Here is a 72,089-nt window from a genome sequence, read left to right as displayed (position 1 = left end):
CCTTAACATTTTGCTCAACGTTTTCACACATTAGCCTTTTATTTTCTAATGTGATTTCGGATAATTTACCCGTTAATACATTAATTTGGTGGTCTATAACGTCTTGACGCTCTGTCAGGTGTTCAACACTTTCTTTTAGGTTAGTCTGCGTACGTGCCAATTCAGGAAGTTGCGCAATTGCACATGACATGGCATCTTGCTTTTGTACTAATTGCGGAACCATTTCCACCTGTTCACGTACAGTATCTATCTTAATAGCCACATACTCCTTCATTTCTACACGTACGCGGTGAGTAGATTCCTCACATTGAGCTTTCACCAATTCTATTTGTGCAGTTAATTTTCGTTCCGTCTCTTCGGCCTGATCTTTAAGTTCCTTGGTCTTCGCCTCTATCCGCTGCTCTAATTCGGAAAAACTGTCTTGTAACTGCTGCTTAATCTCAGTTTTCAAATTTTCCTGTCCTTCAGTAACTGAGGCTAATTTTGTATTCAAATCACTTTGCCCTTCAGTAACTGAGGCTAATTTCGCGTTCAAATCATTTTGCCCCTCAGTAACTGAGGCTAATTTCACGTTCATGTCGGTTTTCAAATTTTCCTGCCCTTCAGTAACTGAGGCTAATTTTGTATTCATATTATTCATGCTCTCGGTTATCATCTGCATCTGTCTCATGATAATGACTAATGGATCTAATCCATGTTGCGTACTTGCCGTTACATGTCCCTCCGTATCTACAGGGCGTTCTATTGCCGTATCTGTAGCCATCGGTTCTACAACACTTCTTACTGCATCATTGTTATCAGTGCTAACAGCTGAAGAATGTTGCGTGCTGCTCTGCTCTGCTTGACTCATCTTAAACATTGCCCTAGCTAAAACCATATAAATGTTCTACCGTAAATATATATATCTTCCTTCTACTGTCACTATATGTAACTCCGTTAACACAAGAGTACTTCTGTAGCTAGTTTCTTACTGTACTTATACAGATAAATGCAACTGGGGGCGGTCAATCAAACTACATCTAGCATGAACACAATTAATCAATGTTCAAACATCCACTAATACTAAATAGAAAAGCGTATACTCCATATATACTAGCAAGCTTTAATAATAAAATTATAGATCTGGCATTTTCTCTGCGCCCAGCGTGTTGTTTTATGTTCTTACTCGTAGATCCACTTAATTTGACTGCGAGTATTTATTCTCTTTTCCAAGCGTCAGTTAAGTTGGCTCGTCGTAGTTCACATGAAACAGAGAACAAAATTATTTTAACGTCCAAAAACGTGTCCTGTCACGGTCGCCATTATAGTGAATTATATAATGTTATTGGGAATACAGCTTTCCGCTAACTTGGTGCAATGTTTTGTCTGTAAAGACGTGTATTTGTTGCCTTTATGATTCCTTCACTCTCACACATAAATCTGTACAGTAAAGTAAGGGCCTCCTGTTTTGTCTTTAGGCTGATCCGTGATAAGACAGGCAAACAATTATACTAATGGAGGATTCTGAGTATTTTCTCTAATTTCATTCACTCTCTCTCTCTCTCTCACTCTTTTATCTATGTACAATTTTAAATATAATATTTCATTACGTGAAATCAGCCCAATAGAATCTCTGGTGGAGCCCTTCGTCTTAACATTCAGCGGATAGCTTGCTGTAAAAGATCTTTATATCTATTATTATTGTTAAGCGCTGCATTCAGTTGGGAAAATCGATCGTTTGAACAATTCGTTCCTTTTACGACAGATTTCGAATTTCAGATGTGTCCGAAGTCTTTTTGGACGATTTTATAAAGACTTGTCGATTGCAGGCTCTCTTCGTCACGGCTGAAACTTCCCCACTAATTACAGGGCCGAGACAATCATCAATGATTCAGACAAAGAACTCATTCGTCATTCACTCTAGAATAAAAGGGTCACAAACCTTATTTCTGAGGAAAATTGTATATTCAATCCATCTCCATTACGTATTCCGTTTTCTGTTGATTCCAAGTCTTACTTAATTTGCATTTACAGTTTTTCTCTCTCTTCGAATAACTCGCTGGTGGCACAAACGTTAATAGCTCGCTTTAGCAAGAAGAAGAGCAAATATGTCTCTTTTAGAAACCCGACAATCTTCCAACAGATACTTCCGAAGCTGTCCTCCTTACCCGTCTATAATAACCATGGAGAATACATATATGTCTCTCTGTTATTCCAAAGAATAAACGTACTGGAAAATACCTTGGCGTCGACAAGCTGTTGGCGCATATATTACTAGAAAATCCGATCAGATGGTTTTCAAAAGCGAATAAATGTGAATGATTTGATTGACCATTATTAATTATTGCGTGGTAGAGGGTAAATTTCCGTGGGGAGATTACAGGGTTATTTAAACAAGGAGATTTGTGGGTGGGTTCAGTTTTCTTTAGTGTACTTGAAGTATACTTACTATCATAAAGAAATGAAGAGTGATTACCTTAAACATTCTAAGTGCCGTTTCTTATAAAATCCATTTTCTGTGCTACTTCGCATACTCGTAGATTTGTTCAGTGTGCTAAATCACAGGGAAAATGTTTGAAACATTCGTTACTGGATATCGTATGGTCTTTCTGCCAAGCAGTTCTTTCCTCTGGAATCCAAAGTACCGTGCCCCATGGTCTTCTTCATTTACATCCTGATAATCTTGTGTTGATCCTGAATTATTTGAAGAGGTAACACAGAACCCTTTCGGGGGGGGGGGGGGGGGTACAACTTTTAAATCTGCGATAGAAATTTTGCAATTATAGAGAAGCGAAGGAATATACGTTAGATCTACGTTCCGTAATTTTGAAACGAAATTCCTGAATCAACTGGATCAATGTGTCATTCCATGAAAATCAATGCATGCAGATTGGCTTCATTGATTTTAAAGGTGCCTCTGAAATATTGTAATCGACGCAGAGGTGTGAGATCTCAAAATGCTGTGTAGTCTTTGTCTCATATAAACACATCTCAAACACCTATTTGAAATACTTACTCAGAAACAGAAGAATGGAAAAATGTCAATGTATCCAAAAGATATAAGACCGCTCCAATGTATCCCGTGCTGTATGAGAGACTAACAACGTTAATCTCTTGTAAAACAGAAACAACTCTTACGATGTTGCCACTGCTTCATCGAAATGAGAGGGAATTCTACGGTAAACTTCCCAATATGTGATACTAAGAAACAGGAGTCAGTAGTACCAGTTTCTTTCCCTGAATTTAATTTTGTTGTTCTCTTGCAAAATAGTTAAAATACTGAAAAATGGATTTAGTTGAATGCAGCTGTACTAATTAAATATTACTGCTTTGTTTCTTTACTTTACCATAACCAGTAAACCGTAGCGCCGCTGTATTAATGGCATTTGAAACAAGAACTTTAATGGCACTTGGAACCTGTCAGTCTGCTGGTATCGAACATGGAACGTTCTTAATTAATTATGTGTTTTCTTCTATGTTCCTTTATTTTTCGTGCCAATGAGTATATCGGCATCATCTTTTTCTTGTACCTTTGTCCAGCGTTTTCGCAGGGTCGGCATAGTTACGGTGGGATTTGACAAGGTTATTTTATGGAGTGGCCGGTGCCCTTCCTGTCGCCACACCGTGGGATGAGATGATGATCATTAAGACTACAGAACACCCAGTCCCCGAACGGAGAAAATCTCCCACGGCATTCCGTCGCTCTGACCGCTCAGCTACCGAGGCGGACATAATGAGTAGATCAGCATCATTCGATTCAACTAAGCTATCTATAAAAATATATTTTTTTTTCTCCCTGTATCTGTGAGATTTGGCTCTTGGAAAGGTTGACACTTCTACTCTTTTATGTTTTATGTATTTCTCGATGCAACTGAAACGCTTTTGAATGTCAGTTTGAGCAAAATTTATAAATACCGTTGTTTTGAAACGTACGGTAGTGTTCCTTCTTCTTTCTGAAAAACACGTCTCCAAAAGTGGCATAACAATCTAGGTGCTCCAGTTCGTAGGTGCCACTCCGAGAGGACTCCAAACGTAACTTTATAAACTAAAGATATGGTATGCGTGTTTGGAGATTTTACCGTCTTTGATCTGGCGTATTTTACGTTCTCGATCGATGTACCGACGTCACATCAATCCTGTAGAGATATTGCAGAAAATAAGGAATATGGAGGCGTCGACTATAGCAATTTACACAGGAACGAGCTCTTGAATATATTTAACGTAATTTTATAACCTATGATACGATAAGTGCACTATTGTTACACATAAGTTCCTTTGTAGACAGCTATAGTTAGAAGCTATTCTGATATCACATAATTATGCTGATCTACTCATCTGTGATTCTTTTCACACAAACTCTGCTGTGTAGCAATAGTGCACTTATTTAATCATAGGTTATAAAATTACGTTAAAAATACAGAAGAGCTCGTTCCTGTGTAGACAGCTATAGTGGACGCCCCAATAGGCCTTATTTGATGTGTCATTAACTCATCCACTAGCTCACCATCCCACACACATGCTCATACTACGAACATTTTCAGCATTACACTCTGCCTACGGACTAGTTGTAATTTGCGGCATAACCGTATTTGCGACAGGGCAGATATATTCGACCACACGGAACCGCCAACACGAATGGCAAAGCCCGTCTCTGCGCTTGCAGCGGGGACGGCTAATTCCCGGAAAGGTAATTTCTATTAGAAATATAGGTCGGCTGTTATTGGTTGGCTGACCACTTGCTCGTTACTGAAGGCTCGCTCTATTCTCCAGCCGTCCAGGAGAGTACGGAGGTCCCAGACAACGATCCACACAACCGCCCACCATCCCATACACATATAAGCAGGAGCGAGCGCACACACACACACACACATTATATATATATATATATATATATATATATATATATATATATATTGTTCTGGAAAAAATTTTGAGGACATGGGAAAAGGAAATAAAAGGAATTCAGCTAGGGATTAAAAAAGAGCAGAGAATTACGGTGAAGCGACTGGCTTTCGAGGACGATCTTGCCGTTCTATCGAACAATAGACACGAAGACAAACTTGCATTGGAAAAAGTATACGAAATCTCACAGAACACAGGGCTACAAATCTCCTACGAGAAAGCACAGTATACGTAAAACAAACATGTAGATAATCTCCCCATTACTACTCAGTACAGAAAAGTGGCAAAAGTTGCCCATTTCAGATATCTGCGAGACATAATCCATCCATGAGGACTGAACTCAATAGCCAATAAAGATTGATTCTCCAGATTACAGAGGCATATAAGCTCGCTTGGAATCACTATAATAAGAAATCTATTTCTGTCAATGCGAAACTAAGGCATTACAACACAGTAGTCCTACCAGAAACACTTCATGCTGCAGAAACTACAGCAATACATGATCATACTAAGATCAGAGAGACTGAAAAGCAGGAAAGGAAAATTCTGAGGAAAATATATGGACTAGTCTTACGGGAAGGAATTTGGATGGAGAGGTCAACTAGAGAGATTTACTGAGACATAGAAACAATAACAGACACTATTACAAAGAGAAGGATGAAATTTTATGTACATATCAGCAAGATGAATAAAAGCTGGCTCACAAGACAAATCTTTGAGATGGTAAACAAGAGTAAAAACAAAACAAAGTGGATCACTGAAGCAGTAGAAGACATTAAAGAACTGGGGATCACAGAAGGCAACATAAACAATCGAGAACAGTTTAGAAACATCATATTGAAACACTCATTTAAATAAGAACATACGGAGAACGAAACGGGGATAAGATGGTCGGAAGAACGCAAGAGAGAACACAGTGAACGTATGAAGAGAATTTGGCAAGAATGAAGAAAGAAGAAGAAATCATGACTACTCAAGTTCAGTCGCTCTCTCAAAAGGGAATAATCGGATATAATTATAAAGTTTCTCCATGTCTTAGCCAAGTATAATTCACGATATATCAGAGAATAGACGATATTTCTTTTCGTTATTCATATATTTCCTATAGTGTGGACGGCGTTGCTTGCTAAAAGAATTTTTTTCTTTGGAGCTATTTGTTCATGTTACGGTTAGACGAAAGGAGGAGCAACTAATTTGGTGATACCAACAATAAAGTAAGCGTCATCTGCTCCATTACCTTAGGAGTAGAATTTTGTTGAAGGATTTCTAACATACAGTTTTTTTTTTAAATAGAGTTTCCACAACTATAATTAGATTTCTGTACTTATCTCTCTATCTTTAAAAGTAAAGCGTAGTTAGCGGCTATGGCCGGCAGGTGTGGCCGAGCGGTTCTAGGCGCTTCATCCTGGAACTAAGTGACCGCTAAGGTCGCAGATTCGAATCCTGCCTCGGGCATGGATGTATGTGATTTGCATAGGTTAGTTAGGTTTAAGTAGTTCTCAGTACTAGGGGACTGATGACCTCAGATGTTAAGTCTCTCAGTGCTCAAAGCCATTTGAACCATTTTTAGCGGTTATGGCTGAGCAATCGACATACCCCTCACGATGATGCCAGAATGACCTATAGTGGATCAACTTATCGATAAACAGATAGCTCGCCATAGAACATGTGAATATCATTATAACTGTCACGCAAAGGATAACTAAATGATGTTGATGTGGTCCCATGCTACTTGACAGAGCGTAGGGAACGATGCGGGAGACCCGCACCACCGTATTAGGCAAGGTCCTAACGGAGATGGTTTGCCATTGCCTTCCTTCGACCGTAACGGGGATGAATGATGACGACGACACAACAACACGCAGTCATCTCGAGGCAGGTGAAAATCCCTGGCCCCAACGGGAATCGAACGCGGGACCCCGTGCTCGGGAAGCGAAAACGCTACCGCGAGACCACGAGCTGCGGACAAGGATATGTTACTGAATGTAATTAACTAAACATGGATTTCCCAAACGTACATGAAACATGGGTGCTGTAAGCCACAAAGATTTCAAAGGTAGGGATTTCGTCAACCCACTGGGTTAAACAGTGGTCACTGTGAAGCCCTACTTATTACGAGCCTATGTAACAGTCAAGTTAAACACAAAGTGCTTAAGTAAGAGAGAACAGTTACGTGCACCAAGTATCATCTTGAATTACTGTTTAAATAATGTATGAACACCTCGATAAAGGTCGGGTAATGGCTCTGCAGTGAAAAACTTAGGGGGAGCACTCATTTGGGGAAGCTACTAAGTTTGCAATAGCTGCTAATTTACTGCTGATTGTTAATCATGAGAATAGAAAGAATGGTACAGAATCAGGCATTGCTAATCAGCGAACTTGAAATGAAATTATGAATATCCTAACGTTAATCTGAAGTCTTTTCATGCATCCTACAACTCAGCTTGTGAATGCTGCTGTTGCTCAACTTACTTAGCGTTAGCAGTGCCTGTGAATGGCTGCTGCAGTAAGAGCAAAATAAGTCATGTGCTGCATCGAAGGTTCAAATGGTACAAACAGCTCTGAGAACTATGGGGCTTACCATCTGAGGTCATCAGTCCCCTAGAACTTACAACTACTTAAACCTAACTAACCTAAGGACACACACACATCCATGCCCAAGGCAGGATTCGAACCTGCGACCGTAGCGGTAGCGCGGTTACAGACTGAAGCGCCTAGAACCGCTCGGCCACACCGGAAGGCTTGCATCGAAGGCTCCTCTCCCTTGTTGTAGTTGGGGTCTTCAGGCCTGAGACTGGTTTGATGCAGCTCTCCATGCTACTCTATCTGTGCAAGCTTCTTCATCTCCCAGTACCTACTGCAGCCTACATACTTCTGAATCTGCTTAGTGTATTCATCTCTTGGTCTCCCTCTACGGTTTTTACCCTCCACGCTGCCCTCCAATACTAAATTGTTGATCCCTTGATGCCTCAACACGTGTCCTACCAACAGATCCCTCCTTCTGGTCAAGTTGTGCCACAAACTTCTCTCCTCCCCAATCCGATCCCCTGCTTCCTCATTAGTTATGTGGTCTTCAGCATTCTTCTGTAGCACCACATTTCAAAAGTTTCTATTCTCTTCTTGTCCAAACTATTTGTCGCCCATGTTTCACTTCCATACATGGCTACACTCCATACAAATACTTTCAGAAATGACTTCCTGACACTTAAATCTATACTCGATGTTAACAAATTTCTCTTCTTCAGAAACGCTTTCCTTCCCATTGCCGGTCTACATTTTATATCCTGTCTACTTCGACCATCATCAGTTATTTTGCTCCCCAAATAGCAAAATTCCTTTACTAATTTAAGTGTCTCATTTCCTAATCTAATTCCCTCAGCATCGCCGGACTTAATTCGACTACATTTCATTATCCTCGTTTTGCTTTTGTTTACGTTCATCTTATACCCTACTTTCAAGACACTATCCATTCCAATCAACTGCTCTTCCAAGTCCTTTGCTATCTCTTACAGAATTACAATGTCAAAGTTTTTATTCCTTCTCGACGGATTTTAATACCGACTACGAACTTTTCTTTTGTTTCCTTCACTGCTTGCTCAATATACAGATTGAATAACATCGGGAAGAAACTACAACCCTGTCTCACTCTCTTCCCAACCACTGCTTCCCATTCATGTCCCTCGACTCTTATAACTACCATCTGGTTTAGTACAAATTAAAAATAGCCTTTCGCTCCCTGTATTTTACCCCTGCCACCTTCAGAATTTGAAAGAGTGTATTCCAGTAAACATTGTCAAAAGCTATCACTAAGTCTACAAATGCTAGCTTCTAAGATAAGTCGTAGGGGCAGTATTGCCTCACGTGTTCCAACATTTCTACGGAATCAAACTGATCTTCCCCGAGGTCGGCTTATACTAGTTTTTCCATTCGTCTGTAAAGAATCCGCGTTAGTATTTTCAGCCGTGACTTATTAAATTGATAGTTCGGTAATTTTAACATCTGTCAACACCCGCTTTCTTTTGGATTGGAATTACTATATTCTTCTTGAAGTCTGAGGGTATTTCGCCTGTTTCATACATCTTGCTCACCAGATGGTAGAGTTTCGTCAGGACTGGCTCTCCCAAGGCTGACAGTAGTTCTTATGGAATGTTGTCCACTCCCGGGGGCTTGTTTCGACTCAGGTCTTCCAGCGCTCTGTCAAACTCTTCACGCAGTATTATATCTCGCATTTCAACTTCACCTACATCCTCTTCCATTTCCATAATATTGTCCTCAAGTACATCACCCTTGTGTAGACCCTCCATATACTCCTTCCACCTTTCTGCTTTCCCATCTTTGCTTAGAACTGGGTTTCCATCTGAGCTTTTAATATTCATACAAGTGGTTCTCAGTTCTCTGAAGGTCTCTTTAATTTTCCTGTAGGCTGTATCTACCTTACCCCTAGTGAGATAAGCCTCTACATCCCTACATTTGTCCTCTAGCCATGCCTGCTTAGCCATTTTGCACTTTCTGTCGATCTCATTTTTGAGACGTTTGTATTCCTTTTTGCCTGCTTCATTTACTGCATTTTTATATTTTCTCCTTTCATCAATTAAATTCAGTATTTCTTCTGTCACCCAAGGATTTCTACTAGCCCTCGTCGTTTTACCTACTTGATCCTCTGCTGCCTTCACTACTTCATCCCTCAAAGCTACCCATTCGTCTTCTACTGTATTACTTTCCCCCATTCCTGTCAATTGTTCCTTTATGCTCTCCCTGAAACTCTGTATAACCTATGGTTTAGTCAGTTTATCCAGGTCCCATCTCCTTAAATTCCCACCTTTTTGCAGTTTCTTCAGTTCTAATCTACAGGTCATAACCAATAGATTGTGGTCAGAATCCACATCTGCCCCTGGAATTGTCTTACAATTTAATACCTGGTTCCTAAATCTCTGTTTTACCATTATATACTCTATCTTAAACCTGTCAATATCTCCAGGCTTCTTCCATGTATACAACATTCTTTCATGATTCTTGGACCAAGTGTTAGCTGTGATTGAGTTGCGCTCTGCGCTAAATTCTTCCAGGCGGCTTTCTCTTTCATTTCTTACCCCCAATCCATATTCACCTACTACGTTTACTTCTCTCCCTTTTCCTACTGCCGAATTCCAGTCACCCATGACTATTATATTTTCGTCTCCCTTCACAACCTGAATGATTTCTTTTATTTCATCATACATTTCTTCAATTTCTTCGTCATCTGCAGAGCTAGTTGGTATATAAACTTGTACTACAGTAGTAGGCGTGGGCTTCGTATCTATCTTGGCCACAATAATGCGTTCACTATGCTGTTTGTAGTAGCTTACCCGCATTCCTATTTTCCTATTCATTATTAAACCTACTCCTGCATTACCTCTATTTGATTTCGTGTTTATAACCCTGTAGTCACCTGACCAAAAGTCTTGTACCTCCTGCCACCGAACCTCACTAATTCCCACTATATCTAACTTTAACCTATCCATCTCCCTTTTTAAATTTTCTAACCTACCTACCCGATTAAGGGATCTGACATTTCACGCTCCGATCCGTAGAACGCCAGTTTTTTTTCTCCTGATAACGACATCCTCTTGAGCAGTCCCCGCCCGGAGATCCGAATGGGGGACTATTTTACCTACGGAATACTTTACCCAAGAGGACGCCATCATCATTTAACCATACAGTAGAGCTGCAAGCCTTCGGGAAAAATTACGTCTGTAGTTTCCCAGTTTCCCCTTGATTTCAACCGTTCGCAGTACCAGCACAGCAAGGCCGTTCTGGTTAGTGTTACAAGGCCAGATCAGTCAATCATCCAGGCTTTTGCCCTTGCAACTACTGAAAAGGCTGCTGCCCCTCTTCAGGAACCACACGTTTGTCTGGCCTCTCAACAGATACCCCTCCACTGTGGTTGCACCTACGGTACGGCTGTCTGTATCGCTGAGGAACGCAAGCCTCCCCACCAATGGCAAGGACCATGGTTCATGGGGGGGGGGGGGGGGGGGAGGTGGCTCCTCTCCCTATCTCGGCTGAAATTCCCCCTCTTTAACCTTATACAGAAAGGTTCCATGAAGCGCTCCCAGCAAGAAGTTAGTTCTAACGCTTTCTTCGTGAGAGTGAGCTTTGTGAAAGATTTTGATCACCTGTGACAGTGGTTCATCGAGTGCCAACGAATGAGATACGTTCTAACAAAGCAGCTGTCTCCAATTCACACTCGATTTAACGTGATTAACCTGTAGTAAGGATTTTGAATGCTGGATCTCGGAAACAGGTAAACCTGATTCTCACTTATTGTTCCATTTTGAGTTCCAGCCAATAAGACTTGGCTAGTGACCAAATACAAGACGTCTCAGCCCTTTCGTTGGTAGCAGGACGTGCACTTTGAAAAGAAAAAAAACCGTAGCTCCTTGGCACTAATGTCTCCTCATTGCCGCTCCTGTCTCTACTTTACAATTCTTCGCTGATGAATTCAATGATACTCTCCTCTAATCATTTAAGTAATACTCCAGAAGGAATATTTAGCATGGAATTTAATTGTGCTAACCTCTGATCTCATCTTTGTCAAAAATCGTTCTAAATTTCCTCTACCTGAAATTAATTTATGTTAACTGGATTTATCAATTTAATGGAGTTTGATTATAATGTGCGGTAGTCTTGATGAATATAAGTGTGGATCATTAGCAAATAGTGTCAATAATTAAATATCGCCAACTAATATGAAACTACAGAGCACTGTAAAACAACTGAAAGTAGTAATCAGCCAAGAAGTAGGCCATGGGAAAGAAAATAATTTAGTAAAATATGAGCACAGTATGTAGAAGCAACAGAACCAGCAAAAAACTTATTTACAAGGTACTACCAAATTCAAATGTTGCAATCGCAGATTAATATAAAATATTTTAAATCCATATTTACGCCCTAAATATAAAAGGTCACCTTAAAATGTAGCAGACGGTGTATAACTATCCCACAAAAGCTTCAGGATACACATTACTCGACCATGACTATGTGTAATTAAGTTATCAGAAAGGCATTGCTTACGTAGAAAATGTACCGAAACAATCTGGGAAAGTGTGCAACTAACTATTAATATGTGTCCGCCGGAATAGCCGTAGGGCCTAGCGCACTACTTTCCGGGTGGGAAGGCGTGCCGGTCCGAGGCACGAATCCGCCCAGCGGACATGTGTCGACGTCCGGTGTGCCGGTCAGTCTGTGGATGGTTTTTAAGGCGGTTTTCCATCTGCCTCGGCGAATGCGGGCTGGTTCCCATTATTCCGCCTCAATTACACTATGTCGACGATTGCTGCACTAACACTTTCTCGTCGTTCGCGTACACCATAATTACCCTATCACGCAAACATTGGGTTACACTCACGGGAGTGAGACTTTCCAAGGGGTGGGGGGTCCACTGGGTGCTGAACCGCTCAATAACCCTGGGTTCGGTGTGAAGCGGCGTTGGTGTGTGTGGACTGCTGTAGCCTGTTGTGGGGTTGTGTAAAACTAAAGGCTACGGCGCGGACGGAGCCTCTCCGTCGTTTCTAAGTCCCCACTTCCATACAATATAGCTGTCAATATGGCAAGTGGATACGCTGCCGTTGTAAACAAGAAGTTGAAACATATATAATTACAAAGATAATCTTTAATGATTAGTCGAAGTCATTATTGTTGAAATGAATGAAAATTAGTGAAACTTTGACAGTGTAATGAAATACGATGATCGTCAATACTAAGGTAGGCAAATTATTCTTGAAACCATTTGGATTACGATGAATTTGGGCTTACACTCTGATATGTGGTTTTGAGTAGACGCGACATGTTGCTGACGCAACTACTTCGATCTGAAGATGATCCACAGTAACCGAAACATGTAATATATTTAAAAACGTGAAACTCAGTGGGAAAATTAATGAGAATTACTTCACATTTCAATACAGCTGCTGAATCTCTCAAGACGTTTATTTCCGCTGTAGTGCTTATATGACCGTTAGTAATACATCTATGGGCGATAACGCTCATTGCACAGTCGGGAGCTAATTTGCATAAGAAAGTGATCACAATTAGTCAGATACAAGTACACGTTAGAAATTTTATAAATCCTTGAAGATATTATAGAAAGAAACCTAAGTTAATAATGAACAGTTGCGTTACTCGACACACTAATTTATTTATTTATTTATTTATTGTTCCGTGGGACCACATTAAGGAGAAGTCTCCATGTTCATGGAACGAGTCAATACATGAAATTATAACACCATTGTAGAAACAGATAAAATGAAATATAAGAAACATATTCAGTTGTAGATTGTAGAAACAAATAAAATGAAATACAAGAAACATATTCAGGCGACACGTCGTTAGTTTAAATAAAGAAAATCAAGAATGTAACACCGGAATTTGCTTAATTTTTTAGCTCTTCCAGGAGCTCCTCGACAGAATAGAAGGAGTGAGCCGTGAGGAAACTCTTCAGTTTAGACTTAAAAGCGTTTGGGCTGCTGCTAAGATGTTTGAGTTCTTGTGGTAGCTTATTGAAAATGGGTGCAGCAGAATCTGCACTACTTTCTGCACAAGAGTCAAGGAAGTGCATTCCACATGCAGATTTGATTTCTGCCTAGTATTAACTGAGTAAAAGCTGCTAACTCTTGGGAATAAGCTAATAATGCTAACAACAAACGACATTAAAGAAAATTTATACTGTGAGGGCAATGTCAAAATTCCCAGACTATTGAGTAGGGGTCGACAAGAGGTTTTCGAACTTACAACACACATAGCTCGAACAGCCCGTTTTTGAGCCAAAAATACCCTTTTTGAATAAATAAGTAGCTTAACCTCATACCAATGTTGACTGTTACTTATTCTAGACAAAAAATGTGCCGACTATGGCGCTGTTGCCGAAGGCCGATACTACGACGTTGGTGAAGGTTTCTGCTCCGTAACAGTATGGACAGAGCTTGCTGTGAGGTTGCGTGCTCAGCAGCTGAAAAACGAGTTGCTTATGCACAATCACCCTGAGCCAGTACGTCCTGGACTGGACGCTGAGCTATAGAATAACCAGCAAACTCAAGATGAGAACGGTAGATATGCGACATTTCTTTACAGCTTATGAAGCTTGCTGCGAGGCACATCAAAGTCCTCTCCGCTCTGTGTGGAATCCAGGGCGGTTATTACCTCAGCAGCATTCCAGCTATTCTTGGAACAGTCCGAACCCTTTATGACCAAGCAATGTGAACTGTCGAAATGTAATATAAGCAGAAGTGGTGGGTTGGCTGTCTACGTATCTGACTTGGCAATATGGTACGGAAGTAGCAGAGGGCCATGTAAGTGATAAAGTTGTTTAATAACTGTCCGAAGTTAATGCGTCGCCAATGCGTCAAGGAACCGCTTAGCCCGATACAGCAGTTGTACTTTGGATTGCTTTTCTTCAAGCGAGAGGTGGTACTTGATCACTGACTAAAAATTAATTGTTTGTACCATATTCAAAATGAGTTTTCAGTTTAAAGAAAGCTCTTAAAGTCGCTAGATTTGCTGAGCCAGCTACTGACAATATTTAAATGAACACATCACTTCTGAAAAGTGTAAATATTGTTCTACTATATGTATCATGGATTGTTTAAATTTTAGATAAAGACTTAAAGGTTGCTTTCTGCAGAATTAGCAATCGTAATGCACTGGTTAGAAAAGCGTTATTAACTTATTGATATTTCTTGAAAAGAAAAAAGTATTTTTTCAGAAGTATATTTTAAGGGTTTTAATTTTTATCTAAATGGACATATGTACAATAAAATATTTATACATTGTTCAAAATTTTAGTTGTACATTATATCTTTCTCCAGTCGAACACACCACTGAAGTTAATGTCCATTTCTATCACACCACACACTTCAGACACTCATACTAGTATCTCAGAAATAAAAACGTAACAAATAAACTGAAATTATTTCCAGAAGACCAAAAAGTGTCATGGCAGTAGTGAAATACCATAGCCAAGGAATCGACACGTAAATATACCAAAAGACATAAAATTAATCTCAACAATTGAATAACTTCAAAATTTAGTATGTGTTGCCAGGTTCAAAAATTTAAATAGCTTTAAGTATTACTTTCAAACGTTCATTAAGACTGTAGCAGTGCCAAGATTCTCTAAAGGATATGATTAATAAAAAGCATAAAACTTTCAATATAAGAGGAAATTATCTACACTCTCTGTAAACACTGTCATCTGTTATGTTGGTTCTATTCATTCATGATCTGATTCTCGGAACTTAGGACAATAGGACCCTTTGTGTGGTGAATATGACTTAGTTTAATAACCACAATTCTCTTTAATGAAAGTCCACACAAGTAATATATTGACCAAACAACACTTTAAGACATTGACAACGTTTTTACAGGGCTGGTTGTCTGAAACTGGTTGTCTGAAATGGTTCAGTCATACTTTGAGCTAGTTTACTGCCGCGATATGTTAACTTCAGGCTACTATTACGATGGTCAAGCCTCATTTTCAAGTTGCAGGTTTGGCAAAACAGAACCCGCCTTTTATAATCGTCTTGAACCCCCATTACAAGTTATTCATTTACTGAGTCCCACGTGAATTGCCTTGGCTGTCACATCTACAAGGCACTGCTGCACGCATAGCTACTGTTCAGAAGCCAGTCTCTGTCTTGTGTCCACTTCTACTCGCTGCGGAATCACAATTCTCCAGTGCTCCCAACTGTTCCGCTAGTATCCAGCTCCACGCATACTCCAAAGAGTCTCCTTTAACAATTAAGACAATATCACAGACTTTAGGCAAAACTATATTGCAGGCATTGCCAGTATGTCTATTATACAAAAATTACAATATTTCTTTTTAACCGTTTCTCACAAAAAATAAGAAAAGAACAGAACATTCATGAAAAAGCATAGAAGCCAGTTATGCAAAAGTGATGTGTGTCCTCGGAGCTTAACGCTTGTAGGGAGGCGAGAGCGGCGGTTTCAAACGTGGTGCCGGCCCCTTGTGAGACGTGACGTCACTCGGTACCACAGCGGGCCCAGGCTACTATTAACACCCAACTCATCTACCGCGCACGCGTCGTTTACCCCCTCTCTGATTAGTGTCAGCGGCCGTAATCGTTGCTATATAAGCGGAAACTCGTTGCAGCCCCGGCAGTCAGTAGTTTTACGCCTGACGACGATGGCGGAGATAGCCGTCGAAAGATCGAGAAATTTATTCGAATTGACAGGACTTTAAAACCGAGACGATTTCATTCAAAATTTATGTAGTATTAGCCAGGATGTCACAAGAAGAGTTATCAGTATATAGGAAAATAACAGGAAAAATGCTCTAAAATCCTCTAAGAGCACTTCAGCTTCTGTACTGGGTGTCAAACCTCTTCTACTACAGTCTCTTTGCTTTCCACATTTTATGGAGGAGGAAGTATGTATCAAAACAGGGAAAATTGTCCAGTAAACATGACATCTAAAATGCATAGCTTAAAAGGTATGAGCTCTTTCTCAGTATGAGAGGTGTGTTTTACAGTGACAAAGATGAACAAGTGTTCCTATTTCATAAGGTATGCTCTTTAGAGCCCAAGGTGACTGAGCATTTTTCTTATTTTCACCCATAATATTGACTCTGAAAACGTGGAAAGGAAAGAGCTTGCTGTAAAACATATTCGTTTCACAGCACTGAATACGAAGAAGATACACCTTTCAGATCCCATCTTTACCGGATATTTTCCCTCTGAATAATTATTCCTGTTATATCCCTAAATACTGACAATTTCTCCTGGAACATGATGTGATGTACTGTCACAATCAGACCCGCAGCTTTCCGTTTCCTGTCAAGCTTCTTGGAGAATAAGGCAGGACAACTGATTAAATCTCTACCTAGTTTTATGTGTGTAAAGGAATACAAAAAATTTCTTACTTCAGAATTAACGACTGAGAGGCAATTATTCCCTCTTGTTTCACACCGATCACGCTTTGCACATTATTTTTATTTCACTTCTCAATAGGCGACTAGAGAATGGAAAGGGAGAGAGAGAGAGATGAGACTGAAGTGCATTCTGGGTCAAACCCAAATGGTTTACTACTTTGAATTTTAAAGAGTCTTTCTAGTAAAATTTTTAGTACGTTCAATTTGCAAGTTGATTAATTCGCATATGATTATTAATTATAATAGTAGCCTAATGAACAGAACCAGTTAAGTTGGCAAACTGGACACACTGGTTGGTTGAGATATTTCCAGTTTACATTTATCAACAGGACAGAGCATGTGAACTACACGACCAACACGGCGAGTTCAGCGACCTGGAGGGATGTTCTTCAGCAGCCACGCTGAGGGTAAACAGTTGTAGCGAAACATTTTGCCTACAGTCTCTGTCTAGACACGCCACGGTGAAACCTCCTCTTAGAAAAATTATTGAATTACTGTGCTGATAAATCTCTTACATTATTTGATTTTCAAACATCTGAGCAAAACTGAACGTACTCAGACATTTCGCTTTTTACCTATTCTGATCAACACTGACACGCAATATATTTTAGCGCAACGCAATCTGACTTTCAATAATCCCTACAAAATAATGGCCCTGACTAACATTAATTTATACCTTTCACAAATCACTTACCTCACAAAAATCTTCGTTAATCGAACTACTGCAATACAGCGAGCGCCACTACTGGCAACTAAATAAAAGATTCAAACTACTGAAGGCACTAACTACTGATAGGCATAGTTAGCAAATGAGAGATTTTGATAGAGAACAAACAATGTATTTACTCTAATAGTGTTCAAAAGTCATAATATATATAGCAGTTCATGACATCCATTCTTACAGACTTACTTTTTCTGATGGACATTCGTCCAGATCATCCGCTCTCACAAATCCGCCATCTCACTACCCGGCATCCACCACTGCTGGCGGCTCACCTCCAACTGCGCAACGCTACGCGCTGTTAACATCCAGCTGCCCAACACTACAACAGCAAACAACAGTGCAAACCAGCAACAGACTGCACACAGCACAGCCAGTGATTTTCATACAGAGCGCTACGTGGCGTTACCAATAAAAAAAACGTAAACAGCCTACTTACATTGCCCCCATGCTCCCCACAAAAAATTTTACAGATTGTTTTGGGCAGTGGCCAATAATGACTTTATAAAATTTTTTCACACTTACAGTAACAAAGAAACCAAATGCACACACTTATAGATACAATGTTGGTCAAAAGAAAAGATTTTCTCACAGTCCGTAAGGACAGTCCTGATCATTCATCACAGTATTAATTACAATTTTATGCACAAAGTCTGAGCAGTAAAAGAAAATGCACACGGAAGTAGTGGATTTCCATGCAGTCTTGAAGAACTAGCTTTGTCCGTCCAAAGGAAAGACAGTGCTGACTCTTGACACGCAGACACGTAATGGGCCACAACAGAGCAAATCCACAGCAGAGTCAGTAGAGGTTTTGAAGAATATTGGTAGGTAGGTCATCACAGAGCAGACCCACTGTAGTTCTGGTAGAGATTATGGTATTGGTGGGCCACCAGAGGTGCAGACCCACTGCAGTCCTTGTAGAAATAATGGTATTGGTGGGCCATCAAAGGTGCAGACGCACTGTAGTTCTTGTAGAGACGGCCAGCAACCATTTGTAGCGACTGTGCAGGTGCACAATCACCATCGAAGAGTCTTGCGTAGAATGTAGCAAGTCCATAAACCACCACTTGTGCACTCACAAAGTTTTTGGAATTGTCCTTAGAACCAGCAATGCTGTTAACAAGTCCCTTGCTGAATTATCAGCACACGTGCAGATGATACTAGTCCACTTTTTTTCTCGCATATTCTGCGTGTACTATGACCAACAAAAACGTGTGCAGTGAAATGAAACTTAATTTTAAGAACTGGTGTCTAATTATAATTATATATTTACAACATACGAATACAATTACAAAAGTACAAAATACATCATTAAAGAACATAACAGTACAGATAACATTTGTAGTAGTACAAGCTTTATAAAAGAATCGAAATAAAATATACATAAGTGTTCCAGGAATTATGACATAAGTACATACATAAAATATCAGAATAACTTTCGAAACAACAACTTCACACATGAGCATTAAAACAAAGCAGAATAAATAATTTCTAAACATCTTTACAAAGTAAATAACATATTATTAGAAAAATTCTACAACATAACTCTCATCAGATAAACACATAAAAACAGGACGAACACAAATAGACAGGGGTACACAAACACATAGCGGAATAACACAAGGAAAAGACAGGGTTTGTTTTACTGCAGTATTGTGCAAACAAAACTTTCTTCACTTCTTAGAGATCTCCCTTCGTTCTTCATTATTTCCAAAAAGTCCTATCTATAACTGCTTTCCGTGCTTTTTTCGTAGAACTTCTCAATGCATTTCTTCGAATTCATCGCAACTCATTCTGTTATATAGTCTACCCCCTCTTAAGCTAACTTAAATCTACTGAGCTTAGATGCTAAACTAAGGGAAGAGGCAATGCAGCAGTGCAAAACAATTAACACAAACAGCAATGACAAAAAATTCAAATTGGCAAAGCGAGCAGCAATAAATATAAATTTGCAAAGCAAATGCAACATCATCACTAATATGAGCCAATGTGCAGCAAAAAGAAAAATAAATCAGTAGTAAAACTGCCTTAATACAATGTAAAATTCAGTAGAACTATAACTGGCAAACAACAGCAGCAAATGCTATAACTTATACCTAAACATGACAAAGCTCAAGCTGAAAAAATATTACATTAAAAATGGCCATGTTTAATACCTATGTAACATCTTAACACTAGAGTAATGCATCATGAGAACTTACTCTAGCAGACAAGTTACCAAATCGTAAAAAAAATATTTATGCAATTCCTGTGAAGGGAAATGTCTTTTTGTGCTCCCTGGTTTTTTTTTGGAAGCAGATCATAAAATTATTATTTGCTGGATATGTAGGTATAAAATATCTGTATTAGTACATGTATTAAATTTTATTTTAACCAATGCTGCAGTGCAGCTAGAAACTAGATATTAAACGAAATGAACAATCTCTCAACTAGAAAGACAATAGATGTAAAATGTTTATCATCATTTCATTAGGCTTTTTGATAAATATCATAAATTAAGAGCTCCACAATGTATTCATATGTTTTCAAGTTCGAGCGTGTCATATTTGCGATGCTTTCTACAAAGAAATGTCAATAGCAAGGATAATGGACTCTTTTTTTTCACCTAATGGCTTTCTGTTTTCAGACGACTATCCCTCAGCTGGGCGCCCAAAACGCATTACGTCAACGTCACTTACCTTTCTTAACGAAATACTTACGACAGCAGTTTCCACTACAGTGACAGTCTCATATAAAAATTTCACAGTTCGAGAATTTGCGTTACAAATGTGTACAAACAAAATCCTGTAAATGTAACAGTGTCCAAAAAATTTTCGCCGTCATTGTGATACATTCACGCATATAAACACATTTCATAACTCTTAAAGTACGATTCTCGGTTTCCAACATCCTTTTCCACAACCAGAGTCCCTAACCACTACTCATTAAAATGGCTCTGAGCCCTATGGGACTCAACTTATGTGGTCATCAGTCCCCTAGAGCTTAGAACTACTTACACCTAACTAACCTAAGGACATCACACACATCTATGCCAGAGGCAGGATTCGAACCCGCGACCGTAGCAGTCGCACAGTTCCGGACTGCGCGCCTGGAACCGCGAGACCACCATGGCCGGCCACTACTCACTATTCATATACATATAAACACGGTAATCACATTCCTCATATAAGGTAGCATCATCTTATTGATCATAAAAATACCTCAACAGCATAATACACATCGTCATCGTAATAATAACATCATAACAGATCAATCACATCTAAAAATCGTCGCAGCATCTTTCAGTAATTTCAAAACCTTCAGTAAAGTCATCTACCTCAAACGTACTTCAGAAACCATGACCCAATACCAAATACATCATTCAAAGCTCTCATAGTATCACAATGGTTCCGAAAAATACATGAACAGTTCACCAAGTACAGACAAAGTACAATTTCATAAGCGTGAAATTATCCAACTGTGTAATTACGTAAACATCTGTCACTGACGTAGTAAAAGAAAGTTTGTCTCTCTTAGGTAAATGATCAGATAGCTGTATAATTTATGTGTTAGAGAAATACGTTACCGATGCATAAAGTTGTAGAAGCAAATACCATATTAGCTAGAGTTCCTTGTGCTTGCCAAACACATGGTACACAAAGTAAGCGCGTACCCCACTGAGGATTAATATAATTATACCCTCAGGAGTTACAGATTACAGCAATGGAATGAAATGTATCACGGAAAACTTTCTTTGTAATTCAAAAATCTTTAAAAATAAATGTTTTAAGTACAAAATTAATCACTCAAATGCGTGTCCTGTAGCGCTAAATGTGCGTCTTGCTGTAAGATAATTCTGTAGAAGTGTCGTAGTTATAGTCCTCTGTAAGCAAAGTTGTGCCGAAGTCAATGTACTCACCTCATCATAAACAAAAGTGAAATGCTTTGCATATAGATATCGTAGTTATTATGCATATTGCCATGACGAAGAAAGTACTGTACTGTAACGTATTATTGTGCTACGGAAAAGGCTGCCTCATGTACTGTACTGTAACGTATTATTGTGCTACGGAAAAGGCTGCCTCATTGTAGCTATACCACAAAAGATACTACTAAAACATGTTTTATTTTCCAGAATAATACATAAAAACTGAGCAGATATAAAACAGATACACCGCAAAAGCAACAATGTAAATTGTGTCACACATTAGTAGCGTCGTTATATAATCGTGTAGCTGTCAAAGAAACCAAATACTAAGTCATCTTTAATCTCATAGAAAGTAGTTCAAATAGAGAATATCTTTTCAACTAAACCAAAATGTTGCATTAAAAGTCTCATTGGCAGTATATGTTCTAAGTATGTAAGCCTTATAGCAGTTACGTGATCGTACAACTAACAAGCAAGAATGTACACACACAATAACACTGTGTCGTCTGTTCACTATAACAATGCACTCGTAAATACTGTCTAAATATGTTCCCCAGGTTCTAGACTGGATAGATAACTTCAAAACATTGTTGCATGTTAACAGATTGTAAGTCTGACAAAGCATACTAGTAGCGTGAAGTGAAAAATTTTATGGCAAAGACTAAGTTAAAAAGCAGATTATCTCTCAATAAACGGTTTTACATGTGAAATGTGATGCAATCCTTTACTCTTCCTAGTACGCAGAGTTTCACCTTCAACGCAATTATCATGTGGTTTACTTCGGATTCTGTAAGGTCCATTGTAAATGAGAAAGAATTTGTGACTCAAGTGTTTCTTCTTATGTGACAATGAATGAGCTTTAATGAGGACTTTCTGATAAAATATATGATTTCTTTGCATTTACTTTACCGCGTAGTTTTCTCCTTTTGTCTGCTGCAGATTTTATATTTTTAATAGCCAAATCAATTATGTCTTTGTGTCGAAGTTTACATGTATTCGGAAAAGGTACAAGCTCTCTGATTCTGTTCGGGGGTTCTTCATTCTTCAGTACAAGAATAGGTGGTATTTCATTCAGCACGTTTTGAAATAAGTGTAAATACCTGCCCCAATGCTGATGCTTTCTGTGACATTAAAGTCTGCAAAGCTTATTGATTTCTTTCATAATCCGTTCATATGGGTTACAATGCGGAGAGAACAATGAAATAAAAACAGGTTTGATTTTATGGTTCCGAAGCATGCGTGACCAAACACCAGACCTGAATTGTGGTCCAACTTCACGTAAGAAATTTTTAACAAAGGCGTGGGATACAGGCCGTCCAGTGGCTTTACGTAACGGAGTGAAAGAAACAAGTTTTGAAGTAAGTTCAACAGCGACTAGAACGTACGAAAATCCATTCGATGTTCTGTCAAGGGGGTCCCAAGAAATTAACAGCAGCAAGTACTTTTGATTGAGAAGGGATGATAGGAAACAACGGAGCACGATGTGAGGTAGTAGATGGTTTCGCCTTTTGACAAAGTTTACGAATAGACAAGACTCTTCGAATTCTCTTTTCCATATTGTTAAAGTAACAAGTTGTTCGAAGAATATGATAACATTTTCGTGGACCAAAATGTGCGTAGCTGAAATGAATGTACCAAATGAGCTTATTAACAAAATCGTCTGGAATGCAAAGTACCCATAGCTTGTCATCAATAGTGCAGCGTTTGAAGAGTATGTTGTTTCTAACCAGATAATAATGCCGAATCTGAGTGTGTGTCTTTTCATACCATTTACTTTTGATGTCTTTCCTAATCGGATCTTTATCTTGTTCATGAGCAATGTCCTTTAAAGATGTCGTGATGAAGTTTTCAAAGGCGACTTTCTGAATGTAAAGAATACTGAAATTTTTCTCGAGATTGCCTTCTGTATTACTATTTTGTGGCTGTTCCGTATTTCTATGTCCCTCTTCCCGTATTGGAGCGCGAGTGTCCTCTGAAATATGTAATTTTTGTATTACTTGTGTCAAATGATCTTGTACTTCCCGGATATCTCTTTGGTGTTGCGTATTAATTTGATTCTGATTTTATTTGAATTTCCTAATATGTTCGTACTCCTCTGTGTCAGTGAAGGCTACAGGTCTTGTGTCATTCAGATCATCATTCACCTTTGTAGATAAGTTAGTGAACTGATCCGAAAGTTCGGCTACGTTCTCCGATAGTGAACTTATTTCCTCAGTGTGTTTTCGTGAAACAAGTTTCAGAATGTCCATTTGTGTTGAAATCGTATCTACTGTGTCCTTTAAGTTTTTATGAGTTTTTGCAAGTTGCGTAACCGAATCGGTAGATGCAACTGGGTCAATCATAGCTTGCAAGGTCTCACGATTTTCATGAACAATAGTTTGCAGTTCTTTTATGCTGCTTCGTGATTCTGTAATGTATTTTCATGCCGCGAAAAAATAGGTTGGAAATGCTCCCAAATTTGTGATTTTACGTCGTTACAGACTTTTTGACATTTCAATTCGATTTTATGTAATTCAGTAGTTAAATCTTCCCGTGTTTGTTCAAGCATGGTGTCTAACCTTTGAAGATTTCGTTCCATTGTGTCTAACTTTTGAAGATTTTGTTCCATTGTGTCTAACTTTTGAAGCTTTTGCTGTGTTTGTCCCATTTGTTGTATTAGTTGTAATAACAATGCACTGGTGTCGGAAATATGTTCCTCAGTGCTTTTCGGCAGAAAATGTGTCTTGACTTATTTGAAAAAGCGTTGAAGACCCAAAAACTAAATCTACAGTATTTGCGAGATTGTGTCGTGCCATTTCGGATTCCTGAGGCGAGCTGTTGTCGACCGATCTATCAATGATGCTTCCCTGTTCACAACCTGTTTCACTGTCCACGCCATTATTTGCCGCCCGCTCCATTTCCCAATGCAGAATTACCAAATTACCACTTTGAATGTCTGTTAATTCATTACACAGTGGTGCTGATAAGCTACGCTCGTCGTCACTATTATTTCTCAGTTTACTTTGGAGCCTAGTGTTACGTTTTTCACACGCCATTATTGTCACAATATTTCACACGATAACACAGAAAAGCACAATTTGAAGAAGAAAATAAGAAAACACATTAATATAGCACTGAAAACAATATCTAGTTAATTGCAAGCGCAGCTGCGAGATACTTGGTGCAAATCTACATGCATGCCACAACTGTTTTACTGTACAACAATGAAAAACTACAACTACAAAGCAAATTCTCTCTATGATTACGCACTAGCAATAAACAATAGCTACACTAATTACACAAACTACAAGAAAAAAATCAGAGGTTTCCAGTGAGGTATCCTCGGCTAAGGGTCAACATATGAAACGTCCCCTTTGAAAAATTATTGAATTACTGTGCTGATAAATCTCTTACATTATTTGATTTTCAAACAGCTGAGCAAAACTGAACGTACTCAGACATTTCGCTTTTTACCTATTCCGATCAACACTAAAGTGACACACAATATTTTTTAGCGCAACGCAATCTGACTTTCAATAGTCCCTACAAACGAATGGCTCTGACTAACATTAATTTATACCTTTCACAAATCACTTACCTCACAAAAATCTTCGTTACTCGAACTACTGCAATACAGCGAGCGCCACTACTGCCAGCTGAATAAAAGATTCAAACTACTGAAGCCACTAACTACTGATAGACATAGTTAGGAAATTAAAGATTTTGATAGAGAACAAACAATGTATTTACCTTAATAGTGTTCAAAAGTCATAATATATATAGCAGTTCATGACATCCATTCTTACAAATGCACTGTTTCTGATGGACACACGTCCAGATCATCCGCTCTCACAAATCCGCCATCTCACTTCCCCACATCCACCACTGCTGGCGGCTCACCTCTAACTGCGCATCGCTACGTGCTGTTAACAACCAGCTGCCCAACACAACAATAGCAAACAACAGTGACACCAGCCACAGACTGCACACAGCACAGCCAGTGATTATCATACAGAGCGCTACGTGGCGTTAGCAATAAAAAAACCTAAACAGCATACTTACAACGGGATGGTCGAGAGCATACCATCTCCCAAAAGAGAGGCTTCTATATTTCGTTATTTATATAGGATCGTCACGAATAACGAAATATCGTTTGACTGCAAAACAGGCCCGTCCTACCAGTAAAGATTTCAGACACAGTTTGAAATGTGAAAAAATACAAAATAAAATCAGAAAGTGTCGAAGGACTTAGAAGACGTACAACCCCCATGCAGAGGACGAAACTGATTTTCTTGGTCGACGCAAAGAAGTCATGTGTGACTCGTAATCTCCCGTCTTAATACTCTCTTTGGAGCGGTTTGTAAGAAATCTGAGAAGATGTTGTGCTGTTACTTCAGTACAGTTTAAATACTAAACGTGACCCGTATACTGTGTACCGTGTATCTCGTTGAAATATAATACGGATACATATTAATCAGCCACACAGTAAAGATCTAAAGAAATTATTTTTGGAATAGCCATTAGTGTAAACAGCTACTAGTAGAGAGTAGTATTTACAGCACTACATGAGCAATAAAAAAGACAGTAGTAAATGTATAAATACCCTAAAAAGAATGCTTTAGTCAACAGTACCATGTGTCCTCATAGTCATGTACCAAGAGAGCTGTCGCAGTGGTTAACACACTAGAGTCACGTTCTGGTGGATGATGGGTCAAATCCGCATGAAGACAACGTGATTTAGGATATCTGTGATTTCCTTTAATCACTCTAGGCAGTTTGTAGCTTTTATGTTAGATTGCAGGCATCTGGGACAGCATGGGGTTGTACAATAACGGATAAAGCCTAAATGTCTGCATAGAATGAGATTCCACTTTGGCACCTGGGTGCCGTAGGCTCGTGTCACAGTGTCATCAGCGTCTGAAACTTGCGACTAGCTGAGCTGGGCAGCAAGACATATAGTAAAACGATATTTCCATGGCTGAGAGTGACTGAAACAAGTGACATAGATGTTCCCTTGTTTCAGCATGCCTGAAGCTTGTGATGGTAGATGCAGTGTAAGTTTTGCGATCGTAATAAATGAACGAATTAGTGGTGGCTCCCAAAAATTATGTTAGTTGTTCCATTATAAAAAGCAATTTAGTCGCACCAATCTCAGTTGCGTGCGCGTCAGGTTCGTCAGAGGTAATTAAAGTGTCAGAAGTGTTTAAACTGTAATCAACCTACAATTGCAGAAAGGAAGTGCTATGTAATGTAGTGCTACTTATTAATTGCGCAGTGAATGTCATGCGAAAAACCGCAGTAATAATTAAATGGAATTCAAAAGTCAAAGTGTGCTGTCTTTACTGCAGTTCAAGTAAGTAAGGATTTCCTACAAATGTTACTCGGCCTGTAATGACCTCAATGTCGACGGGACGTTAACCCCCATCTCCCTTCCTTTCCTCCCTTCCAAATAATACTGTTACGGCGCTACTTCTGCAAGTCGTGAACGAGTGAACAATCAGCAATATTCCACTGCAGCGAAACAACGTCTCTGAAGACGGCGGATCAGCAGAACTCAGAAAATCGGCGAGATGTGCCGCATTTGCACGTCTCAAAAACGACTTCATGTTGTTATCTTACCCTCCCACACATCACCATTAAAGTTCTCATTCTTTCCATAAATTTTGAAAAATTGGAGACGAGTAAGATTACAAGAAGAACTTTTTTTTATCTACACGGATTATCTCGTTGTTGTTGTTGTTACTGGCTCATAATCTTGTTGTGTCTAGGAGTATATTCTTGCTGCTTAAAATTTTAATTTAACCTTGCGGGTTCTTGAAGACGAAATAACTGATGAAAACTTGCCTGTTGCTATGAATATCTTTTTATCTTATCCTATTCTTCTAAATCACACCGACTTTATAATTTCAACATTCAAAAAAAACCAATAATTACATTTTTGGTGACAAAGTTATAGAAACTTCCACTTCCACCACTACTTACATTCAGCGGTACTCACAATAGTCCAAAGAGCTTACAAACTTTCTTTACCAAAGAAGTATCTTCACCAAATGAAGTCATTGTTATATGAATCAATCTTGAAATAACTTTAATAAGTAGAGTGAGATTGCACAGTTAATAATATGAATTTTAAGTATACCCGAAATTTCGTGATATCAAATATTTTTAAAACATGGGTAATTATAACTGTTAGTACACATCGATTGTAACACATTAATTTCTTTTTTTCTTTTTTGCCCGCATCTCGTGGTCGTGCGGTAGCGTTCTCGCTTCCCACGCCCGGGTTCCCGGGTTCGATTCCCGGCGGGGTCAGGGATTTTCTCTGCCTCGTGATGGCTGGGTGTTGTGTGCTGTCCTTAGGTTAGTTAGGTTTAAGTAGTTCTAAGTTCTAGGGGACTTATGACCACAGCAGTTGAGTCCCATAGTGCTCAGAGCCATTTGAACCATTTGAACCAATTTCTTTTTTATACATAATAGCCTGAAATGTAATACCCCGTATACAAAAGCATACGAATTCTTTCAGTGAAACAACTGAAATAATTTTAACCTACGCAAGAATCGATAGTAGACATGGTATCGGTTATCTCTATAAAAAAGGTTATGTTAGAGGAAGGTGATTCATTATAACGTGTACAGTCACTCTATCACAACCAGGGGCTGAAGGATGTTTCGCCAATCCGAAGAGGGCCTCTTATGTGGTATCCATTGAAGGGAAACGATAATGTATGTAATTAGGCTGTAGAAATCAATATATGAACTGAATAGTGATTGTACGACCGTTACATTTTGTAAACCAGAGTCGAGGATCGAACCTACAGGGAATGTTAGTAGTACTCGTAAAGACTGTAGAAAATAAATTGTAGTAGAGGCAACTCAAAAAGTTTACGCAACACTCTGTGACAAACAGTAACTGTTTACGTAGAGGTAACAAAGTATATGACACTTGTAAGTCAAAAGCCTTTGAAGTGGGATGTCAAATAAGAGATGGACATCAAGGACACGAGACTGCGAGACTTCTGTGCGATGGCTCATAATGACGCGCGATCCATGCTGCAGGCGCAGTTTAGTAGGTACAACCAGCAGGTTCAGTATCGAGGGCAAGAGCAGGGCACGGTAAAAGACGTAATGACAACGCAGTGAATGGCCCCTCTCGTAAGGGGAGGTGGCCATCACCTGCACGCCCACCACCCTTACAGACAGCCACGCGTCTGAAAATGGTAAGGTTGTCCGACATTATCGCTTAAAAGGCAGAGTTGAGTGGCGCGGGACCACAACAGCAGTGACGAGGTGAACAGAACTTGTCAAAACTAGTACAGTGATTAGATTTCATTTGAACTGTAACTGTAAGAAATCAGTAATTTTTAAAACATCAGTGAGGAATATGAATATACGCGATTCCGCTAAGCGTTACATATCAAAGCGAAATTTTGTCAGATTCACATGTGGAAACGTCAAAATCAGACGCCCTCGAATTAAATGATGACAGTTGGTCAGAGCAAAAATTCTGAGAAGTCAGACCCAAATGTGATCTAATTACATGACGACAGTTCAACATAAAGTTTGTAGAAGAGCAAGCAGGTCAGATGTAGCACAAGTTATGCATCATGTACCTTTTGTTTAGGTACATTAAGACGGCCATGGGTCTGAGCTACGGGAACCAACCACAGCTCAACGCGCTGAATCATCAGGTACTATATCTGCCAACAGTCATGACGAACTGGCTAGTGAAAGTACAGTTGTTAATGTTACTGAGAATAAATGTGATGCAATAAGAGTTCTTAGGGAATTAAGTTAAACAGTGGACAGTCATGAATTCTGTTTTACAAGGAATTAAGGAAGATACTTAACTAAGAGTTACTAATTTTGACACAATGAAAGAAGTGATTTGCTTAGAAACCTCAGCCTTATTTAAGAAATGTGAAGAAAGGCAAAAGAGGCATTATCTTGCTGAGTGAGAACTGGATCGCAATAAGAAACATACTAGCAATTCACAAAAGCATTTATAAATCAGTATTGGTCAAGCCGTGCTCAAAGGGGCTTGAGATCTATTGGAATGTTACAGTTTTAATAGTAGCTGGTGTAAGAGACTTTACCTACGACATTCCTGGTATAATTTATTCTGAAAAGGTATGTATTATATAACTGTTTATGGTACAATGAAGAAACGCATCTGCGAAGGGCTTGTCTTGATTTGGAGCCAAACATTTTTCAGAATTACATTTGAAATTTTCGAAACGAGGATTCTATGTCCAGCAGGTAAATTCGCAGTCACTGCCTTGGCTGTAGCTCCGCAGAACAGCAAGATGATGTGCTCACTTGTATCAGTTAAGCGAGAGACTTCCCAGTGCTATCTACAGTCGCTTCAAACATTTCAATCCGATCGGCTACACACAAATGCACGGCTTTTTGAGCGCTGACAAGCTTAATAATGATCATACGCTTCTTCGAACATTGCTGCCTTCGAGTTGTGTGTCACATACGAAGTTGTTTTCGGTTGAAATTTCTTTGCGTAATATGTCAGCGGGCAGAAACACATTCTCTGTTAGCCATACCGTGAAGCTGTCGCAGAACTGGCCCTACTAATTCCTGTCCGATCGCTTTAGCGGGCTGCCTGCAGAGGGGGCTTCGCACAAGTCTGCAGGGCGTGCCCGTAATTGCTGATGAATCAAATTAACGGCCCGGTGCCGGCCGCAAGGGTGCGCCCCGGCCGGGTGCCTAGCGACCAGCGAGCGGGAGCTAGGCGGTGTCGCACGGAAATTTATCGAGTTGAATCCGTACCGCGGGAATGGCCCACTTTTAATTTATAATAACTGCCGCTATTTGCTTAATGTGGTTATCAACCGCAAAATCGGTTTAATGCTAACCTCAATGAAGCGGTCGGCCGTGAATTCCAATCCAGTTGAGCTGCCGCTGAAGTTTATTTTCATTTAAACGATCTGAATGCGAACACAGCCTACACTGCAATCGCAGCACGATAAGGGGTTCGTCTGGCGAAGAGTGCATGCAAGTTCCCGTCAGTGTACATAAAACCTTCAAGCTCTCATCAAAAACTCGATTATCTCATTTGTTACGCTTTTCTCCTAAACCTAAGATCATTTATACGTACTGTAATTATGCACAATATGATATGTCAGTAACGATATTAAGATTTAAATGTTTAGTTTTTAAGTTGACGTTTCGCTTTACGGACACATGCCGGTCTTATAATGAGTCAATTAATTTATTTTTAATATTGAGGTCTTTCATCCTTTGGAACATGAACTTTATTCGCATTTAGGTTTGTTATAGACCACAACTTTTACAGAAGCATAAAATTTTTATCTTCAATTTTTGTAGTCCTGTCTACATCGGTTGCCTGTAGTATTACGGTATATTGATAATTTATACTTTTGGACCGCCGAACTACAACTAAGTGAAACACAATTTTCGTGCCATTTCTGTTTAATCAACTTTTACTGAGTTGCACCCACATGCCTTGCTCATACTGTATGAGGTTTTAAAAGTTGTGAGGCTGCCACTGAATTTCATGATATGTCAACATTTCAAGTTTCACTCTTCTTGTCGTGCCATTTCTGTTTAATTAAGTTTTACTGAGAGGCACCCACATGCCTTGCTCATACTGTGGCATCAGGCAGTCAGGCCTGCAAGATGAGTGGTCTGCCAAGCGAGTGGATTTATTCTTATTTATTGAGTAACATCAATGACTGATTATGAGCTCTAGTACTCACAATCAAGCTACAAATTATTGTCCTGTTTGAATATTACGCAACGGAAACGGATAACGCAATCTGACTATTAGTTATTTACACAACTCTGGTTGTTCACTACGCTCTGGCAATACCACATTTTCTTTCTTACCCAACGGCTTTGATCAACACGTGGCTATTGCACTGAATGTGAACGGCGTACACATTATTAATTCTGGATATCATGACTACACACTATTCTATGAACAAGGCGACCAATCTTTTCCTTTTCAGTATCTTTTTTATTCAGATAAATTCTATTATGATTCAAAAATAAGGTAAACACAATTACATTTTATACAACAATTACACATGAGAAACTCCGCCCAGTGGGCATGACTTTACATTGGTGATTCCCTATCTTATAGTCTCGTAATTATCTAACGCTACAGTGCACTTTCTGGATAGGATGGTGGATCTTTTGCTACATCTCACACTTCGACTCTCACACCCATCATCACGAAAATTTCCTCCACGCCGAGCGCTACAAAAAGGAACATCTATAACCCACTGTCTCGGAACGTATCTTGCGATTCTCCCGTGCAAACCACACATAATTAAATTACGTGAAATACATCACACTGGCAACATAGAATACAATCATGAAGAATAGTCACAACGTTAGAATCACTTCATTTTCAGCTACCCCACTTCATTTACCATTCATCCCAGTTTCACACGACACTGCCCCACTTCGTAACTTTTCTTTCCTACTACGAACTCTGGAGGATAAATGCACGTCTTCCTGTGCAATGCAAGCCAAGTGTCGTTGCTCGATAGACGGCTGACTCACCTTGCTTCTCTCTCAGAATATTAGAGTTTGAATCTAGCGCCAGACGGAAATGTAACACGCAAAGGTAATATTAAGATCATATTCATCTTTCCTACCACGAACTCTGGAGGATATAAGCACGTATTCCTGTGCAATGCAAGCCAAATGGCGTTGCTCGATAGACAGCTGACTCACCTGGCTTCTCTCTCAGGGTATTAAAGTTTGAATCAAGCGTCACACGGAAACATAGCACGCAAAGTAATATTAAGATCATATTCGTCACACACGCGAGTCCTCAACTGATAACTTGGACGAGTACCTCTTTATTCTTTGTCTCATTCACAGATTGAGACACACACAGTATTCACCACGTGGAAGTGCTCGTCTCTAATTTCAAGTCCTGCACACTCCATTTCTTAAATATTTCCAACTTATAGTACACACGCCAGTAATTCAGGTTAACTTTAGCACTCGGAAGTATTTCTACTCAAAGCTCAGGTAAATTTCATCTCTTTGGTTCCACCACAGCTGACCAAAGGACCGTCTCAAAGATGATTGCACATTCACTATCTGCGGTTAGCAGACGACCATACATTCATTAATTTCACAGATCTCGCCAAATTGGATGTAGGGATTTATTTTGTGAGAGTGCGCATGTGACCAATTAAATAAATAAATTGTCCTTCTTTCCTACACTGGTGTCCGGCTTCGGTGTATTAAGTGAAATTGAGTTATTATTATAAAAAAATATGTTGTTCTGATAAGAATACCGAAGAATTTTGTACCTGTTTTCAATGTCGGGTGGTACTGTACCCTTTCAGTATTTAGATTCGGTCATATACAGACAGCAAATAAAAGTTCCCACAGCGGCTGGTGCACGTTTTCTCACACGTCAGTGGAAATTTCGTTAAATCTAACTCACACTCGAACATGTGATATACCGTAAGTCTGCATCAAGCTGTTGCTGCTCTTTTCCACCATTGACTTACGAATGATTTTCAGTTTTTTGAAACCGATCGTACTCCAAGAAATGCTGAATAACATAGTCGTCTATAGGGGAAGAAGTTCTGATATTCTTAATTTTTCAGCTGTCTACCTGTCACCGTATCTTCATCCAAATGAACGCAATTCAGCAGATATATATATTTGTAAAACGATATTTTCATACAAATTGTATTTATTATTTTTATTTAGAAGCATCAAAACAATACAGTACTGTTTTACGCTGACTAACAACAATACTGCATAATAAAGCACTATACCTAGTTTATCAAAAATATTTAGAGTTACTTAAGTGCTGGAATCTATCATTATCGGTTCATTATATTTCCGTTTATGGGGCACCAATCCACTTATCATCAATTCTGAACACGTAAGTTCTACTATTAATCTTCATTACATATTAAAATAAGAGATTGGCACTTTCTGGTGTAGTATCAGTCACAAGCTTACTACTTCATTAAAACACTAATTAAAGGATTCTGCCGGTCACCGAAACTGACGGCACATAAAACTAAACAACTATTCCTCTTTGCTACCATCATTTGACGACATCTGAGTAACTGGCCCACCATCAGCTTTCTTGTTGCTTTCTTAGTCGCCGTGGTCCAACACTCCACGTTGTTTCAAATGACTACTCAAGCGACGACTATTCACTGCACAGCGAAAGTTTTCTGTGATGAAATCACCCAAATGACGTTTTCGTTCCAGTATATTGTCTATTTGTATTATCGTCTGTACTTATCTAGATACACGCCAAATTATTCTTAGTGAACGTTACCCAACTGTTTTAGAGTGTAGCAGTTCGCAATGGATCTACTGAAGACTCCCTGTAATACACTGGAGCGCCAAAGAAACGGGTAGAGGCATAAGAATGCAAATGTAGAGCGTATATAAACAGGCAGAAAACAGCGCTGTGGTCGGCAACGCCTGTATAAACAACTAGTGTCTGGCGCAGTTGTCATATATGTTACCGCTGCTACAATGGCAGGTTATTAAAATTTAAGTGAGTCTGAACGTTGTGTTATAGTCTACGCACGAGCGAAGGGACACAGCATCTCCGAGGTAGTGATGAAGTGAGGATTTACCCGTACAACCATTTCACGAAAGTACCATGAATATCAGGAATCCGGCAAAACATCAAATCTTCGACATCGCTGAAATATATCCTGCAAGAAAGGGGCCAACGACGGTTGAAGGGAATCTTTCAACGTGACACAAGTGCCACCCTTCCGAACACTGTGCAGGTTTCAGTGCTGGACCATCAACAAGTGTCAGCTTGTGAACCATTCAACGAAACATCATCAATATCGGCTTTCGGCGCCGAAGGACCACTCGTGTACCCTTGATGACTGCTCGTCGCAAAGACTTAGGCCTCGCCTGGGCCCGTCAACACTGACATTGGACTGTTGATGACTGGAAACTTGTGGCCTGGTCGGACTAGTCTAGTTTCAAATTGTGTCGAGAGGATGGACAGGTACGGGGAAGGGGACAACCTCATGAATCCGTGGACCCTGTATGTCCGCAGGGGACTGTTCAAGCTCGTGGAGGATCTGTAATGGTGTGAGGCGTGTGCAGTACGAGTGATATGGGACCCGTGATACGTCTACATACGGCTCTGAGACGTGACTCGTACGTAAGCATCCCGTCTGATCGCCTGCATCCATTCACGTCAACTGTGCATTACGACGGACTTGGATAATTCCAGCAGGACAATGCGACACTCCACACGTCCAGAATGGATACAGAGTGCCTCCAGAAAGGCTCTTCTGAGTTTAAATACTTCCCATGGCCACTAAACTCCCCAGACATGAACATTATTGAACCTATCTGGGATGCCTTGCAAAGTGCTGTTCAGAAGAGATCTCTACCCCCTCTTACTCTTACGTATGTATGGACAGCCCTGCAGGATGCATGGTGTCAGTTCCCTGCAATAATACTTGAGTCTGTAGTCGAATCCACGCCCGGCTTCTATGCGCTCGCGGGGGCCGTACACGGTATTATGCAGGTGTGCAGGTGTACTCGTTTCTCTGGCTCTTTAGTGTATATCAGACAGCATTTAACAGCAAGTAATAACGAGTATAATTTTAAAACGCCTTCTAAGATTTCCGATGATTCGTTCCATAATGTGTTTTACCACCTTTCACATATCAGTTGAGTGAAGATGCTGTGGCTGCCACATAACGTCATAAAGCGGAGAAAGGCGCCACTTAAACTACAATTACACCAACCGTGAAAAACCGCGCCAACTGAAATGCCTTGCAGTCTGTCTGACAGCTGAAAAGATATATGGAGATATTATTGTCGGTTCAATAACCCAAAACTAATTCCTAAAAAAGGCAAACAATTGTAAGTACAGGCAAGATCAAGATACTTGCGAAGAAACATTAAGAGGAGACATAATTAAAACTGTCTACAGAAATAAAGGTGCACAACAACGATCAGGAATATAAGTGGAATATAAATTGTTTCAAAATAAAACCAATCATAAGTGAGGGAAGGTAAAGCGAAATGGCTGCAGCAATAATGTTAACAAAACGGAAAATAAAATGCCATCGAAACGATTATTTCAGCAAACATTCAAGATCATTTATGGTGATACTAAAAACAAAAGAAGTCAACATCAATAGTTCAAAAGTAATTACGTGGTTAAATCCATAGCAGATGGCGTATAGGTTAGAAAAAATGTGTTGAGGGTACCTACGAAGAAGGGAAGCTGTCTAGTGTTAGAGGAAGGAATGGATTTCGACGTGGTAGGTAAGGAGATATTCGGGATGCAGTATTAGAGTCAGACAATGAAAAGGTTGGAGGGCTTGCTAACAAAAAAGGCGGAAGGGATGCATAGCATTTCCTTAGAATGTCTAAAATTACACATGATACCGAAGCTAGCGAAGGCGGGAAAAAGCGAGGACTTGCGCACTATAGTATAGAAGAGAACACATTCAAGTTGCTGACAAGAATAGTATACAGGAGACTGTCAAAGTAAAATGTAGATCTACAAGATGACGGTCAGAATAGCTTTATGAAGGGTAAAGGCAACAGAGAGGCAGTTGTAACATCGTGCATCATAATGAGGGCGAGACTTAACGAAAAATCATGTCACTTTCATATAGGTCGTTGCTCTACAAAACCTTTCGAGACCGTCATATCATTGAAGGTTGGAATTTTTCTAAATATAAGTGTGAGTTACGGAGTCGGACAGGCAATACGTAAAATGAAAGGAACCAAGAGAGAGCTATGAGAATAGAGGACTAAGAAAGAAGCGCTCGGGTTAGAAAGTGTTTGAGGTAAGGGTGCAGTCTTTCTTTTGAAAGATCGTGAGAGCAGACAGTGATCAATGTCATTACTAATATTTACTATTAAAATCAGTCTTCATCACAAATTACTTTATTTATTCTGGTAACCGGTTTCGACAACACATGTGGTCATCTTCAGACCAAAATGCTGTATAAGCAGGAGCCTCCTTCTGGTGGTAAATCACTGCTCATACAGCATTTTGGTCTGAACATTACCACAGGTATGGTCGAAACCGGTTACCAGAATAAATAAAGTAATTTGTAATCAAGACTGATTTTAATAGTAACTATATGCAGCCTTTCTGATCTACTGTTCGCCTTGAACATCTGAGAAACAAAGACGGATAAGAAAGAACGATTCAGGAGCGGAATCAACATTCACGGTGAAAGGATATCAAGGACAAGATTCGCTGATTACATTACTATCTGAATGATGATGAAGAAGTATTGCAAGACCTATTGAATGGGTCTAATGAGTACAGATTATGTACTGAGAGTAAAACAAAGAAAGGTTGATGTAAAGACGAGTAGCAGAAACAACATTAACGATAAACTTAACTTCATTCTTTGGAACCATGTAGTATCTGAAGAAATTCTAGTACCTTGTAAACAAAATAATGCACTACAAGTGTCTTACCAATCAGAAATCTTCGTTGAGCCGAGATCTACCAGCAACGAAACCACCATAGCGTATGATCTTCCAACGTGGTACTTTGCTTCAGCTTTTTACTTACGTAAAAGACATATCGAGCTATCTATCACGTGAGATCCTCTGGGATATATGTTCCTTTAAATTTAATGACTAAACATAATTTTTTATAATTACTGACTACACGTAACGCTTAGTTATATCTGGCAATTACCTTTCTTCTTTTAATTTGAAAGTTGCTAAGATACACCGAGGTGCTGAGTCCTCCCTAAACTCCTTCCGCAAAATGTCACACCAGTTCCAGTTTGAATCAGAGTCCAGTCACCATATATTTATTGTATCACTGTTGCCCTCAGTTATTTCAAGCAGCATGTCTACTACTTATGAGTGCTTTTCATCGCGTAACTAAATTAACTAACATTCTTTCCCATTTAACAAGCTTCATATTACGGGATTATATTTAAATATGAATGTCGTTGATAGTTTATTTTAAAATTTTATGTATAGTAGAGAACTGTGGTGGCCAACGAATTGTTACTATAGTTACGTCTGTAGGAAGCGTTCAATTAAGTGCTCCCCCATTCGAAAATCAACCAGTGTGGTTCCTGATTGGTTCGAAACGTAGTAAGTTTTATGGTTGTAATCTTTAACTGGTGAGAAGAGCAACTAGCTTTACTTCTAATTTGGCGAATATGCGACGTTCGGCGAAAACATTTGGCAAAGTTTGCTGACTGATTTCAGACGAGCTGACAGAATGAACAAACTTATGCCACATGAGTACGAGATATCTATTTGTAGGCTCCAGCGGGAACCTAGACGCAAACATCACATTAGACGCATATCTGTAAAGCTCTTATTTCTGACGACTAGGCTACTCAAAGATCACACATCTCGACCTCCGCATCCGGTTACCGTTTCCATGCACAATGAGGGTCAGCTCGTAAATTCCTCTAACCTCTCGTTGTCATATTTGTCTACTATAACTTTCCATACCCTGTTAGCGTTCCGTTTGCATTCAACTTAATATTTGATAGCGGATTGAAATGGTTTTGCATTAAATTTTAATTTACAAATTAATAATAATTTGATCACGGAAGTGTTGGGGTAAAATTTATGCATCAAATATGCACAAATAGTTACCGGACAGTTGCTATGATTACCAATAGCATTGACTCGTCTCCCATACGACGAACAAATGAAGTGGCTGAAGCAAGCTACAAGCTTATTTTTGGTTTCCTAAACAAGCATTTATATTTATCATACGTATTTTCCTTAGGAGACAATATTAATACTCCTTTTAGCGATCCGTGTTTTCTGTTGTGTGTTGTGTGTCAGAAACGTATATTCTCAAATGAATGCAGCCAATATGTTACGCGTTAGTCTGTGCTCAAGATCAAAATAATATTCCTAATAACAATAACAGGTCGTGATGGATTTGTTACGAAGAACATTAAAATGATCATTTTGTTGGTACTGTTGAATATATAATCATGTAACAGTATATGACTCTACAATACAGATGTGCTATCTAAATTTTTTCCCATTATTTTTATTGTAAATGTCATGTAGTTGTTTTCTGTAGGCCTTTAGATACTGTGTGCTACTTAGAAATGTACTATGTGCCATAACCTGCATCAATTGCCTTTAGCTAAAGCAAGGAAAAGCAATATCTTTAGCGGAGAATATGGGCTTGTGTACGAGTGCTGTCTTTGGACGGGAGTGTGACTTCAGAACAGAGTGCGCCGGAGTCTAAGTTGGTTGTGAGACGTATTAGTGAACGCACGCCAGTGGCGTGCAATATCGGGCCATCTGAGGCGCTGTTGTTACTAGCGACGCATCAAGAGCGTGACAAAAGTGGGCAGATGTAAGTGGCTCTAATAACATCAAGATCCTGGACCAGAATTGGTCATTGGGAAACAAGGTACGCCCGCAATGTTACATAGGCAATGGGTGCAGAATAGGCGACAACGGAGACGACAGCTTAACATGTGCATCACTGTACGGTAGTTTTATTTTCGTTCACGTTAGAAACTTTGTGAGGCATTTTCCAGTGACATTCTGCGTTAATTTTATTTCAATAATAATTGTTGTGCGTAAAAACTGTAGACACAAAATCTTGCCCCTATCCAGTGTCATTTTCACCTACTTAGTGTCCCATTCAAGTCAACCGAGTGTCGCAGTTTGAATAGATAAACCAAAATTGATAAAGGACTATCATTGCCGGCTTTGTCTGTCTGATGGAAAAATAATTGAAAGCAATTAATAATGAAGCCCCCAATAAGTTAACAGTATTTTTTCAATAACATTCAGAGGCAATATCGTTCCTGCTAATTGAGTGAAGTGAAAGTAAAGTAACGTAATTAAGATTGAAGTAATTCTGGCAATTTCGGTTCAAAGAAAAGAATAAATTAACGAATTTGAATTTATAAGTATTTTCAATAGTAACATACCTGAACATTAACGAAGCAACTTAATGCTTTCTTTATTCATTATTATCTCACAACGTGTTGTTTTGTTAGAAACGCGTACCAATTAATTAACTCTGCATTAATTATTTATTTAAAGCTACTGCTACCATTCACTTTTCATGTTTTGCTTGATCTAACATAATGCAACGCGTTTCGAACATGTCCTGTTCATCTTCAGGCGTTTATTCATACATACATACATACATATAGAGCAGAAGACATCACTGATTTCGATTTCTAGCCATTCACTGCCCCCCTCCCTCCCCCCCCCCCCCCCAAGTGCCACACCAGCAGCTACAGTAAAATACAATGGACAAAGAGTTCTAGATTAATCTAGTTTAAGACCGTTTATTTTTAAGTAAAACTTCTCTGCATGTATGTATAAACGCCTCAAGATGAACAGAACATGTTCGAAACGCGTTGCATAATGTTACATTAAGCATGAAATAAAAGAGTGACTGGTAGCAGAAACTTGAAATAAATAATTATCCCACACAGTCACGGTGCACAAATATAGCCATTATGGCTGAAAATAATTGTTTCTGCATTATAGGTATGCTAGACTTGTTGTGGACTCTTTGAGATGTGTGTTACCCCATCTCGTTCAGTATTTTACGTTTGTGGCGGCACTGTATAAATATAAACCCTAAAGCAGTCTCAAATAGAAAGTGCTGGAGTAAAGTAGGCTGTTCTTTAGAACGAGTTGTTGTACACTTCTCTCCAACAACCAGTCAAAATTTCTTGGGAGACGGTAGTCTTATCCAGAGTAATGTTCATAAGACATATGCGATCAGGGTCTTATTATCGCAATACTCGATTAGTAAGGGTGAGTTTAACTTACCACTCATGGGTAGATTTATCAGCTTTAGTTGATTTAAGGCTTTATTTATTCTTACTTTATAAGTGAGTGATAGAGCTGTGTCGTTGTTGCTGCCAACAGGAATTTATGTTAGTTTCTTAAATGAACCTGAAGATGTGTCTAATCACCGTAACAATCAAGAAATAACAGGAAATGTGTAAGATGTAGAATTGAACATCTTCCAAAGACCACTTTCGGTTTCAGTTTGTCGAGAAGGAACGTAATGTTTTAATATGTTACGAGGGTTCCCCAAAAAGTAATGCACCGCATGTTTTTTTCTCTGCCGAAAACAATGATACGAATGCAAAACATTACGTATGTATTATTTGAAGTCTCCTGAGTGAGCGCGCCGAGGTTCCGTCACTTCCGACAGAGAGCGTAGCTGAAGAACAGTTTCAACATACCGTCTGTAAGTGATGGACTTTACAAGCAACGTGCCGTCATTGAATTTCTCACTGCAGAGAAAAAAAAAAAAACTGTGGAGAATATTCACAAACGCTCGTGCAAGGTATATGGAGCATCTGCTGTCCACAGAAGTCGCTGGGCTCGGAGGTTGAGGTCATCAGAAGGTGGTTCGGCCTAGCTGCACGATTATCAGTGGTCGGAGAGATCATCCACGGCTGTCACACGTGGAAGCCCTTACCTGGCCCTCTCAGACTTCCACTTGTTTGGACCATTAAAGAATGCCATTCGTGGAAGACGTATTGAGGACGATGTGGAGGTGACTCATACAGTGAAACACTGGCTCCGCCACCAGGTCAAGGATTGGTACCGACAGGTCATACACTCCCTTGTTTCGCACTGAAGGACGGCCATAGGACGGGATGGAGATAACGTGGAAAAACCGGGTGTGTAGATAAAACACCATTCTTTCGTATGTTAATTCTCATTACATTCAATGAAGAACTGCTGAAGAAAAAGATGTGGTGCATTACTTTCTGGGAAACCCTCGTAGACAGCACTCGACCGCTCCGTTATTCCCTCTACGAAATGCCGCACAGTTTTGGCTGAACTGTACCTGCAGGAATCAACGTGAGAGTTTCCGGCCTCCACGTCCACACACGGACGAGTCAGGCCAACGTTGGAGGAACTGTAACAGACACCGGTCGGCGAACGTGTCGTCCCGGCGGCCGCGTGACGAAGTAGAGTTGGGGATCAAAGGGCAGGAGGGTCACTGGGCCGGCGGCTGTGATGGGACCGCCGGGGTGACAGGGGGTGAGGCGGGGTGAGCGCCTGTCAGCTGTCTGCACCCGCGACGGCTTCTGACAGCCGCAGCACCCAACGGCCGGCAGCGCCTCGCCGCAGCGGAGGGCCGGGCAGGCGATAAAACCGGCGCTGCTGCAGCCAGCCGGGAGCAACGGCCTCTACTGGTTGGTCGCTCATGACGTGACTAGCTCCAGTTAATTGCAAAAACATTTTTAATTTCCCAACTGCCAAAGAAATGGCTCATTTCCTAAAGTGAGTATGCTGTCAGTTTATACGTATCGTTAGAGAGACCTTTCATCATCAGGTGACTACGACCATTGACGTAATTTACTTGTAAAACTACCAATCAATGGAAAATTTCCTTTAGATTAACAAAAAATAAGTAAAATATGGCTCTGAGCACTATGGGACTTAACTGATGAGGTCATCAGTCCCCCTAGGACTTAGATCTACTTAAACCTAACTAACCTAAGGACAACACACACATCCATGCCCGTGGCAGGATTCGAACCTGCGACCGTAGCAGTCGCACGGCTGCAGACTGTAGCGCCTAGAACCGCCCGGCCACTCCGGCCGGCCTTTAGATTAACATGTGCTCCTAAATCTCCAAGAACGTATATTTTTTCAGAGCAATAATTGTCACGTAATGTAAACGTACCACTCATGCTAGAAGTTCTCTGTCTACAGTAACACAAAAAAAGCAACACTAAGGACGAGTGCATGCCACAACAGACAGTTGTTAGGCGTGTCTCTACATTTTAAAGAGATGTCTCTTGAAATTTCGCGCCAGTTTCATAAGAATGGAGCTAGGAGCGCCACTATGAGTATAGTAGTTCGGTTTGCTTTAAATTAATGCTGCAACGGTCGTGAGCGTTAGTTACCTTTGGCACTGGACGTGGTGCCTTTAAGCTACAAAGACGCCGTTAACAAAATCTCTCCGAGTTTGAACGGAGTCGTGTAATAGGGCTACGAGAAAGCTGGGTGTTCCTTCTACGATATTACTAGAAGACTTGGCAGGAATGAACCCACTGTCCACTAGCGCTTTCAGCGAATGGCCGCGAGAATGGTACGCTCACAAGAGGCTCCAGACTGTCACGTGGAACGACCGCAAGGGAAGACCATCGTATCTGACATATGCGTTTGGCGAATCATACCGTATCTCTTGCAACAATCTGAACAACAGTTGGTACCACTGTGGTGCAACGAACTGTTACGAATCGAAACTTCCTGGCAGATTAAAACCGTGTGCCGGACCGAGACTCGAACTCGAGACCTTTGCCTTTCGCGGACAAGTGCTCTACCGACTGAGCTACCCAAGCGCGACCATTACTCGTCCTCACAGTTTTAATTCCGCCAGTACCTCGTCTCCTATATTCCAGACTTTCGTATCAGTGCACACTCCGCTGCAGAGTGAAAATCTCATTCTGGAAACATCCCCCAGGCTGTGGCTAAGCCATGTCTCCGCAGTATACTTTCTTCTAGGAGTCCTAGCCCTGCAAGGTTCGCAGAAGAGCTTCTGTGAAGTCTGGAAGGTAGGAGCCAAGGTACTGGCGGAATTAAAGCTGTGAGGACGGGTCGTGAGCCGTGCTAGAGTAGCTCAGTCGGTAGAGCACTTTCCCGTGAAAGGCAAAGGTCCCGAGTTCGAGTCTTGCTCCGGTACACAGTTTCAATCTGCCAGGAAGTGTCATATCAGCGCACCCTCCGCTGCAGAGTAGAAATCTCGTTGTATTACGAAACGGTTGCTTCAAGAATAGCTTCCAGTCAAACTCTCTTGAGCGTACATTCCACTGACCCAAAACCATCGCTGTTTGTGGATTCAGTCGAGTCAAGCAAGATCTCACTGGAATACAGGGTGAAGATCGTTTCGTTTTCTGATGGATGCTGGTTCTGCCTCGGTACCAGCGATGGTCGTATGTTGGTTGGGAAGAGACCAGTTCAGGGCCTGAAAGCAATCTGTCGGTCTGCTAAACGCATTGGACCTACACTTAGAAGTATAATCTGGGGTGTGATTTCGCACTACAATATGAACACTCCCACGATTTTCTACGCATTCTGACTGCAAATTTGTACGTCAGTTTGGTGATTCGTCATGTTATGCTGCCATTCCACGGAGTGTTTCCAACAGGATAAGGCTCGCTGACATACCGCTGTTGTGTCCGCCCCCGGTAGCTGAGTGCTCAGTCTGCTTTAGGCGGTGGCGCGGTACGGACCTGCTGTCCCGGCTGCGGGCGCGCGTGGACGAGGAAGTGTTTACACCGCCGGTACTCACGCGTGTTGTTGTCTGACTCGATCGCCAAGGCACACAATTTTTGAAAGACTACGCTCCAATTTACGTTCGACAACGAATTTGCCAGACCCAAAGCTTTCGAAATAGAGCGTTTTTTGAGGGAAGAAGTTCGTTTACCTGCTGCAGACATAATTGGAATACACCTGTCCATTGTAAGCAGTACAATGTATGTCAAGATGACCGATGAAGCTGCGTGTGAAGAACTCTCTCCGCTGCTGAAAGAGGATTTAAATTTCGACACTCTGATGGCCATATCAGCGATGTAACAGTAGCTCCTTCAGGATTGGGTGTGAGGGTCATTCGGGTCTTTGAATTGCCGTTTGAGGTGCCAGAATCGATGGTTACTGAATCGCTGCGACCATATGGAACGGTACTTAGTCATACGACTGAACGCTGGGCAAGTTTTAGTACCTATCCTGTGCTAAATGGCATGCGACAGGTGCGAATCGTCCTTACTAAACATATTCCATCTTATTTATGCATTGGCGGATGTCGAGCTATTGTGATCTACGATGGCCAGCCACGCACCTGTTCTGGCTGTGGTGGAGAAGGACATATCCCCTCGGAGTGCATACAACGCCGCGTCGTGCATCTGCCACATGGAGAAGCGTCACAGCGAGAAGTTCCCACGCAACTGTCGATGACGTACGTGTCGGTGGCCCGCTGGGAGGTGTTGCCAAGTTCGGAGCGTAACAAGGACGTGTTTACGCAAGAGCAGATCGAGTTACGGGAGCATGGAATTGACTCGGAGAATGTCCCTACACCCACGTCACGTCAGTTGAGGGAGGAACCTTCCGCAAACTCACATGTAGCACGCGGCGTGGCAGTAGAGGTAGAGACAGTGGCGCCGGCAACGGACCAACGAACGATCGACGAACACAGTGAGGGAGCAGAGGGCAGGGCACGCAAACAGCGATCGCCCAAGCGTCGCAAAAAGCGTCGCCATAGTTCGGGTGACACGTCCCCCCCTTGCCTAGGGGACACGGAAGGTATCCTAGCCGAAGAACTGTCTGACACAGAACACGTGCCTTTAGAGGACGCTGACAGGATTCCGTCAGATGGCGACCGGATGTCCTGCCTTTCAGATGGTTCCTCTTCATTGACACCGACTGACCCAGCGCTGCCGACGACGGAGTCAGGGACACCAATGTCCCGACAGCCACGTCGAAATACATCAGAGGACGTTTCTCGGATGGATGACCACTGCGACTGGGCGGAACCAGTTGAAGACATACAGGAATTGCCACCCCCAAATGATGACCACTCACCTACAGGATGCACACGACGGAACAACAACAAAGGAGGGCAGCCCGTTGGCGGGCACCCCTCTGAGCACGAATAGTGGACTAAAGCCCTTGGAGTTCTCAATGACATGACACGAGCATGACAACGACAACGAACCAAGCATATAAGGTGGGCACAGTGAATATTAACACCGCACGCTCGCTTGCAAAGATGCAACTTCTCCGGGACATGATTTACGCCACAGACGTTGATATTCTGCTGATGCAGGAAACCCGAAATGCTGCTTTTCCCGACGTGCATGGATACGACACTTACCTAGCGCCGACTCCAGATGGAGGACGTGGCACAGCGATACTAGACCGGGAAGGGATTCCGATGTGTGACCTCGACCACCTTCCTTCGGCTCGGGGTTTGGCTTTGACCGTGAACGCCGGCCGCGGTGGTCTAGCGGTTCTAGGCGCTCAGTCCGGAACCGCGGGACTGCAGGTTCGAATCCTGCCTCGGGCATGGATGTGTGTGATGTCCTTAGGTTAGTTAGGTTTAAGTAGTTCTAAGTTCTAGGGGACTGATGACCTCAGATGTTAAGTCCCATAATGCTCAAAGCCATTTGAACCATGACCGTGAACGGCATTCGTATCGTCAACATCTATGCACCCTCCGGATCTGACAATCGACAGGCGCGTGCACGATTCTACTCGGAGGTGATTGCCCCCCTATTCCGTGGGAGGTATGACCACATCTTGGTAGGGGGGGGGGGGGGGGGGGATTTTAACTGTGTACTCACACCGAAGGATCAAACTCCTAATTTCAGCTCCTGCCACGCATTGAACACGATCTGCCGGGACATAGCCCTTATGGACACGGGGGAAAAGATCCATGGGCAGCGAGAGGGCTACACGTATTTTACCAGCCACTCGGCGAGCAGGCTGGATCGGATTTATGTTTCTGACGGATTACGAGATCACGTGTTGGCTGCTGTACGTTGGCCCACAGCTTTTACGTATCACCTTGCATATATTAATGCACGTTAACCCTCCCACGGCAGCGGGTCTAGCGGAGTCGTAGTTTCTGAAAACTTAATTCATCCTTATTGGTGAATCTCGAATGTCGCCAGCGGATCGAAGAAACATGGCAGACTTGCACTCGCCGTCTGCCGCTGCACCGTATGGTTCTTACGTGGTGGCTGCAATGTGCAAAACCGGCGATACGAAGAGCTCTCATAACGTATGGCAAGGAAAAAGCGAAATAGCTCCGAGATACACTTGATTATTACTACATGGTACTCCGCGACCTGTCTTCCAGGGACCCATCGCCCGAGCGTCAAGCTGAAGTCCATCGCATTCAGGCCTGCATTTTGTCGATCACGAGACGTCGACTGGAGGGACTTTCGATCCGTGCTCGGTCCTTGGACAACGTCGATGGAGAACGTATTGGCATGCATCATGTGTCCAAGGGACAGTCCTCCCTGATGACAATGGTAGGCCCTTGACGTCACGTGCTCGGTCCTTGGACAACGTCGATGGAGAACGTATTGGCATGCATCATGTGTCCAAGGGACAGTCCTCCCTGATGACAATGGTAGGCCCTTGACGTCACAACAGGACGTTGCTGCTAATTTTCTGCAGCATTACCGCCTCCTTTTCACTGGGACGCCGACGGACAATCGGACAGGAGAAGAAATTTTGCGACAGATGCAAACGGAGGTGGATGGTCCGGATGCAGAGGCGCTATTGGAACCCCTAACGGAAGATGACATCCGGGGCGCACTCGCGAAGTGTGCGGTGCATAAATCCCCTAGGCCAGATGGATTGACACTCAAATTTTACCGCGCATTTGCGGATTTAATGATGTCCCAGTTGGTATTGATGTATAATGAGTTACTGAGCCCTGACACGGACGTTCCGTTGCAGTTCATGGCGGGACTGCTTATACCAATATCGAAATCGACATCGAGTGTCAGCGCCCATCAATTTAGACCGCTCACGATGCTCAATACTGACTATAAGACCTTTGCGCGAATGTTGGCGGCAAGGCTCAAGACTGTAATATCCAAGACAATACCACCAGACCAGGCTTGTCTAGGGGTTCGGAGCAACATACTGTAAGTAGGCTGTTTATGTTTTCTCTATGTAAGTAGGCTGTTTATGTTTTCTCTACGTAAGTAGGCTGTTTAGGTTTTTTTATTGGTAACGCCACCTCTGTATGAAAATCACTGGCTGTGCTGTGTGCAGTCTGTGGCTGCTTTGCATTGTTGTAATACTCGCCATTGTAGTGTTAGGCAACTGGCTGTGAACTGCGCGTAGCGTTGCGCAGTTGGAGGTGAGCCGCCAGCAGTGGTGGATGTGGGGAGAGAGATGGCGGAGTTTTGAAATTTGTCATGAACTGCTATATTTATATATGATGATATCAAGGTAAATACATTGTTTGTTCTCTATTAATATCTTTCATTTGCTAACTATCCCTATCAGTAGTTAGTGCCTTCAGTAGTTTGAATCTTTTATTTAGCTGGCAGTAGTGGCGCTCGCTGTATTGCAGTAGCTTGAGCAGCGAAGATTTTTGTGAGGTAAGTGATTTGTGAAACGTATAGGTTAATGTTAGTCAGGGCACATTCAGAAAGTCGCCTTTGAAAACTTCATCACCACATCTTTAAAGGACATTGCTCATGAACAAGATAAAGATCCGATTTGGAAAGACATCAAAAGTAAATGGCATGGAAAGACACACACACAGATTCGGCATTATTATCTGGTTAGAAACAACATACTGTTCAAACGCTGCACTGTTGATGACAAGCTATGGGTACTTTGCATTCCTGACGATTTTGTTAATAAGCTCATTTGGTACATTCATTTCAGCTACGCACATTTTGGCCCACGAAAATGTTATCATATTCTTCGAACGACTTGTTATTTTAACAATATGGAAAAGCGAATTCGAAGAGTCTTGTCTATTTGTAAACTTTGTCAAAAGGCGAAACCATCTACTGTCTCACATCGTGCTCCGTTATTTCCTATTATTCCTTCTAAATTAAAAGAATTTGCTGCTGTTGATCTCTTGGGACCGCTTGTCAGAACATCTAATGGATTTTCGTACGTTCTAGTCGCTGTTGAACTTACTTCAAAATTTGTTTCTTTCACACCGTTACGTAAAGCCACTGGACGGTCTGTATCCAACGCCTTTGTTAAAAATTTCTTACGTGAAGTTGGACACGTTAGTAAAGTCATTTCAGATAACGGACCTCAATTCAGATCTGCTGTTTGGTCACGCATGCTTCGCAACCATAACATCAAACCTGTTTTTATTTCATTGTACTCACCACATTGTAACCCCTCCGAACGGATTATGAAAGAAATCAATAAGCTTTGCAGACTTTATTGTCACAGAAAGCATCAGCATTGGGACAGATATTTACACTTATTTAAAAACGTGCTGAATGAAATGCCTCACGATTCCACTGCTTTACCACCTACTCTTGTACTGAAGAATGAAGAACTACCGAACAGAATCAGAGAGCTTGTACCTTTCCCGAATACACGTAAACTTCGACACAAAGACATAATTGATTTGGCTCTTAAAAATATAAAATCTGCAGCAGACAAAAGGAGAAAACTACACGGTAAAGCAAATGCAAAGAAATTGTATATTGGTCAGAAAGTTCTCATTAAAGCTCATTCATTGTCACATAAGAAGAAACACTTGAGTCACAAATTCTTTCTAGTTTACAATGGACCTTACAGAATCCGACGTATACCACATGATAATTGCGTTGAAGTTGAAACTCTGCGTACTAGGAAGAGTAAAGGTTTACACCACATTTCACATGTAAAACCGTTTATTGAAAGATAATCTGCTTTTTAACTTTGTCTTTGTCATATAACTTTTCACTTTACATTACTAGTATGCTGTGTCAGACTTAAGAAACTGTTAACATACAACTATGTTTGAAGTTAAATAATCAGTCTAGAACCTAGGGAACATTTTTAAACAGATATTACGAATGCATTGTTGTAGTGAACAGACGACACAGTGTTGTATTTGTACATTCTTGCTTGTTAGTTGCACGATTACGTAACGACTATAAGGCTCACATACTTAGAACATTTACCAGTACTGCTAATGAGATTTTAATGCAACATTTTGGTTTACTTGAAAATACATTCTGGGTTTAAAGTACTTTCTGTGAGATACCAGACGACACAGTGGTTAGTTTATGTGACAACTACACGGTTTTATCACGACGCTACTAATGAGTGAAAATTTACAATGTTGCTTTTGCAGTGTTTCTGTTTTATATCTGCACAGTTTTCTGTTTTATTCTGGAAAGTAAAACAGGTTTTAGTAGTAACTTTTGTAGTATAGCTACAATGAGACTGCCTTTTCCGCAGCACAACAATACGTTACTGTACAGTACTTTCTTCATCATGGCAATAAGCGTAATAACTAAGACATTTATACGAAAAGCATTTCACTTTTGTGTATTATGAGGTAAGTACATTGACTTCTGCAGAACTTAGCTTTCGGAGGACGATAACTACGACACTTCCACAGAGATTATGTTGCAACAAGACGCACATTTAGCGCTACAGTACACGTATTTGAGTGATTAATTTTGTACTTAAAACATTTATTTTTAAAGATTTTTTGAATTACAAAGAAAGTTTTCCGTGATACATTTCATTCCGTTGCTGTAATCTGTAACACCTGAGGGTATAATTACATTAAACCTCAGGGGGGTACACGCCTACTTTGTGTACCATGTGTTTGGCAAGCACAAGGAACCCTAGCTAATATGGTATTTGCTTATACAACTTTACACATCGGTACCATATTTCTCTAACACATAAATTACACAGCTATCTGATCATTTAACACAGAAACAAACATTTTTTTCCTACGTCAGTGACACATGTTTACGCAATTACACCGTTACTTACGAAATTGTATTTTGTCTGTACTGTGTGAACTGTTCATATTTTTTTGGTACCATTGTGATACTATGAGAGCTTTGAATGACGTATTTGGTATGGATTCATGATTTTTAAAGTACGTTTGAGGCAGATGACACTTTTGACATGAGCAGAGAATTTTTTTAATTATTGGAGGAAGCTACGACGATTTTGAGATTTGACTGAGGTGTTATGATGTTATTTTTACGACGACGATGTGTATTATGCTGCTGAGGTATGTTTATGATTAATAGGCTGATGCTATATGAGTTATTTGATTATGATACTTATCTGTTATGATGCAATATTGAAGAAGTGTCGACGAATAATGTAAGGAGTAATGAATAGTGGTTAGGGACGCTGACTTGTGAAAAAGGATGTTGGAAACCGAGAATCGTACTTTAAGAGTTATGAAATGTGTGTGTAAATGCGTGACTGTATCACAATGCCGGCGAAAATTTTTTTGGACACTTATATTTATAGGATTTTCTTTCTACAGATTTGCAACGCTAATTCTTGACCTGTGAAATATTTTTATGTGAGACTGTCACTGTAGCGGAAACTGCTGTCGTAAATATTTCCGTAAGAAAGTTAAGTGACCACCTGGACGTAATGCGTCGCGGGCACCCACCTGGGCAACAGCCGCCCGAAAAAAAGCCATTAGCCTTTCAGCGGCAAAGGTAGAAAAATAAAAGGGGACGCCATTAACCTCGCTTCTGACATTCCTTTGTAGAAAGCATCGCAAAAACGACACGGTCGAACTTGAAAACATATGATCACACTAGCTCTTAATTTACGATATTTACTGAAATGCCTAATGAAATGATGAGAAATATTTTTACATCTGCACACCTGATTATGACAAGCTTCTTTCTGCAAGAGTTGAGAGAGTTTCTACTAACTTATGAAATGTCACATGACTATTGAATGATATTTTTACGCTTTGCTTTTCATAGTTGCTTATTTCATTTGATATCTGGTTTCAAGCTGTGTTGCAGCATTGCTTTTATAAAATGAAATGCATTTGCTAATGTGAACACTTTCTGTCAACAGATCTATTAAATAATTATTTTATGATCCACATTCTTTAAAAAAGGAGCACTTGGAAAGGAAAGAACAATAAGAAGGAACTAGTAACAGTAACACATAATTTTCTTTTCAAGTACATGGTAATATTTCTTTTTACAATCAGTTGTTGTGGTGCACCACTTAAAATTACATAGATATTAAGATGTGAATATACATTTCCCTTATCTGCATTGTTGTTTTTACTGTAATATTTTTTCTGCTTGAGCTATGTCATGTTTAGGTATAAGTTACTGCTGTTTGCCAGGCGTAGTGTTACTGAATTTGACTTTGTGTTACTCTGCTAAGCCAATTTTACTACTCATTTACTTTTATTGTTGCTGCACATTGGCTCATATTAGTTGTAATGTTGCATTGCTTGGTAATTTAGATTTACTGTAGCTTGCTTTGCAATTTTCCATTTCTTTTGGTCATTGTTGTTTGTGTTACTTATTTTGTGCTGCTGCACTGCCTCGTTCCTTAGTTTAGCTCAGTAGATTTAAGTTAGCTTAAGAGGGGGTAGACTGTATAAGAAACTGACTATGGAGAATAGGTAAAGAATGCATTGCGAAGTTATATGAAAACGATTTGGGCCCAAATGAGTATTGTACAATGAGCCATATTTATTTTGAAAGAAATATGAATAGAATACAGAAAGCAGTTATAGATAGGACTTTTTGGGAATAATGACGAATGAAGGGAGATCTCCGAGAAATAATGCAAAATACTGCAGTACAACAAACCCTGTCCTTTCTTTTTGTGTTATCCCACTATATGTTTGTGTACCCTTGTGTATTTTTCTTCCTGTCTCTGTGTAGTTTCATAGAATTTTTTCTTCTTTTAATATTAAGCTACATTCACTATGATGAGGAATACTGTTATCCTCGAATATAATTGGCATTAATAATATGTTATTTACTTTGTAAAGATGTTAGACATTATTAATTCCGTTCTGTTTAATGCTCATGTGAAAAGTTGATGTTTCAAAAGTTATTCTGATCTTTTATGTATTTACTTACGTCATAATTCCTGTAACATTGATGTATATGTCTATTTCTATTCTCTTGTAAAGTCTGTGTTACTACAAATGTTATCTGTACTATTATGTTCTTTAATGATGTATTTTGTACCTTTGTAATTGTATTCTCATGTTATAAAATTGTAATTGACACCAGTTCATCTTATTATTAACTTGTAAGTTACATTTCACTGCACACGTTTCTGTTGGTCATAGTATATGGACAATATGTGAGAAGTAGGGACTGTTAGTGTTTGCACGTGTGTTGATAATTCAGCAAGGGACTGGATAACAGCATTGTTGGTTCTAAGGACAGTTCCGAAAACTTTGTGAGTGCACAAGTGGTGGTTTATGGACTTGCTATATCATCCGCAAGACTCTTCAGTGGTGATTGTGCACCTGCACAGTCACAACAGATGGCTGCTGGCCATCTCTACAAGGACTGCAGTGGGTCTGCACCTCTGGTGGTCCACCAATACCGTAATCTCTACAAGGACTACAGTGGGTCTACATCTTTGGTGGCCCACCAACGCCATTATTTCTACAAGGACTACAGTGGGTCTGCATCTTTGATGACCCACCAACGCCATTATTTCTACAAGGTCTGCAGTGGGTCTGCACCTCTGGTGGCCCACCAATACCATACTCTCTACCAGGACTACAGTGGGTCTGCTCTGTGATGACCTACCTACCAATATTCATCAAAACTTCGACTGACTCTGCAGTGGGTTTGCTCTGTTGTGACCCAATACTTGTCTGCATGTCGAGAGTCAGCACTGTCTTTCCGTTGGAAGGACAACACTACTTCTTCAAGACTGCATGGAAATCCACTACTTCCGTGTGCATTTTCTTCTACTGCTCAGACTTTGAGAAAAACACTATATTTTACCGTAATGAATGATCAGGACTGTCTTTATGGACTGTGACAAGATTTTAGCTTTTGACCAACGTTGTATCAATAAGTGTGTGCATTTGATATCTTTGTTATTGTAATGATGAAAAATTTTTTCAAATCTGTATTGGGCACTGCCCAAACCAATTTGTAAAATTTTTTGTGGGGTGCATGGGGGCTATGTAAGTAGGCTGTTTATGTTTTCTCTATGTAAGTAGGCTGTTTATGTTTTCTCTATGTAAGTAGGCTGTTTAGGTTTTTTTATTGGTAACGCCACCTCTGTATGAAAATCACTGGCTGTGCTGTGTGCAGTCTGTGGCTGCTTTGCATTGTTGTAATACTCGCCATTGTAGTGTTAGGCAACTGGCTGTGAACTGCGCGTAGCGTTGCGCAGTTGGAGGTGAGCCGCCAGCAGTGGTGGATGTGGGGAGAGAGATGGCGGAGTTTTGAAATTTGTCATGAACTGCTATATTTATATATGATGATATCAAGGTAAATACATTGTTTGTTCTCTATTAATATCTTTCATTTGCTAACTATCCCTATCAGTAGTTAGTGCCTTCAGTAGTTTGAATCTTTTATTTAGCTGGCAGTAGTGGCGCTCGCTGTATTGCAGTAGCTTGAGCAGCGAAGATTTTTGTGAGGTAAGTGATTTGTGAAACGTATAGGTTAATGTTTGTCAGGGCCATTCTTTCGTAGGGATTTTTTTGAAAGTCAGATTGCGTTGCGCTAAAAAATATTGTGTGTCAGGTAAAGGACAGTCGTGCATAATTGTTCAAAGGGGACGTTTCAATACATTCTATCCTCGGCGAATACCGTGTCGTAATTTCCCTGACGGAAGCTTGTCGCATGCGAGCGGCGTTCGTATCGGTGGATTTTCATCGTGCCTCTGACAGGATCAACCATAATTTCCTTGACTCGACCATGCGACGCATGGCGATACCTCAGGATTTTATTACCGTCCTCATGCGCCTCCTTCGCAGCGCTTCTTCGACTGTGAGAGTCAATGGCAGGGTGGTAGGAATGATTCCTGTTAGCAGCTCAGTTAGGTAAGGATGTCCCTTGTCGATGATACTTTTTACAATAGCGCTCGAACCACTGATGCAGACTCTTAGACGGACTCTAACAGGCGTCCGACTCCGTGCGAGCTCCTTCACGTGTCGTGCATATGCCGACGACTTGATGATACTCGCCCGGTCGGAGAACGAAGTAAGTCAGGTGGTTACCCTTATTACTACGTACGGAGTAGCTGCGGGAAGCAGGGTCAACATGAATAAAACCAAGATCATGCACATCGGTCGAGGGCTGGACGCTCTGCACAGTCCGTTTACGACGGTGGACATCTTGCGATGCTTAGGTGTATTGTTCACCCGATCGCTACAGCAATCAGCGGCGGCGAGCTATCGGCGTCTCCTCCAGAACGTCCGACTGCACATACGCAACCATTCACTCCGAACGCACGACCTGCTCCAAAGGGTGGACTACACTAATATTCACCTGACCTCGCGACTGCCGCACCTGGCACAGGTACTGCCAATGCAACATGGTATTGCTGACAGATTAATGGCGGCCTTTGGATACTATGTCAGCCAAGGAATGTTGTTTAAGATCAAATACGAGACTTTAACTCTCCCATACCATTCTGGAGGACTTAACCTCACGGATGTGCGGAACAAGGCTCTAGTTCCATACCTGCGAGCGAAGCTACGCACTTGGAACCAATGGCAACTCACCATCACGTTGGCCATCCTGGATGTGCTTCTTCCCACGTCCTTTGAATCACCGGTGGCCGTAGGCACAATCTCTCCCTCTTTTTCTCACGTCGCGCGATTTTTTGTTGATTTTAGTTATGTTCAGTTACAGGTACCTTCTACAAGAATCCCCACTACCCGTGAGATATATCGATACTTGCGGCGTCATCATGGCAGCAATGTTGTCGAACTTAAATACCCAACAAGAAACTGGCGACAGAGTTGGCGAGCTGTCCATACACCGCTCCTCACCACAGCAGCGCGCTCGTCATGGTATACACTAATCAACCGCAAGACAGTCAACCGCCAACGATTGTACGACATTCGCATGGTAGATTCCCCGCTCTGCCTTATATGTGGCATGCAGGACACCGACGAACATTCTCTGCAGTGCGGTGAGGCAAAGGATGTTTGGCGGCTGACGCAACGCATCATGGCCCTCCTCCGACGCACCGCCGAATCAACGATCACGACGGACGCTTTATTTATCCCTGACGCTGTATTTTTCCCCTCACAAAAAACTTCGGCAATCCGATGGATTGGAGGGCACGCATCGCACTACGTGCTCTCGCGGACCTTGATATCGGGCATGGACTATTGGCATTACCTACTAGAACAAGACGAAATCATTCGACGCCACTCTCAATATAAAACGCATTTCGCGAACTTTCTAGGCAGCATGTTTCATAACCCCCCGAAGCGGTGGGGAGTCACAGGTTTACGTTGTTTCGATGGATAGGATGTACTCCCAGTGAAGTGACGAGGATGTCACTTCAGCCCTATATTTATTTCCCTTCTCTTTTATATATGATTTTTCTTTTGGGATATTAAAATTAAATGAATAAATAAAATATTATTATTACTAACAAAAAAATTACAATGTACAGTGTTTCCTTCCTGTTGCCTCTCCATTATTTATCCTGTCAGGAGATGGGGACACCGTGGCCAGGCCTCCAAGTACGACCCCAGCCCACTCTGCCCCCTGACTGTCATTAACAAAAAAAAAAAGAAGGAGCACTAACGCGCTGATTCGTGGACTCGCGTAGGCGCACCGAAATTAAAAAAAAAAAAAAATTGTGTTCAGCGCGACAGAATGTCAATCCTAAGGTTCCGAGTTCGATTCCCGGCTGGGTCCTAGATTTTCTCCGCTCAGGGACTGGGTGTTGTGTTGTCCTGTTGTTGTTGTGGTCTTCAGTCTTGAGACTGGTTTGATGCAGCTCTCCATCTTACTGCATCCTGTGCAAGCTTCTTCATCTCCCAGTACTTACTGCAACCTACATCCTTCTGAATCTGCTTAGTGTATTCATCTCTTGGTCTCCCTCTACGATTTTTACCCTCCACGCTGCCCTCCAATGCTAAATTTGTGATCCCTTGATGCTTCAGAACATTTCCTACCAACCGGTCCCTTCTTCTTGTCAAATTATGCCACAAACTCCTCTTCTCCCCAATTCTATTCTATACCAATAAACAAAGGTATTCCCGAACTTTCATTACCTTATATTAATTGCTTGTTGTTGTTGTGACCTTTTTTTCAGTTATTGTGTGTGCACTGAAGTCAACGTCTGAAAGTGTATCTCGGCAATGTGTCAATAAATGGAAAATATCTATCAAGTAATGTGAACAAATCCCAATTTTTAAAACAAACAATAATTGAATACTTACAAGAGTACCAAAACAAAAATAATAAAAAATATATATATTTAAATCTTGCATGCTTACTAGTGATCCAAGTTTTCAATACAATGTTGTTGTCCCAACAACTTCACGAAGTGCAAACTGAACCTATGGAGAAAAGAAAAAGATGCTTTTCAGCTTAACAGTAAACCTACATAAAAAGTAAGTTACTTTTAAAAACTACAGAACATGAATACTACAAAAGTCCGATATGGTAAAAACATACCATGCTTATTAAAAAGTGTACCTAAATGTTGAAATATCGTCTTTACGAAGAGTAACATGTCAATGAGAAAAACATGTAAGTTTGAAGTCGTTCAACGTATTTTTGTTATCGTTTGAAACCATTAGAACATTAACCGTAGCCTGTGTTATCGGCATCAGCTATCACTGGTCAGTAATAACTAACATCTGACGTGTAGATAGGCTTAGCTACAACTTCAAGAAACATTTACAATCATTCATAACTACGTGGTAGTCGAAACAAATTTTAAAATACCTAAGAGAAAGTTCGTGAAAAATGCAACTCGTAATATAATTGTCAAATTTATAGCACACGCGTCAGCAATACTTACGAACACGTATTATCAGGGTTGAAATCTACAGCAAAGAAGAATGTACTAATGGTACACTAGCTGCACAATATGACCCAATATGTCTTCCCACCAACGAACCGTGCGTTAATTTCACCTTCATTGAGCACAAAATGCAAGACTTATTAATTGCTTGAACTTATTTTTCCAACAGGATAACGGTTAGCGTTTCCCTAAAGTTTTACAGTACATAGCGTAACAAATTCAACGTGTCAGCTAGACTGTAAATTGCCCTGTTATCGAAGTAATAGCTTAAGTCGTATTGCGTGTATGAACAAATATCATTTATTTAAACTGTAAAGCAGACTGGCTTGCGAAGTTATTTATGCCACCAAAGGGTTTCAGCCTTTTGGCTGATCATCAGGTTATGTGACAGTAATTTGATATAAAACCCATCCGTCGTCGAATCATACAGAAAGAGAAGTGGACCTTAATCACACTAACAAACTTCGCCATAACAGTAAAGCATAGTATCACGCTTACAGAATTATAGTCGCTGCATCAGCCGTTTGCGCCCAACAGGTGCATTTAGCGCTCACGCAAATAGTTCATATTGGACAGGCAGCACTGCTGATAATAGAGCAACTGCTTTGATACTCGAAGGCTTCGGCAGCGTGATGGGACCGTCCTACAAGGCCATGTCGAGAGGCGTCATATTGTAAGTGCCACCTACTGAAAGGGACATTTTACGAATATCTGTGGAATAAGGTGCTGGAATTAGCATCCGTGAAAATCATTCATCAAATCTGAATGTTAAATTGGTTCTGTTTTAACATTCGTTACAAAGGTAGTTTTAGTGTAGGTTTTAAATTTCTGCCCGTTCCGCCTAATTTGTGAGGGTTTTCTTCAAAGCTCGGAAGCTGGGAACAGTTATTGTTTCCTTACAGCGACCACTGTTATTAAGTATCTTTAGATGTGTCTTTCTATTGAGCCCACCGCAGGCGAGTAAGTATTGATCTAATATATTTGTTTTAAAATAGTTTTTAGGAATATTCCACTTAAGCAACCAGCCCTTCAGCTCTCCTCTCACTCTGTCACACGTTTCATTTTTCACTAGATGGGTTATCGTTAATTGGTAGATTATTCGCTTCAGATAGTTCTGGAACATATATACTGGTTGATAATAGCTCATTTCAAGTTCTGTGACAATAAGGTAAAGGGAGTCAGCGATCTATGGGAGGAGGGACTGCAATATGAACTTACAATATTATTGGTTACGAGTATTTAAGGAAGTACTACATCGCCCTGTTGTGACGCCACATCATCCGAATGAGGTGACTGAGGTCGTTGCCACAATTCAGTCACCGTTAGCTGAAATATCAGCGGTTGTATTCTTTATTGAAGTAGAGGGACCCTCCAGCACGCAAATAAGGCGTTTGAAGGCCCAAATAACGAGATATTTGAATAGATCGAGTGATTTGCGTTGCATGAAAGGAAGCGAGCAGTTGGGTAAACAGACGGACCAGCTAAAGGAAAAAAATGAAAAGAATCCGCCCTCTCGTAACGTACTGCGGGGATATGTCTGCTCCGAATCTAGGGATGAAATTACCAGAAAAGTGATGGAAGCTGCAGGAGGGGAAACTGAGTGCGGTGGCCAGATTGGTAGGAAAATTACTGACAGACAGCAAGAGGGTGCAGTGATTTATTTGTTAAGATATCTAACCCTTAGCTTGAGTTGTTACAAGAGAGTAGAAAATTGTCCGACGGTACTTTATCCCAGACTCAGTATCTATTGCGGTTCCTGGTTGAGATATAGGAATAAGGTGAAAATTTTGTACTGGGAAGACAAGAGTTTTTTAAGTTGCTATATCCAAAGTGATCAGGACAGTTAATGTGATACGTCAAAAGAACTAGTTTGGCGCAGTGTAGCCTCAGTGAATTTCGGAAATATTTGTGTAAGGAACTGATATCCTTGTGGGTACAGGAGGTATTAGTGGAAAGGCACTACTGGCGGGTGCAACGAGATGAGGAGCCGTTAGCACGGAATATGTGGGATATACACAGCATATACAGCGTGAACGTCAGCTGCCCCAATCAGGTTTACATTTACTGTGCTGCATATTTCATATCTGTTTTGTGAGGTGCACTGTGCATACAGTGCTCACCTTTGGCACGATATTGCAAATGGGGACACAAAATCAGCTATGCTGCAAAACCCGTGCAGTTGGTATGTTTTGTACTTACGCTTACTATATAAGCCGATCCCTGGAATTTCCTTTGTTTTCGAGTACAATCACAACGGTCCCATAAATTAATTTCGAAAACTTGGTACAGTAACTTGACGAGAAATTTAAACTTGGTTTTCGCGTTAGTTTTATTATAACTCTTTCGGATGTTGCGATATATGGTGTAGTATTAAAGAGCCATTTGTAAACATAACCTGTGCTCTTTAGGAACTTGATCTACTGTGTAGCATTAAATCGTGGACTAAACTTCACCGTTCTGTGCAAAGTCTTTGGCCTTAATATCCTCGTTCACATGTAACGGTTCCGCTATTGTATGTTTACGGGAAAAAGGTATTCGTTTGAGAAGCTAGGGACAACTGCACAGATTCTGATAAGAATGTTTTGCTTAAACTATTTGGTAATAAATCGGTGTTTATGGTATACAGTTACTGTAAATAAATAACATACCGCGCCATACTAGGTCTCTCTTTTAATAGTGGTGTATATTGTCGGCGTTTATCGTAAACTAACGCTACTGTCGAATTTTCCTAGCTACTCTCAACTGAAAAGTGTTTCAGAGAAACAGTAAAACTTGTATCATGTTTTCAGTGGTCGTAATAATGAGGCAGAGATCAGAAAGACCTCAGGATGCTGCACTCATATAACTAACATATCTTGTTGTGCTGTCTTCCACTGAACCCGAATCTGAGCCAGTGAGACTCACTTCACCTGTTAGTAAACCTGCTGCGTCCAGTGTCAAGGGGCTGTGAAATAAAAGGGGTAGGTGCCTATTAGAATCAGCAGTTCAAACGTACGGCGAATAATAGTGCCCCTCAGGGTAGTGGCAGCATGGGATGAGAAGGAACACCAGGTGCTCTGAGTGTGTGTGCCTGGTGGCAACATTGAGCATGCTGAAAAAATGGTTCAAATGGCTCTGAGCACTATGGGACTTAACATCTATGGTCATCAGTCCGCTAGAACTTAGAACTACTTAAACCTAACTAACCTAAGGACATCACACAACACCCAGCCATCACGAGGCAGAGAAAATCCCTGACCCCGCCGGGAATCGAACCCGGAAACCCGGGCGTGGGAAGCGAGAACGCTACCGCACGACCACGAGATGTGGGCGAGCATGCTGAAAAGTCTATTTCGGCAGCACTGAGGGAACAAGATACAATCAACTGCAGGCAGTGGTCTACGTTGGAACAAACGATGCCTGTTGTTTGGTCCCTAAGGTCGTACTTGGATCATTCCAGAGACTAGTAGAGAAGTTTGAGAATCCGAGACTTGCTCACGGAGTTCCACCGAAGCTCACAATCTGTACCATTTTCCCTAGGTTAGAGCGTGACGTCATGGTTTTGAATCGAGTGCAAGGCTTGAACCAAAGACCTCGAAGATTCTGTGACAATCTACTACGCGACTTCCTAGAATAGCGCCAAAGAGTTCAGAACTGTAGGGTGATCCTAAATGAGTTGCGACCGAACCGCCGAATCTTTCCATCAGTAAATGGGGTATGTTCTCAACTGACTCGGTTGTTTTAACCCATCCACTGACGGAATGACCCGCTTCCTACTTCCGTATGTATAAAGCCAATATGGACTTGTAGCTGTCACGCCTTTGCGCTTACTGCTACGTATTTTAACCGTAAATAGCTCAGCCCTAATGGTAAGAGGTAGTAGTGAATTCACGTTATTCATCTTTGAAGACAGCACAGCTGCCACAAGCTCAGCTCACTTTTACTCCACTCCTACCCTCGCCATTACACCACATTAACTAGGTGCTACATGGGCCTTGCTAAATTCACTTGCGTATACATTTTTGACCGTTACTCGCCAGTATTTACCTATTGGATTAGTACACTCCTAACCGGACTATTTCCCAAAGAGCTGTGATGATTGAACGGGTTCGATCCACGGGCTACAGTGCCCTACAGTTCACACGGTAACACTGCCTACCTGACCCACTTAACTTGGTAGTGAGCTTATGTATCCAATCACCACTGCTAGCAGCAGTGGATAATCCTATCAGCACGACGAGAGCAGCAGACTTACCGTCGAATCCTCCTGAAAATACTTATAACTACGGTCGCCAGCTCTGAAAGAGCAAAAGAATAAATCAATTTTTTGGCTCGTTTCAAAGTGAAACGGCATGAGTTGAATTTTACTCTTAATTCTGAATATTACTATTTCTGATCATTCTAGGTGATTCTACAAAGCAAATACTCTCTCAATTTCTGTGAGTTGGCTTGGTAATTACCACCAAGACAATTTATGCAACTTAGGTTAACAAAATTCTATCCTTCAGCTTATTTAATGATTTTGGATATTACTCTTTGGACAATTGATATATAATTAGTTAAGTGACTTTACTTGAAAAGTTATTCAGAAAAATTTAAGTAACTATAAATAGGCGACTCATTCTGGTGTGACCATTGCTCTTTTCAACATTCTTATACTCTAAAGTATTCTACAACCAAAAGAATTGTAAATGAAAGAGGCGATGGTGGCCTCAGTCTGATTTCACTACACTATGTTTCAGGTTACTACACTTTACAATGAACTACATGTGTCGTAATTTTACTCATTACTATATTCTGTCCTCTGCACTTGCACAAAAGAAAACTGGTATTCTCCTTTTACATGTATACAAAGTTCGACTTAACAATTGCAAGCAGTCTTGCCTTGGGTAGACGTGTCGGTGCTGGTGGTGAGATGCATGTGGCTAACGCAGCTCTTCACGCCTCCTGCCCTCAATGGCGGCTGGAACTACGAGCTGTAGCACTCGTATAAGCTACTGCACGTCCGCCATAAAATCTGGGCGCAGGAACTCTTACAATCAGCCCCAGTGGCATAGAGACGGCTTCGACAACCATTCGTCGCGATCTACTCCACAAACGGCGACGATATTCTCCTCTTCGCTGTTGCACAATCACTTTTGCGTGAGCACAGTTATGCAGGTCCGATCACGTCAACACTCCCCAGGCCATTCCATTGTTCAGTCCCTGTGTCTCCAGCTACCTCTAGCTACGCTCGTATCACCAAGAGTGGGGGCGTTCCCCTACCACCTTTTCACCAAAATCATTTAGTATTTAAGAATATTTATATTTATTACCCTGGAGTTCATACCAGTCATAATAATTTACTACTAGCGCCTTATAACATTAAATCATACAGTAATAACTTATAATTACCAAAAAATATAATACATTTGACTCCGAGAGCTTAGTGTATTGTCTGACAGGCAGCGCTAATTCCCAGTTTCGCCAATAGATGGCATTAGGGTGCACTCCCTGGCAGTCTCACACCAGCGCGCCCGTTTCCGACGCGTGGGCTCCAAATTACTGTCAGCCCACCATCATTTCAGTTCCGTTACACATGCCCCACTTCTTATTGAAGTATCTAACAGTGATAATTCAATAAGAAGTCTCTCCTATAATGAAACTGAAATTTTCGTCAAGCTTTTTACCAAGGGTTTTCCCTTTCTTACTGATACACCTCGGAACTTATATTGCTTATTTAAAATTAAACACCAATTCTTTCTATCTTTCCTGCTAAACATTACATATATTCTTTCCTATTTTCTTACTTCTAAACGCAGTACACTTTAAACATCTTTTTTACAAAAACTTTAAATACACTTGTTTTATCTCAGGCAAGTAAAACACACGTTATGCGCCTATTATTTTAGTGCCCGTCCTTTTCACTTTACCTCCTCACTTTTCTACCTCTTCCCCAACACTTATTTACACATCTATTAAGGCTTTCTTAGAAGCTCAGTCTTTCCCAGTCTGTTTAGTCTCTACTTAAACTAGAAGTTTCATTAGAATACTGCAACATATTTTAGTGAACATTTACCTTTCACATAGAACAAAAGAAACAAAACTATTTACATATTGGTTTACTTTAATATTTATTTATATATTTATTTTCAATCTGGTAGAATTCGTGGTTCATACCTTTTGAGATCCACTATGTTTCTTACTCAAAGGCGTTTGCCTGTTAATGGGTACTCTAAATAATAAGCATTCACATTGGGTATGGACACTATTTTAAATGGTCCATTATATATATATTTAAATTTCCTGATCTCGTTATTAATTTCACTTGACTTTTCATGTGTTTTTACAAGAACGAGATCACCTATTTTGAATTTAGGATTTCTTACTTTTTCGTCATGATGACGAATTCTCGCATCTGCTTGTTTTCTCATCTTGTCTTTTACTAAGTTCTTTTTACTATCATAATCTAATTCAACTCTATCTGGAAATTCTAGTAGGTCTTCTACTAGACTTTTACTTCTCATCTTTTTCAGGATTTCTTCTGGAGTAAATCCAGTGCTCTCGTTTGTTAATGAATTCATGATTTCTTCGAATTCACTCACATACATGCCCCTCTTCTTGTGGTTGCTATGGCAGTACGTCCTAAATAACCGACCTATCTCACGCATATATCTTTCTGCCGGATTGCTTGATGGGTGATAATCTGAGATATGTACCACTTCTACCTGTTTCTCAGTTATCCCATCCTTCCACATTTTTGAGCAAAACTGAACACCATTATCTGATAGTATTCTCTTTGGCTTCCCTACTTTCACAAAATAATCACACACCATTTTATCATACACAGCTCTGGCAGTAGCTTTTCTCAAGGGATATAGCTTTATATACTTTGAGAAAAGTTCAACTGCTACAAATAAGTACACAATACCCCCCATGGTTTTCGGTAATGGTCCAAAGATATCTACTGCTACTATTTCTAATACTTCATCAGGTTTTATTGATTGCATGGGCCCTTGATTAGTTGCATTTGCTACTTTCGCCTTTTGGCATAGATCACAAGATCTTATCCTCTGTGCTACCCTTCGTGCCATGTTGTTAAAGGTAATGCATTCATCTAACTTATCGGTACACTTCCGTGCACCACAATGGCCATATGCCAAGTGAACATAATCTATCAGCACTTCAGTGTGTTGTTCCGGCCAACATACTCTCAACTTCCCTGGATTATTTAAACTTTGAAGATACAGTACACCTTTATGTATTTTATATGAAGCCCTTATGTTAGTTGCATCCGGATTGTCAAACTTGACCTTTACCGACTTGAGTGCATCATCATCACTTTGATATCTTCGCATATTCCGACGTATTTCCCTAATTTTTTCTCTTCCTTCCGCTTTTTTGAAGTAATTCACCTCAAAAACATCTTCCCTATTCTTTACACTTACCTGTGTCTCACATCCTTCCGGTAATCTCGACAAAGCATCCGGTACTGCATGTTCTTTCCCTTTAACATACCTGATCTCTATATCAAATTGTTGTAAAAACAGTGCCCATCTGGTCAACCTGTTATGTAACAATCTGCAGTCCTTCAAAAATATTAAAGCTTTGTGGTCTGTATGGACCACAGTCTTATGTCCCCATAAGAAAAGTTGAAATTTCCTAAAACCCCATACTATAGCTAAAGCCTCCTTCTCTGAAACCGTATAGTTTCTTTCGTACTTAGACATGGTTCTACTCGCAAATGCTATTTGTCTATGAGTTTTTTCCCCATCTATCATTACCTCCTGAAATATGGATACTCCCAATCCATAATCTGAACTATCTGTTGCCATGTGGAATGGTTCACACAGGTCAGGGTGCCATAACTTTATGTTTTTAGCCAAATTGTCTTTTAGCCGGTTGAATGCTGTTTCACATTCCTCAGTCCATATATACACACTGTTCTTCTTAAGTAGGTTGTTCAGATGTGGGCTATTGAACACATGATCATCCACATACTTACGATAAAAGGAACAAAGTCCGATAAACGACTTTAGTTGTTTTTTATTCTTGGGAGCCGGACAATTTCTTATTGCTTTGACTTTATCGGGATCCTTTTCAATTCGCTCTGGTGTTACTATGTGACCTAAAAACTTTATTTCTTTCTTCACAAACTCGCATTTTTTCAGGTTCAGGGTCATTCCTCCTTTAATTAAAGCTTTGAACACCCTGTCGCATAACTCCATGTGCTCTTCCCATGTCCTTGTAGCAATTAACAGATCATCTACATAAACCGTGATTAGCGAACTAAGTTCACTCCCTAAAATTTTGTCTAAAGCCCGAATGAACACTGAAACGGAAGTATTTAGGCCAAATGGTACCACTGTGAAATGGTAGCATTTGCCATTGAATAAAAATGCTGTGTACTTCCTAGACTCCTCACTTAATGGGATTTGCCAGTATCCTGCAGTTAGGTCTAAACTAGTCATGTACTTTACACCATTAAACTCCTGCAATAAATTATCTATGTTCTCTGGACGATCCAACTCCCTCTTCACTACTTTATTCAGAGTACGAGCATCTGTCACTATTCGTACACTTCCATCCTTCTTACCCACTATCACCAGTGGGTTATTATATGGGCTAGAACTCCGTTCAATGACCCCACATGAAACCATTTTATCTATTTCTTTTTGAACTGATCCTTTCTTAGACACGGGTACATTATATGGTGGTTTAAAGAAAGGTTCATGCTCCTCTACCTCCATGCAGTACTCATAATTTATCACTCGTCCCGGTCTGTCCGAAAATACCTCTTGATTTTCTTTCAGAATTTGCCATAGATCCTCCCTTTGGGCATCAGATAATCCTTCCGTTTTATCCACTACATTTCGAAGGAGTGTCTCCTTATTTCCATCTTCAAATATCTGCCTCACGAGAAACCAATCGAATTTTTGACCTATTCCTGAATCATGATCATCTCTAAATTCTACCCATCTCAGCTGGTTCTCTTCCATTACTCTAGATGATTCAAATGGTATTTCTAATACCGCACTATCAACTTTACAAACTATTATCCCTTTGTCACAATCTATAATTACTTTCTGTTTTATTAACCAGTCAATACCTAAAATGATCTCGGCACTGAGCTCTGGAACTACTAAAAATGCATTCGAAAATAGCTTGTTTTTTATCTTAAATTCCATCATCACTTGATGTTTAACAGGTTTACTACATTTCCCTGTCGCCCCTATCACTTTAACACCTCTTACTGGCATCATGACTACTCCTCGTTGCTCTTTGATCATCTCAAAAAATGCGTGTGAAATAGCACTTATTTGAGCACCCGTATCCAACAATACATATAAATCGTACCCACATACATTAATGAGCAGGATTGTTTGCATCCTATTGTCCTCTTTCATACTTTCTTTATCTTCCCATAATAAATCCTTTTCCACCGCCAAGTCTTGCCATATTATTTTTCCGGTTTTTATAGTGACCATTCCATCTGGAGGTTTCTTTGTCCTTTTCATCCTAAATTCTTTCACCACTTTTTCCAATAGTCCTTCGTCTAGGCTCTTTAATGTCATCTCGTTCTCATTCGAATCTGTCATGCCTGAACTCTCGGTTGCGGGATCGGAAACTTCCTCTACTTCTTTTCCTCCCTGGATGCTTTCTGATGATTCTGACGATAATTCCTCCCCCTTAGAAATATGACATTCTTCGGATTCAAATAATTCTTGCAAATTATAATCCATTTCTCTACTTTCCCTTTGTTGGATAGTGCATTCGCCACTCTTACTTTCATTATTTTCCCCTACTAATGGAATTCCAGTCTCACTCAACTCATTTGCTTCAGCACTACAGAGATCACAACAGTCTTTCTCTTGGTTAGATACACTTTCTCTAATTTCTCTAAAAGAATCTTCATCACAGTCATCTACTCTTGCTGTCACTAGGTACACATCATAATCGGTATGGCTCTCTGACACCGTCATATTCGGGTCCAAACTAATCACTTGAGTGGAAGATCTTTCTAATTGTGCTGGCTGGCTTTTGAGCTGATGTACATATTCTGCATACGAGGTAATTTCTGAATCGGCATGCGTCCCTGCACTATGCCCCTTTTTCTTATCCACCCTTTCCTCTTAAATTACTTCTCGATGCGATTCGTCGACTATTCGTACGAACCTCTTACCATAAGTCACATCACTCCTACCTTGCCCCTGCCTCTCTGCACAGTTGCCATCCCTACCGACAAACAACGCCTTCTCTGACTCTTCCATCATCAATTCGTCACTCTGACCTCGAATTGTACTTATTTCTTTCACGTGAGCCTTCACATCCGACCGATATTCTTTTCCTACTTCATTTCCCTTAATAATTCCTCCCTGCTCTCTCTCCTCTGTTTGTATCCCTGCATTATACTTCGCAAAGTTTCGTTTATGTAACTGCTCTTCAGGCGAACGACGCACTATCCTACTATAGTACTGACTACTCCGATCTTCCCTATATTTGGGCCATTTCTTTCTTTCCGCGCGCGTTAGGCCCTTGACCTGCGCGGTATTTAGTTTTCCTGATTTTGATAATGCATCCCGTTTCCCTGATAGTGTCCTCTCCCTCGCTGAGAGTCACCTCCTCGCCCTCTTCCTCTCATCATGTTCATTTGCGGTTCATTCCTACCACCTTTTACTATTCCATTCTGATTTCTGAAACCTCGAAACTCTCTAGTTTCACGCCACCTATCTTCATTCTCTATTTTTTCTAAAAATTCATCGAATGTTCGATGAGTGCCTCCTACATACCGCTTTGAATCGTCAGGTAGCTTTTTCCACAACTCCCACACTATCTCCGATTCTGGTCTACGATCTTTAAGATACTCCAAACGCTTGAACCATCCTTCACAGTATTCTTTCATAAGCCCACGCCCATGTTCTGGCATTCTGGCGACAACGAATTCTCTCCACAACCTATCTCTCTGTTGTGTGCTCCAGAATTCCTCAAGGAACTTTTCTTTGAAGTCTGTAAACTTCAAATTGTCGATATCCAAAGCCAATCCCCAACGTTTAGCATGACCTGCTAAAGCGTCTATTACTAAATTAATTTTTTCTTTATCCGACATATCTGTTGGTAAGACACGTTCACAATTTTTTATAAAATCCATTGGATGCCATCCACCTTGTTTCTTTTGAGGATCGTATTTTTCCTCCCTACTCAGTATTTCCGATTTTTGCATTACCAATGGGATACCACTACAGTTAAGAAACGTCTGATTCTGAACTTGCTGACTTAACAATTTTATCTCATTACGCAGTGTATTTTCCTGTTCCTGCACACATGCATCAAAACTCAACATGGTATTGCGCAGTGTTTCAATATCAGCTGCCGTTTCTTTAACAATCTCTTTCTTTACAACTGGTACTATCACCTGTAATTTACTTTCAATTATCGGTTCTAATTTTTCACTAACCAAAGGTTCCACTGATTTCTCTATTCTCTGAATTTCGGTATCAAATCTTTTCTCTATTTCTGTGACTTTTCTCTGAACATTTGTTATTTCAGCCCTAATGCTATTTACTGATCTGTTTACCTCTGTGATACGCTGGCTTTGCGTATTCAAAATATCTAAATTGGCTTTTATTTTACCAGATAGGTTTTCATCCAATTGGGATATATGACTAGCCATTTCTGCTTTCAAACTAGCATTCCCTTCTCGAATTTGCGCCATCATCCTATTTAACAAACTTGTTAATTCCATATCCTCTCCCTTGTGACTTGCATCCACAGATACATTGGGTTCACTTTTCACTACCTTTGGTTTCACTTCCCATTCCTCCTGTCTTGTGGGTGTGGATTCATCTATAGGATTTTCCAACCCTACAACAGTATCTATAGTCCCTAATTCTGGGTCTGACCTTGTAATGTTTTCGTCTTGCTTGTTACTATTCGACTCCATCTTATGCTGCTGTATTTCGTGCCTAATAGAAATGTTTATTAAACCAAGTATTACTTGTTTAAATCCTACTATTGGACTTTCTTTTGCTGCTTTGCAGGTTGTCGTCTTGAACTTACCAATTATGGTATATTTGTCTACAACAGAATTTTAAATTTAAAATTTTCTTGAAACCAAAAGTTTATATAAAACACTTTTATTGCAGCCATAATTCTACAAACTTGGTAAGTCCTGTCACGGTCGCCACATGCGACCGAACCGCCGAATCTTTCCATCAGTAAATGGGGTATGTTCTCAACTGACTCGGTTGTTTTAACCCCTCCACTGACGGAATGACCCGCTTCCTACTTCCGTATGTGTAAAGCCAATACGGACTTGTAGCTGTCACGCCTTTGCGCTTACTGCTACGTATTTTAACCGTAAATAGCTCAGCCCTAATGGTAAGAGGTAGTAGTGAATTCACGTTATTCATCTTTGAAGACAGCACAGCTGCCACAAGCTCAGCTCACTTTTACTCCACTCCTACCCTCGCCATTACACCACATTAACTAGGTGCTACATGGGCCTTGCTAAATTCACTTGCGTATACATTTTTGACCGTTACTCGCCAGTATTTACCTATTGGATTAGTACACTCCTAACCGGACTATTTCCCAAAGAGCTGTGATGATTGAACGGGTTCGATCCATGGCCTACAGTGCCCTACAGTTCACACGGTAACACTGCCTACCTGACCCACTTAACTTGGTAGTGAGCTTATGTATCCAATCACCACTGCTAGCAGCAGTGGATAATCCTATCAGCACGACGAGAGCAGCAGACTTACCGTCGAATCCTCCTGAAAATACTTATAACTACGGTCGCCAGCTCTGAAGGAGCAAAAGAATAAATCAATTTTTTGGCTCGTTTCAAAGTGAAATGGCTTGAGTTGAATTTTACTCTTAATTCTGAATATTACTATTTCTGATCATTCTAGGTGATTCTACAAAGCAAATACTCTCTCAATTTCTGTGAGTTGGCTTGGTAATTACCACCAAGACAATTTATGCAACTTAGGTTAACAAAATTCTATCCTTCAGCTTATTTAATGATTTTGGATATTACTCTTTGGACAATTGATATAGAATTAGTTAAGTGACTTTACTTGAAAAGTTATTCAGAAAAATTTAAGTAACTATAAATAGGCGACTCATTCTGGTGTGACCATTGCTCTTTTCAACATTCTTATACTCTAAAGTATTCTACAACCAAAAGAATTGTAAATGAAAGAGGCGATGGTGGCCTCAGTCTGATTTCACTACACTATGTTTCAGGTTACTACACTTTACAATGAACTACATGTGTCGTAATTTTACTCATTACTATATTCTGTCCTCTGCACTTGCACAAAAGAAAACTGGTATTCTCCTTTTACATGTATACAAAGTTCGACTTAACAATTGCAAGCAGTCTTGCCTTGGGTAGACGTGTCGGAGCTGGTGGTGAGATGCATGTGGCTAACGCAGCTCATCACGCCTCCTGCCCTCAATGGCGGCTGGAACTACGAGCTGTAGCACTCGTATAAGCTACTGCACATCCGCCATAAAATCTGGGCGCAGGAACTCTTACATTCAGCCCCAGTGGCATAGAGACGGCTTCGACAACCATTCGTCGCGTTCTACTCCACAAACGGCGACGATATTCTCCTCTTCGCTGTTGCACAATCACTTTTGCGTGAGCACAGTTATGCAGGTCCGATCACGTCAACACTCCCCAGGCCATTCCATTGTTCAGTCCCTGTGTCTCCAGCTACCTCTAGCTACGCTCGTATCACCAAGAGTGGGGGCGTTCCCCTACCACCTTTTCACCGAAATCATTTAGTATTTAAGAATATTTATATTTATTACCCTGGAGTTCATACCAGTCATAATAATTTACTACTAGCGCCTTATAACATTAAATCATACAGTAATAACTTATAATTACCAAAAAATATAATACATTTGACTCCGAGAGCTTAGTGCATTGTCTGACAGGCAGCGCTAATTCCCAGTTTCGCCAATAGATGGCATCAGGGTGCACTCCCTGGCAGTCTCACACCAGCGCGCCCGTTTCCGACGCGCGGGCTCCAAATTACTGTCAGCCCACCATCATTTCAGTTCCGTTACAGAGTCAGATGTGCACTACATATCAGTGGCAGTTACCCAGCTAGCTGGCCTTATGTGGACTTCAGAAACGAAGATTAGGCGACTTTCCGTTCAGTCCATATACGAACAGACACGAGGTATCAGTGTACGCTGGTGACAGCATTAAAATCCTAGAATTTAACAGCCAAAGCAATCATCACAGAGTGCCAGAGTGTTAAGCGCTCCTAAAAAGCAGTGAGCCGGCCGAAGTGGCCATGCGGTTAAAGGCGCTACAGTCTGGAACCGCAAGAGCGCTACGGTCGCAGGTTCGAATCCTGCCTCGGGCATGGATGTTTGTGATGTCCTTAGGTTAGTTAGGTTTAATTAGTTCTAAGTTCTAGGGGACTAATGACCTCAGCAGTTGAGTCCCATAGTGCTCAGAGCCATTTGAACCATTTTTGAAAAAGCAGTGAAGCTCATATAATACACGGCACAGGTTGCAGTTGACATCTTTGGCGAAAATTTAAGTGTATACCAAAAGGATGTCGATATGGGAAATGGTGGTGTGTTTGTTCCAGTACACAAGACTCAAATCCACCGAGATATAAATTCAAGTGGCATTTGTCATTGTTTTGGGAGAAACTCAGTAACAAGAGTGAGCCTAAAATTATAACAGGGTCGTTCTGTCGACCTCCAAACTCACACTGTTTGCGCAAGACTCAGTATTAAGCGTGACCATATAAATGTAGTATCGAACACTAGACTCACTTCGTCGTTTAACTGAAAACTTCAGAGAAAACCTGAGTTCGTTTGCATTAAAGTTCCCTATTCATACTGTAATAACTCGAGGAGACTTAAGTCATCCGATTGTAAATAGGGATAATCATAGTTTGGTTTTATTGGGCCTGGCAGGACATGTTGTATAACATTGTTAAGTGCCTTCTCTGAAAACTCTGAGAAGAAGAATTTTTTAGCCGAGATCGCCATAAAAACATTATTGCAGGTAACGGGTTTCGGTAAGAGAAAGTAGCCATCTTCCGTTCTCCATAAAGATTATTAAAAACGTCTTGTTCCATCTACACACAATATCTCTCCATTGAATATAGAGGTACATAAAACTTGAAATGGGTGATACGTTGACGCATCAAAATGAGAATTGCTATGTGCATCACAATTCGCCAAAGTGTCGATCCCGTAAGATAACATTTTATGCCTATCAGGGC

Source organism: Schistocerca americana, chromosome 5 (assembly GCF_021461395.2).
Source record: "Schistocerca americana isolate TAMUIC-IGC-003095 chromosome 5, iqSchAmer2.1, whole genome shotgun sequence".
NCBI classification, from domain to species: domain Eukaryota; kingdom Metazoa; phylum Arthropoda; class Insecta; order Orthoptera; family Acrididae; genus Schistocerca; species Schistocerca americana.
Note: the sequence above shows the minus strand (reverse complement) of the source record.